We start from the raw sequence: 72,089 nt of genomic DNA, 5'->3' as shown, positions 1-72,089 counted from the left end.
ATCATAGCTGATATTTTTAGAAAGAAACAAGACATAACCCAATTAAATTGATCTATTTTCTAATTATTTGGGTTTATTACAAATTCCTATAGAACTATCATCATATTAGGTACAATAAAATGAACAATCAGTTGTTCCCAACTAGCAGGATCAAATATAGCTTTCCAACGTGATAAAATCACATATGTAAATGCATCACTTGCATGCTAGGCATGAAGTGCATTCCCCAACTTATAAAAAATGGTTGAATATAAAGGCTCCATAAAGTGGCTGAACAATGGAATCCAATGATGTAACCATGAATGTATTGGTAGAGTCTCCTTGCGAGGATCTTAAGTATCTACTACTGCTATTAATTTGGGCATCACTATATGATCTAGAATGTTATGAAGTATTGAAGCTGGTAGTAACTTCTCCCTTATCTCTAGAAAAATGTAGCATAGGTTTAGGCTCCCTTGCCTCGTAGAAATTTGTAGCAACTATTCTCACTACTAGAAGAATAAATTTAGTGAAGAGTTGAGTGTAAGGAGTTGAAGAATCAAGTTTTTCTTATGTTTAAATGTCACAATCATGAAGCTCATTCCCTTGTATAAGCCTCTTCCACAATGAAATTACCTTTAAACCATGCAAAGGATGTTTAAGTGGTTCACAACCTTGAAACACTCTTATAAGCAATGTCAAAGTAAATGCATATGTAATACATAAAAAATTATGCAACTTGTAGTCCTCCTAATATTTGGATTGTAAATTCTCAAAGACACTTGCAAGTGATTCCAATGTCATGGTTGTTGATCTCAGATTGATTTTGACAATTGAGTGTCAACACACTTAAGATATTTACTAAGTTCATGATGAGATAGTAATACATGTCAAGTATAATATGTATAGATGCTGAGTTGAAATGAGTGTCGAGTCACTTATGTGCTGAGTGATTCAAGTGTTGATTAAGTAGCTGATGTCGAACAATTCAGGTGCTGAGCCAAAAATAGAACTATAGTATGTGTCGAGCATCAGTATTATCAAGTGTTGAGTAACACATATTAGATCTAGTTGTTTGTGATGGCACAAACAACTATGTAAGCCATTTTTATGTGAACTTATTAATAAATCTTGAAGATTTGAAGATAAGGACAAATCTATTTGTATTCCCTATGCAATCAACATGCAACCAATCAAAAAATTAGAAGGGATTAAGTGGAAAAATAAATGAATCTTAGCTGTAGATTCATACCTAAACCTAAGCCACCAAAAAGTATTTTTAAGGAAGATGAAGCCCCATAATTCAATATGTATGAAGGCATGCACACAAGCAAAGAGTAGAAGGAAGAGAAGGGGTGAATTGATCAGAAAGCATTCAAGGTGACTTAATAGAGTGAAAGAATTGCATAATCAGTTTATAGAATAGAGGATCGAAGATTCAGCATTGGCAAATCAAATAAAAAAGGATTAAGAATGACATAATGGTGACTTGAAACCAACAAGTTAAAGTTGTAAGTCATCATATCAAACATTCTATTGTTACTTTCTAACTATGTCTAAAAAGTGAAATCCTTTAGACTAAGGTTGACTTAACAGTCATTGTAAAATCCTTTAATAGAGTGACATTCCAAGTGAATGTTCTAAAGTCCTTTAACTAGGCACACTTCTAACAGGGTGTTAAAATCCTTTAATAGGATGAGATTTAATAGTCTCTTGTAAGATTTTAACAAGGCAAGCCTTCTATAGGGAAAATCATGTTTCATGGTCAACTTATTGTAACCTTAATAGGTGACACTTTATTGCTACAGTAGTGAAGAATTGTGGGTGTCATTCCCACCCATATTTTACCTTCATATTTGGAGGGTTTCTAGGTAATCATATCAAGTGTCAAGTGTGTGTATGCTTATATTATTTGATGCATTTTCTTTATATTTAATTTTAGTTAATTACATGCATCTAATAAATTGTATAAGAATTGTAAGTGCTAAAGTTTGAACTGTTGATTCACACCCCCCCCCCAAGAAGTGTATGTTTCCCATTTGTAATTTAGACAATTGGTATCAGAGCTAAGTTCTTAGGAGGATAAGCTTTACAACTTGGAGAAAAGATTTTGAAATGGAAGTCTACAAGTTGGGAAAGACCATTGAAAACTAGGAGATTAAGATACATCTCATACTACATCAACTGAATGAAGCCAGAGATGCTTTGACAAGTTCCCTCAAGAGAAGGAAAGAAATTGCTATAGTAGACAATGACACACAATAAAAAGAGATTGACACCACAAAGTTATTTACCGATGGTAACTATAGTGAATTTGATGTAGCAATTATAGATTTGATTGAAAAGAAAAAAACACAAGTTGAAGAGATCAAAAATATCAAGTCGAAACAAGAATCACAAGCTATACTATTGTGTGAGGTGACTAAACAAAAGAAGAAAGCTATAGAAGACAAGACCATGATTGAAGAAGACAAAATAATTTTGGCGAATAGATTAGAAGAAAAGTTAGCAGAGTTATCTAGGATCTCAAACATGTAATTGGACACCTTAAGCCAAATGATGAATGCTCAACATGAGTTGAATGTCAAAGACATTGAAATAACCACACTGAAGTTATAGAATGAATAGCTACAGAATTACTTGAAAAGAGAAAAGGAATTTGCTAAAAGTTTCAACAAGCCAAATGAAGCCATCAAGTACTTTGAGCAAATACTAAAATCCCCTAGATTTAGTAGAGATAAATTAGGATTGGGCTACATAAGCACTGAAGAAGGAGAATCATCCAAATCTACTAAGGAAAGGAAAAATAAAGGTAAGAACTCTGAACCTACTTTTCATCATTGTGGTAAGAAAGGACATACAACTAATGTTTGTAGGAATAAGAATGCAAGTTAGAATGCTAGGCCAAAGAACATGACTCATTGTCACAAGTGCAACCAACAAGGTCATCAGGCACATGATGCAGAACTAGAACCATGCATGCACCAACATTTGAAGGAAACTACTACAATTGTTATAAGTTTGGACACAGAGCCTTTGAATGCAGATCCAAGTCCACATGGTCATCAAGCAAGCCAACAAAGGTAAGAAGCTATGAAAGCTCCTACAACTAGGATTACAATACAATATACAGTTGTCGCTATTGTCATCAATATGGACATATCCTTTAGAATTGCATTAGAACACACTTCAATGGTAACTAAGGGAGATGGTTGAGTCAAACCACATGTTTTAGTTGTCACAAGACTGGTCACATCAGCAAGTATTGTCCAACTAGGTCCAAGGCACCAAGTTCTAAATTTGAGAAAGGTAAAGGCAAGATAGATGTTGAGCACATCAAGAATGAAATGAACAAGACATGGAAGAAGAAAGATGATGGGAGTACATCAAATGGAGAAGGGATCACTTCACCCAATGGGTCAAGTGGTCACACTTCATCAAACTAAGAAAAGCATGTATGTGGGACTAATATTTAAAATGTTTTATCATACATCAATTCCAAGAAATATTAGTACTAAAAAAGATAGATCAGCATGAAAAAAGATGAAAGATAATGAGGAAATTCCAAGGCCAAATCTTCAATTTCTCAAATTTCTGCCGAGTATGAAAGGTCCACTTTTGATGCTGAGTAAATACTAGTGTCTGCCGAGATGACAGTCAAAGTTAGTTGGAGCCAACTCAATAGTAGTTGTAGAGTGGAGGTAAAATCAATGGATACTAAGTCAAATAGAAATCACATTGAAGCCAATTTTTACAGTTGTACATAACTAAGCATTAATTGTAGAGTTTTCAAGGGTATATGGTAGATTTTCACCTATTTTTCGTCATTACAAACTCAAAGCAAGAGCAAGCAGAGAGAAGAAGTGATCTACAAACCAATTTAAAGCATTTGAATAGATCATAGCAAAGATCAAGCACCACTTCATTGATTTTAAAGTTATTCTTCATCTATCGAGCTATGCAATTTTATACTCATTAAACCCTAGTTTGTCAAAATGGCATGTAGTTCAAAAATTGTGAAGGAGAAAGAAAAATGGCATGTAGTTCAAAGTGGAATAAGCATGGTATGACTATTGACACCATTATAGACCCTTTGCTTGATTTTTATGTTAGAGTGATATCCCACAAATTCTATCAATCAAGTAAGCTAAATAATGTGCCCTGCATAGCAGTGGATGTTGGATATAAAATTGTGAAGAAAGATTACACCTATGATCTTACAAAACTTCAACTTCAACAGATAAATGAAAATCTTGGAGCTATTAGAAGGTCAAAGAGTGCTCAATGCAAGTTTGGATCAATACTTGTATGTATTTTTTTCTATGTGTAAAATAATTTTACATCTTTTGGCAAAATAGGATGGAAGACAAATAGGTTAGTTGTTGCTCAAATTAATGAATATATAGAGAAAGTGGGAGACAATTTTGAGTCGATTATGATAAGCTATTTTGAATATTTTAAGAAATCTATGAAGCAGAGGTTAAGGATTCATGTTTCCCTAGTTGAGAAATGCTACAATGACATTTGTTTCCTTGTTGATATTGATTACACTTACATCCAGGCTGCACTACCTAAGTTTAGATGGCTAAAGCCCCTAGGCTATGAAATAAATGTTGACAAAACCTCAGCCACCATCACTGCACTCCTTGCTAAAGAAATTGATAAAAGTGCTAAAATATTTGGTAATTATGATGTTGTGAAGTCAAAGGTTGAGATGGAACTGAAGACAGCCTCTACTTTGAAAAAGAAGGACAAAATGGTAAGGAAACTAAAGGCCAAGTTTGGAGAAGGTGTCGATGATGATGAAGAAGAAGATGAAGAAGAAGTTGATGAGGAAGAGGAGATGCAAGGTCAAGAACCTTTAGCTTTAACCCAAGGCATGGGTGAAGACTAAGAAGAAGAACCTGTAGAGGAGGAAGAAGCTGATGAAGCACTAGTAAAGCCAGAACCTTAAAAGAGAAAGGCTAAGGCACAACTTGTAGCCAAACCAAAGGTAAAGAAGGCTACCAAGCCAAGCACAATAAAGCCAATTGTCCCAACAACAAGAGCTACTATAAGGGACATTAATCAAAAGGCTAAAGAGAAGGCAAAGGAGAAAACAAAAGCAATTGAACAGAAGGGCCCAATAAAGAAGAAACAAAGGAGAAAGTATGTTGCACAACATGAAACTGACAATGAAAAGATAGAATTAGAAGATACAATTTAGTTTAGGGTGGTAAGTCATGCATCTAAATTTGATCTTGAGAATATCTGTGATAATATTAAAAATAATGTAGATATGACAGGATTAAAGAACATTGATTTTGGTAAACTTGCTAGAAAAGAGCAAAATAAGGTAGAAGAGTTAGTGCATGCCATGATGTCTAAGTTCAAGAATACTCCACTTGAATTAGACAACACAATGCCCAAGGATCTATATACCCTTGTATAAGATAAGTGGCATTATTGCTTAAACCTTGAAAAGTAAATAAGGTGTTGGTGTAAATAATTATTCACTATTTACACTTACTTAAGTTTACTTAGGTTAATGCATTATTTTAATATTTATTTGGTCACCTAGGAGTATGCACACTCTTGTGAGTTGTCATGTTGACAATATAGGAGTTTGCACCTCTTTTATGCACATGATGTCTACAACACATGTGTTAGCACACTAATTAAGCACATGCTGACCACAACATATCCACTTGAGAAACACCTTGTCATTCTTATCCTCTCATCTAGAATGATGGATAAGATGTGTGCTTAGTTTTCATCCTTATCTTATGTCCTAGTTCTTTCTAGAGACATTCTAGGTGCTTCTTGAGAAGCCTTTATATATAGGCACTCCTAGTGTCTACACTCATTTGAATACAATACAAAGCAATGTATGAGGACATACTTTGATATATTGATCGTCCTCCTTTTTGGTCTATAATTGTGCTTGTATTTGAGTGAATCTTTCCCTAAGGCAAATTCTTACATGGTATCAAATCTCTTAGATAATTTCTCTTCACATAGTCATTCGAGACCATTGTTGCTTCATCACCATGGCCTGAATCTAGAACATCACTATTATTGGGAGCATCTAGAGCTAGATTTGACCTCTTCATTCCATATGGAATGCTGATTTGGTGAAAATAGGCTATAAAGTTACCTGCCCTAGGCCAAAGTCAATTGTGAGGAAAAATAAAATTTACAAATTGGCACCTGGAGGCCCCAATTTGCAAGTTTAGGTATGATCTTAAGATCTACAATTTAATTTAATTTAGATCTAGTATTTTCTTTTTCTTTGTGATTTTCAGATAGCTTTTTCAAAATATTTTTCTAGCCAGTTGGCCTAGCAGAGAATTTTTTTTGCAAAACCAAGCAGTCACACCCTGGCTCTACAACATGGCATATTCCATTTAGCACAAGGAATATTCTCTATTCAGTAGCAGACTTTCAAATTGGGGCAACAACCCACAACTCTTCATTGGTGTGTAATACTGGTGACTAGACTGGCTGAGCTCACCTACCGACAGTCCCCATAATCTAGGCACTTCTTTGTTTGTATTGCATGCAACTTTCCTTTTAAAGCCTTCAGAGTCCAATGCACCCATGAATGTGGAATTATTCCAAGCATTTTGGCAACAAAAAATGCATATCCCAACCATTGCTTTGTTGATAACTCTAGTAGACACTCTTTCTGATAAAAAATCTATTACCTCCACCTCACTGTAGTTGAATATTCTAGTCATAGATTCTCTTGTGGCATAAAAGATTCCTAGTGACTGTGTTGGCATTTTTTATGATCGTGTACCACTCTCAAACCATGCTTTTCTATTTTTCTGATCTTAAGAATTTTCCTTAAGATCAATAAGTGAATCCAAAACCTCCATATCCATATGTAGAAAGAGAACACTACTAATGAAGGAAAAAGTCTCAATATCATATGTAAGTCCTCTCACATATGGAAGAGGAAGATTTGATTTATTTGACCCCAATCAACTATCAAGAATGGAGTCAATTGGCTATCAAATATCTTAGTTAGCATAATGCACTACCATATGCGAAAGGACTTACATATGATATTGAGACTTTTTCCTTCATTAGTATTGTTCTCTTTCTATATATGGATATGGAGGTTTTGGATTCACTTATTGAACTTAAGGCAACTAATCCATATGTTCATTGGATTCATCTTTGGGAGACATATGGAGACCCACATATTCCTCCATTCCCAAAAGATCTTATACCTCCAGTTGTAGCTGCATCTTCTTTAGATGAGATCACACCTACAACTCATGTTGGTCCTAATGATCCTATTCCAGCCATAGATGCTTTAGATTTAGTGCAACAGGACCCTTTATGTCTTCCTAATCTACCTTCATGTGATGACTTCCTTCTTGCACTTGTAGGCCTATTTATGGAGTCTCACATTGAATGTGTGGGAGATACTATTGATGATATTCATCTTCTCTTTGAGGTAAATACTTCATCCATTGTTGTAGTGATAGATTCATTTACTTCACAATAGTAGGGTACAATTTGTCTTCCAGTTCTAGCCTCAGGTGATGACTTCTTGACTAACATTTCATGTTTGTTTGTAGAGTCATACACAATATATTTGGAGGACTTCTTTGATGATATACAGCTTCTCTTTGTTGAGGACGATCCTTCTACAGTTTTTGTGAGGGCTCACTCTAACCATCGTGTCCATTCTCTACATGATCAATCTTTACATGTTGGCATGATTATGGATACTTATGTACAACAATTTTCAGAGGTCTCTTTGTCATTTGAGAAGATTGTTGGTTCCTTGAAATAGGTTCTACATCACTCCTTCTCAACACTGTTGGAGGGAGCCACCATTAGTATTGACAAAAGGAAATTTGAACTAGTTTTAGAGATACCTCACATCATCGAGATTCTTTCTCCGTCTAGGGGATGCATCTCCTTGTACCCTTGCATTTGTTTCTTCCACAGGGGAGGAACATCATTCAGTGGTCATAGATTAGCTTCTATATTCGAGCATTTCTCACTAGTTGGCACCTTACATTTAGGGGGTGGGGGATGAACTACCTTGTCTCCTTCTTCTCCTTTATGGGGGGGACTTTTTCCTCTAAGGGGGTTTTGTCATTCTCCCATTTCTCTCTTGTATATACTTGATATATGTCATAATGGGGTGGTCTTGATTACTCCATCCATCCATGCATCCTATTTGTGATGCAGAGCCTCACCTTGGAAAACTCAGGAGGAAATCAATCACTCAACTAAGTTGCTTCAAGGGGCACATACATCTTTCAGGATCAAAGTAAAACCAATCTCAACCATTAACTAACTAATTCCTCTTATACATATTTAAATGAGAACATGCAACATGAACTTTAGGAATGATTAAAAACTCCTACAGACTATTAACCAACTAATTTTATCAATACCCACTAAAAATTGTCATGCGACATGAATTTTCTTGACCTCCTGTCACCACATTTTGGTTTCCTGCATCAACTTAGTACAACCTGACCACTTCCTCATTTATATTAAAATACATGGATGCCTTGGTCGTCTGCAAATATAGAAAATGGAACAACAAACTGATTGCAAACTGATTATTAATCAACACAATGCTATATAACTTGTAAACCTCAAATCTGAATATTATGTCCAAAAATAATTTTTTCTTTGACTCAAAGTAAACATACATGATTTCTGTAAGTCTACAGTAATATAGTTTTTTTTTTGAAAATGTGTAGATATGTGACATTAACTTATTCAACTTCCTGTAGCAATACTAACTTTCCTACATAGATTTAACTTAAACTGACCAGATTCTTCCTTATAGAAATTCAAATACATGGACAACATTAACCAACTTTGAATGTAAACTGGGAACATGAACCATAGAGAGTATAACAAAAAAAATAGAGAATGAAATAACATAGAACTCTAAAATTTATTGAAAATACTTAAAATAACTACAACTATCACCATGACTATCAACAGCCAGAGGGTGGGATAATTTTTTACATTTTTTCTCTTCCCTCTGAACTAACTCATTCTCTCTATCGATCATGTCTTTTTTATAATTACTTTTGGGCAGTTACAAATGACTCTTGGGATTCTCTTTCAGTTACAAAGGATCTTTCATTACATTTGGCACATCCATCTGGCATATTTCTCTAATAAATAAATATTTTCACCATTATAAAACTTCTATATTTTAATATTTTTTGCAACTTCTTGTCGCAAAACTTTTGCATTTTACTGATACTCTAGATTGTCTTCTTGTCACCATTAGACTTCCTGTTGTAGACATGCTCTTGCACCATAGGGACTCCATAGTGGATCTTCTTTTCTACATCACAAATTATAAAATTTAGAGTAAATTCAAATCTGCATATATATAGTTTGTCATAAATTCATCTTCTTGTAGCAAGCCAAACATTTTTAATTTGAATAACCAAGAGTATTACACATTAAAACTGAATTTTGTATAACCCAAAACTACCATATTCCGATACCAAATGAACCATATGGATTCGCAGCAAACTAAAACATTCAAAACTAATTCTTGATAAAAACTTGGACCCTCACAAAATTTGAAACTTCTAATATTGATCATGGATTTGGGTATAAATGCAGACCACCAAAATCTATAACTTATTAAATCCCAAACAACCCTACATTTTGAAAATTGACAAAACATCTTCCATCATAATGAAAAATACTTCTAGAATATCATTCCTTCAAAACCAATTCACATGAGGTAATAAAATATCCTTGTTAATCATATTTGTCAAACAAAAATCTGTAGCAAGAAAATCTGTAACAATATGTCCAAATCTGATTTTTCTTTGTGCCAAATTAGAAATAAATCAAAACTTTCCAAGCAAAAATCTACACTTTTGGTTTTCAAACCAATCAATATCTTTCCAAATTGAAACTAACTCTTGGAATCTCATTTCATTAACAAAGTTGATATCTTGAAATCATGAACCAAATTCCACATTTTATAAACCATAAATTAGTTCTAGAAACACCTTTCAATGTCAATACCATGCTATGACAAAGCAATGCAAATATTTCATACATTGAAAAAAAACCTCAAAACATAATTTGAAATGTGCAAAAATTGACTCAGGAAAATCCTAGTGAAATTATATTTTAAAACAAAATGGCCATGACTATGCATAGCCAGAGGGCTGAAATATTCTCACATTTTGTTCTCCCTTTGAACTATATATTGTTTGAACTACTCATTGCCCTTTTATAATTATTTTGGGCAGTTACAAATGACTCTTGGGATTCTCTTTTAGTTACAAAGGATCTTTCATTACATTTGGCACATCCATAAGGCATATTTCTCTAACAAATAAATATTTTCACCATTATACAACTTCTATATTTTAATATTTTCTGCAACTTCCTATCGCAAAACTTTTGCATTTTACGGATACTCCAAATTGCCTTCTTGTCGCCATCAGACTTCCTGTCGCAGACGTGCTCCTGCACCATACTCCCAAATTTCAAAAGTTTCCAAGTCCCTTGGAAACACCTACAAAACAAAGCATTAGAAAACATATGGATCCCTTCATCTTGACTTTTGGTTTGTACTTTTCCTCCATTAGAAAACTTGGCCTTACTTGAACTTGTATCATTTGAATTTTCTCTTTCTCCTTCATCTTTACCTTTGGTTTGTTTTCCATTGGTAAGATAAAAATTATTTGCTGCTCACTATGTATCCACTTCATCATATTCTAAATTTGTATGGATGCTACATAAACTTGTAACTTCATCACATTCTGAATTTTTATTATTGCTGCATACACTTGAATTTTTATTCTGAATTTTATGTCCTAAAAATAATTTGTTGCCCTATCATAAATATATTCAGCCACATCTTCTTTGTCCATAACATCATCTGATACCTCTTCTTTGGAAACTTCTTCATGCTGAATCTCCATACTACCACTAGTCCTTTGTCATTCTCCCATGATGGCTATAAACTCTTCCCATAAATCAAATTCTTCTTCAAAACTTGCTACTACACAATCTTTATCTCCATCCTCATGCTATTTCTCTTGACATTTCACTACACCATGCATTTTGAAGGCTTCATTATTTTCCTCCAAACTCTTTTTCATAGGAGTACCTTTCAGCATTGTACTCATCTCTATTTTCAAAGGACACATTATTGTTCCAACCATAACTTTATCACACTCAAATCCCATAGGACTTTCCTCTTTATTCTTCTCATCAACATTTACTTTCTACACTGCTTCTTGATGCAAGTTATCTTCTTTCTACTCTTCATGTTCTTTCCCTTCCAAAGGACAACTTACATCTATCATTGTTGAGATTTCTGTACCAACTTCACATACATATACACTCTTTATGGCTGCCTTCTCTATAGTTTCATTTGCCTCTACCAAAACTTATTTCACTTCCTCTTTCACTTCATCGTGCATTGAAAATGCTATCCTATCAATAAGACCTAAACTTCTTGATTCCTTCCATGTTTCATCATCCTTCAATAGAAACATTTTTAATAAACCGTGATGCAAAGCCTCACCTTGGAAAACTCAAGAAGAAATCAATCACTCAACTAAGTTTCTTCAAGAGGCACATACATCTTCTAGGATCAACGTAAAACCAAGGGACTCAACAGTGCCTCACCAAAAATGATGCAGAGCCTCACCTTGGAAAACTCAGGAGGAAATCAATCACTCAACTAAGTTGCTTCAAGGGGCACATACATCTTCTAGGATCAAAGTAAAACCAATCTCAACCATTAACTAATTGATTCCTCTTATACATATTTAAATGAGAACATGCAACATGAACTTTAGGAATGATTAAAAACTCCTACAAACTGTTAACCAACTAATTTTATGAATACCCACTGAAAATTGTCATGCAACATGAATTTTCTTGACCTCCTGTCACCACATTTTGGTTTCCTACATCAACTTAGTGCAACCCAACCACTTCCTCATTTATATTAAAATACATGGATCCCTTGGTCATCTACAAATATAGAAAATGGAACAAAAAACTGATTGCAAACTGATTATTAATCAACAAAATGCTATATAACCCATAAACCTCAAATCTAAATATTATGTTTGATTTTTTCTTTGACTCAAAGTAAAAATACATAATTTTTGCAAGTCTACATTAACATGGTTTTTTTTCCTAAAAATGTGTAGATATGTGACATGAACTTATTCAACTTCCTGTAGCAATACTGATTTTCATGCATAGATTTAACTTAAATCGACCAGATTCTTCCTTACAAAAATTTAAATACATGGACAACATTAGCCAACTTTGAATGTAAACTAGGAACATGAACCATAGAGAGTATAACAAAAAAATAGAGAATGAAATAACATAGAACTCTAAAATTTATTGAAAATACTTAAAACAACTACAACTATCACCATGACTGTCGATAGCTAGAGGGCTCAAATATTCTCACATTTTGTTCTCCCTCTGAACTATATATTGTTTGAACTACTCATTGCCCTTTTATAATTATTTTGGGTAGTTACAAATGACTCTTGGGATTCTCTTTCAGTTACAAAGGATCTTTCATTACATTTGGCACATCCATCAGGCATATTTCTCTAATAAATAAATATTTTACCCATTATACAACTTCTATATTTTAATATATTTTGCAACTTCCTGTCACAAAAGTTCTACATTTTACTGATACTCCAGATTGCCTTCCTATCACCATCAGACTTCTTGTCACAGACATGCTCCTGCACTAGTTTTCATCTCTCTTTTTGGGGGAGGATTTTTCCCATGAGGTTTTCCCTCTTTCTTTGCTTTATGAGAGATTGTATTGCATTTTCATTATGTACATGGGTACCTAACATGGCCTAGTAGTTGGGACCCGTTATACATTTCATCCTAGTTTTTGTGAGCTTAAGTACATTCCCCTAAGTTGCACTTAAGGGGTAGTTTTGATGTAAATAATTATTCACTATTTACACTTACTTAAGTTTACTTAGGTTAATTCATTATTTTAATATTTATTTAGTCGCATAGGAGTATGCACATTCTTGTGATTTGGCATGTTGACAACATAGGAATTCACAGCTCTTTTATGCACATGGTGTCTACAAAATAGGAGTTAGCACACTAATTAAGCACATGGTGTCTACAACATCTCCACTTGATAAAAACCTTATCATTCTTATCCTCTCATCTAGAATGATGGAAAAGATGTGTTCTTAGTTGTCATGCTTATCTTATCTCCTAGTTCTTTCTAGAGAAATTCTAGGTGCTTCCTAAGAGGCCTTTATATAGAGGCACTACTAGTGTGTACATCATCTGAATACAATATAGAGCAATGTATGAGGACATACTCTAATATATTGATCATACTCCTTTTTGGTCTACAATTGTGTTTGTGTTCAAGTTCTACGATCTTGGGTGAATCTTTCCCTAAAGAAAATTCTTACATAAGGGAATCAACCATAGCCCAAGTGATGCATGACCTAAAAAAGGGGAAAATTATCAAGGAAAATAAGAAGTATGGTATTAGAACTGCACCCAAATAAAGGGCATTCAACATACTTCAGAACAACATTGAAGATGTTGTAAAGAAATCCACTCAAATGTGGAAATCAATATATGGATTGACAACTATCAAAGTGGGAGAAGAGGATCCCTTTGAGGGAAGAAATAATGGAGAAGGAGAGGAAGAAAAGGAAGAGGAACCAGAAAAAGAAAAAGAAGATACCAATGTGGAGGAGACACAAAAGAAGAAAGATGAAATGGCCACAGTTGAAGAGTAGTAAGAAGAACATAATGTGGAAGACACACAAGTGCCAGCCATGAGCCCTCCACATGATACAAGAACACCTGTAGAAACCATAACTACAAAGGATTTTCCTAATAACTCACCTCAGAACATCAACCCATTAACTATAGAGGATCTAAAGAAAATCCTTGACCAATCCACACTAGAAGTTAGGTTGTGTGAGAATCATGTATTGGTCAGTGTTGAAGAGCTTTAGAAGGTAGTAGCTGATATAAAAAAGGACAAGGTGAATCCACAAGAACCACCTTCTACCATCCTTTAGCTACTAGTGCTCAACCTCTAGTGCAAACATCATATGATAAATCTACAAAGGCTGACACTACTACAAAAGTTGACATGGTTGAACAACAAACTTAGACTGCTCAAGAATAGAAGGTTCCAAAATCACAAACAGGACAAAAAGAGGTATCTATACCTAAAACACAAACACAAGGAGTAGGTTAGACATTAATAATTGATCAAGGTAGAATTGAAGAAAAGGACATACCAAAGGAGGAGCAAGAATCCATACAAACATTGGTAAATTTACCAGCATCTAGCACTCTAATAAAAGTCCTTCAGAGACCAAGTACTGATGAAATACCACTTCAAATTTTAGCACTAGGCTCCAACTCATCCAAGGTTACCAAGGTATTTCACTATGGAGAAGTGATTTTAGATGAAGAAATTGTGATACCAAAATATGGCTATGCAACCATGACACTAGAGAAAATTGGCATAATGCAAGAAGTCTTGGAAAAGAAGAAACAATCAAAAATAATCAAAAAAGAGTAAAAACAAAGGAAAGCATTACAACATATTAAAGAAATCTTTTTAGATGATTTTAGCTTAAAAAAACCTAATGAATCTAAGCAAATATTAGAAAAATTATTAGAAATTGTGGAACAAGTAAATAATGAAGACCACGAAGCCAATGTAAAATTAATGGAATGTTCTGAAAGGAAATTCCAAGGCAAAGTCAATGAGAAAATATCAGGTGATATAGCACTCTCACAAGTTAAATTGGCCACAAAAATTGAGGAAGTGAAGAAGGTACTTGAGAACATATTCTCATTGTACACAAAATTGTGTGATCCCACACTCTTCACACAAGAAATAGGCCATAAGATTCTGAGTCTAGAGAACAATTTGAAACTATCAGGTATGCAATTACCTAAAAATCTAGCTCAAAATGAGAAGCATTTCCATTCATTGCTTCAAACACAAAGTCAACTAGTTTTATGAATAGTAGAAGAGGCTAATATAAGAGCCAAGTTGACTAACATTCAAGCCTCTCTTACCCCTCCTATGGAGATACTCCACAAGGAACTAGGATATGTAGAGACATTGATGAAGAAGGATCCAAATCTTTCAACATTAGATGGACTAGAGCACCTTGCAGCAGAGATAGCCATCCACATAAAATCATTAGATGTTACATTAGACAACTAGGACACCAGTTTGAAGATTATAATAGAGTTTCACAAGAACTTTTTATACAAATACACAATTAGTGTATAGACCCTTTGACATAAGTGTCAAAAAGGGGGAGATAAATATGCAAGGGAGAGATAAACAAAATAGGGAGATAATCCAAAGTGGGAGAGCACATAATAAAAGGGGAAGCAAACAAAAAAAGAGTAGAAATAGATTTTATATCATATAAAGAGTATCAGTCAATATTTTTGAAGCCAAAGAGTATCAGCAAAAAGATCTACAGAGAATAGATTTTGGATAAAGAACAGGCACATTAACTTAGCGAAAGTTACAGAATTTCGAGATATATAAGTCTATTATAGAATTTTGAAAATTTTGAATTTTTCTATATATGTCAAGCTATGAATGTATTATACTTGAGGAGATTAGATATATTATATATAGTTAAGTGTTTTTTACACTTATGTCAAAGGGGGAGATTGTTGATCTCAAATTGGTTTTGACAATTGAGTGTCAACACACTTCAGATATTTACTAAGTTCATGCCAAGCTAGCAATACATGCTGAGTATAATATGTATACATGTTGAGTTGAAATTAATGTCAAGTCACTTATGTGCTGAGTGATTCAAGTATCGATTAAGTAGTTGATGCTGAGCAATTCAGGTGCCAAGCTATAAATAGAACTATAGTATGCATCGAGCATCAATATTATCAAGTGTCAAGTAACACATATTAGATCTAGTTATTTATGATGGCATAAACAACTATGTAAACCATTTTTATAATGACTTATGGATAAATCTTGAAGCTTTGAAGATAAGGATGAAACTATTTGGATTCCCTATGCAATCAACATGCAACCAATCAAAAAATTAGAAGGGATTAAGAAGCAAAATGAATGAATCTTAGTTTTAGATTCATACCTAACCCTAAGCCACCAAAAAGTATTTTTAAGAAGATGAAGCCCCATAATTTAGTATGTATGAAGGTATGCATGCAAGAAAAGAGTAGAAGGAAGAGAAGGGGTGAATTGATCATAAAGTATTCAAGGTGACTTAGTAGAGTGAAAGAATTGTAGAATTAGTTTACAAAACAAAGGATCAAAAACTCAACATTGGAAAATCATATTGGAAAGGATTACGAAGGATAGAATGGTGATTTCAAACCAGCAAGTTAAAGTTGTAAGTCATCAAATCAAACATTCTACTGTTACTTTCTAACAACTTTATCAACAAAGTGAAATCCTTTAGACTAAGGTTGACTTAATAGTCACTATAAAAAAATTTAACAGGGTAACATTCCAACTGAATGTTCTAAAGTCCTTTAATCAGGCACACTTTTGACATGGTGTTAAAATCCTTTAACAGGGTGAGAATTAATAGTCTCTTGTAAGCCTTTAACAAGGTAGGCCTTTCACAAGGTAGATCATGTTTTATGGTCAACTTATTGTAACCTTAACAGGTGACACTTTATTGCTACAGTAGTGAAGAATTGTGGGTGTCATCCCCACCCCAATTTTACCTTCTCAATTGGAGGGTTTCTAGGTAATCATATTAGGTGTCAAGTGTGTGTATGCTCATATGTTTTGATGCATTTTCTTTACATTTCATTTCAGTTTGTTACATGCATCTAATGAATGGTATAAGAATTTTAAGTGTTGAAGTTTGAACTTTTGATTCACACCCCCCATAGAAGTGTATGTTTCCCATTTGTAATTCCAACAATAGTACCTACTACAACACTTTCTTGGATTCTATCTAGTGTTCTGATAATATCCCTTATTTCATCTAGCTATTGTTTCTTTTGTCCTATCTCTTTCTAAAGCCACTCCTCCTTTTGGTATATTGCACAAGCTCTCTCTCTCTCTCTCTCTCTCTCTCTCTCTCTCTCTCTCTCTCTCTCTCTCTTGTTCCTTAAATTTTGATCAAACTTATGAATATCTACCTCTACCATATCTAAAATCAATTTCACATTGTGTTGTAAATCAAGCATAGGTGTTTGATCCTCAATAACTTTTATCTCAATATTCAAGTTTTCAAGATTGGTCAACACCCTCACTTGCAGACCTCTCATGTCAAGAACTTTTTATATTGTTTCAACACCATGTTATTTCTCTTGAGCTAATAGTTTTTTAGGTGGATTTTCTTGTAAAACATTAATTTTTTTGAACAATTGTAAACTCTTAGAAAGTGCAATGTTATTTTCTATTAGCATTGATGGGCTTCCCTTGAAAAAAATCAAAATGAAGAGTCATAAATGAAACATTGTAACTTTAATTGTTATAGCCAAGGGTAATGTCCTTAGCATGCAAGAAAATCAAGAGTTTCTATGTGTTGACTTGTTGAGGACATTCTCTTGGCCATAGAAGCTAGAGTTCTAATGTTCATGATGGTCTAAAATTTTAAAATGTTAATAGATCTATTAAATAAATGTAAACATGGTGCATTTTTTTAGCTCCACCTATTGTCCATGCATATAGAACATAGTTGCATGTGCATGTTGGAATATTCAAATATGGAAAGAGTACTTATGAGAGGGGGTCGAATCATAAGTATCACACTTTAGCCAATAAAAAAAATTTAACTGAAAGTAAATTGCATGCATGTAAATACATCAAGTAAACATGAAACTAAACACATGCATCAACAACTCATAACACTGCAATTCGGTAACCTAGAAACCCTCCAGGAATAAGAAGGCAAAACTGGGGTGGGGATGATACCCACAAAAATTACTGCAACAATATTGTTCAACCACTTTTGATGGTTTGCCCTATTAAAGGCATGCCCAGTTAAAGGCTTTACACTGTGTCAATAGTGACCAGGTTAGAGGCTTTACAAAAACTTAACATGAAGTGTCACCCTGTTAAAGGATTTTAATCACCTAATTGAAGGATCTACGAAGCAGCTGTTAAGCTAACCTATCACCATAGGATTTTCATTCTAATACAATTGCTAGAAAGTATTAGGTATAATGGACCTGATAGATTACAATCCTTGATTGTTGAATGCAGACACCTTTTCTGCTTTCTCTGATCTTGATCCTTTGTTATCTGATAACCTTCACTTCTAAAAATAGATTTCCTTGTGCACCCTTGTATGTCCACTCATATATGTTTACAATGAAATTTTGTCTTCCTTATAAAGACATTTGGGGATTTAGGGTTAGGTATGGATCTACGATCCATATTCAATCTTCATTTTTCGCTTATTATTTACACTTCCTCTATTGGTTGCATGCCTTCATCATTTTTCTTATTGGCTGCATGTAGATTGCATAGGAAAAATAAAAGAATTGATCTCATCATTAAATCCTTCGAAATTTACCTTAAGTTGGCTGTAAAGACTATTTGCATCATAGTTTGTGCAATTACAAACTCTTATGTTGATATACTGAGCTACTCGGCTCTTGAAGTATTGTTGATACTCAGCTCTTGCTATTTCCTGGATAGCTCAACACCTAAACAAAACTGTATCACTCGGCACCTTAAGTTACTCGGCACTTGTTAACACTTGGCACCTTGTGTTGCTCAGCACATGTTAACACTCGGCACTTACACTTCACTCGGTATCTGATCTTCACTTGGTATTTTATCTTCACTCGGTATCTGATCTTTACTCGGTATTTGATCTTCAATTGGCATCTGAAAACTACTCGGCACATGAAGATCACTTGGAATTTTTTGTGACTCGGCATGTATGGTGTACTTGGCTCCAATATAGAGTAGGTAAGTGTTATCGGCATTCAAGTGTCAAAAACCATTATGAGGTTAACAGTGCATTCTCGATTCAGAGTGGCAAAATCTTATTTTGGATGTGATGAAAAAATGACATGCACTAGAAGATGGGAAAATGATGTTCCTTTGGCAAGTCTAGAACATTTTTTATTATATTTTGTCACACATATCATTTAAGAACATTGTTTTCTTCATATTTTAGGTTGAAATAGGTGTATTTTTTCCATTGATAATGGTGTAAGAGGTTTAGAAAAGGAAAAGTGGTGCAAGAGGACTCATTTTAAACACTGGTTTGATCCAAATGAATGAGATTTTATTGGTTTACTTCCCTTTTTTTCAAGATTTAACTAGAAACAAATGTCTTACATTGAATATTGAGCAAATTTGTTTTAATTTTGAGCTAATTATTTAAATAGAGGGTTTAGGTCCTAGGGTGATATTAATGTCATTTTAGGTATGATATGCTTTGACCCTTCAAATTTCTAGTTTCTTCAACTAATGGCTTCCCTAAACGTCAAGTTGTTTCTAGTTTTACGTGGTTATTCTCCCTAGAAAGAGACAACATTGAAGAATTAATGAAAATTTCCTAGCTTGCTTTCTTGTTTTAGTTTTAAATATATTTTCAATTTAAGATGATTAGTCCTTAATGACTAGTGATATGAAGATCATATTATCTAACATTATCTAATAGCATCTTATGTGGCTTCTCCATTTTTTGCCCATAAATTTATTTTCTATATCTTTTTTTTTAAAATTAAACCATGACTACCATATGCCATATATGATGCATCTACTCATTCAATCAACTACACCTATCATGCAAATGCTTCTAGTTCTTTATATTTGGTGATCATATATTTCTAGATCACCTTCTAGTGCTCACTTCAAAATTTTGCAAGTTGCTACTAGATTTATTCTCTGTAAAGAAAATAGTAAAATATGTTTATTGCTTTGCATTAACATTGATGATAGCACAACATGTCATAACATAATGAAATTTTGGATTCATCCTTGAGAACTCCCTCTATTAGTAAGAGCTCTTCCTCTCACTGGATTATTTCTCTATCTACAACAACTGCTACCAAGTTCATTCAAAAATCTCTCCCTCTTACAAAAAACTTCTCCTTCTTTGGAATGACAGTAAACTTCTCCTTCTTTGGAATGACAATAAACTTCTCCCTCTTTTAGTTCCTCACTTTATTCCAAAAAATGTCTCAAAGATATGATAGTAAACTTCTCTCTCTTTGACAACACATGCCAAAGAAAATAATTTTGTTAATACCAATGTACCTTAAGTATTGATTCATTTGCAATATTCCCTTGCCAAATCTACACCAACTGATTGATCTTCAACTTAGCTCATGTTGATGCATCACTAAATTTCATTTAGTGAGCTTCAAATAGGGGAATGACCCCTAGCTCACCTATTAGATACAAAAATACATCCTTAGATAATGGTTTGGTGAATATATCTACAATATATTCCTTTGAATTAACATATTCCAATCTAACTTCTTTATACTGCACCAATTCTCTTAAGAAGTGATATTTTATAGCAATGTGTTTCATTTTGGTATGTATCATTGGATTCTTTGATATGTTGATTACACTAGTATTATCACAATATATGACTATTGGGTCCTTGATTTCTATCTTCATTCCTTCCAACAATTTTTTGAACCAAAAAATGTTAGAACAATTAACTACTACTGCCACATATTTTGTCTCTCCTATGGATTGAGATGTACAATTTTGCTTCTTACTTGTCAAAGATATTAGTCTTTTACCAAGAAAGAATGCTCCAACACTAGTTCTTTTTTTGTCATCAATACTTCATGCCCAATCAGCATTAATAAATACTTTCAAGTCCAAATTGCCTCCAAGTTTATACCATAAGCCATACTCTTCAATACCTTTCTAATATCTCAAGATTCTTTTGATTCCCATCATGTGATTTTCTTTAGGATTTGCTGAGAATCTTGCCACTATTCCAACTGCTAGAGAAATATCAAGTCTTGTGTGCACTACATACTACAATTTTCCAATCATTTATTTGTATGTGGTTTGATCTATTTCTTTGGAGTCATCATTTTTGGAGAGCTTATGTCTAGTAGACATAGGGGTTCCAACTAGTCTTGAATCTTCCATTCCAAATTTCTTCAGTATCTCCTTGATATACTTAGATTGAGTGATGTAGATACCATTTTTGTTTTGTTGTATCTATAATCCAATAAAGAATTTTATCTCACCAAACATTGACATCTCAAATTCTTTTCTCATTTCTTCTAAAAATGCTTTGCACAAGTCATCATTTCCTATAAATAGAGTATCATCAACAAATATTTCTACCAACAACAATCTTCTTTTCTAGTCCTTCCTTGATATACAGACTACTATTATTATTTTTTCTTTGAAAGCCAATATGTACCAAGTAATTATGAAGTCTTTCATAGCAAGCTTTGGGAGCTTTCTTGAGACCATATAATGCTTTTTGTAACTTGCAAACTATGTCTATTTATCTAGGATCTACAAAATGTTCTGGTTGTTCAATGTAGACTTCCTCATCAAGAACTCCATTCAAGAATGTAGATTTAACATCCATTTGATACACTTTAAATCTTCTATGTGTTGTGTATGCTAGTAAATTTCTAACACATTCTAGTATTTCCATAGGAGAAAAAGTCTCACCATAATCAATACCTTCTTCTTGAGAATAGAATTTGCACACCAATCTTGCTTTTTCTCTTGAAACTTTTTCATCTTCATTCAGTTATTTCTAAATACCCACTTTGTACCAATTACATTTTTATCCTTGGGTCTAGGAATAAGAGTCCAAGTTTTGTTCTTTTCTATCTTTTCTATCTCTTCATCCATTTCTTCAATCCAACTTTCATTTTCCAGAGCATCCTTAACACTTCTAGGTTCAAATTCAGCAAGTAAACATGTACCTTTTAATTTTCTTCTTGTCATTGTTCCATTTGATTTGTCTCTAATGATCTAATCAAGTGCATGATGCCTTCTGACATATCTTGCTAATATAGACTCTTTTTTCTTTGAATGAGTTCCACCATCTTCATCTTGAATTTTAGTTTCAATCTTGGGTCCTTCTATCTATGACTCGAGTTCATTAGGCTCAATTTGAACTAGCTTAGTAGCCTCTAATTGTGACATGAGTTCTTTAGATAGTAACTTAGGTTTTGGAGATTTAGGGGACTTTGAAAATGAAGCTCCCTTTATTTCAAATAGATTTGGTAGTATATCAGGTTCATAGTAAACAAATCTTTTGTAATCTTCTATCTCCTTGCTATTTTCTTCATCACTCTTTTCTACAAACTCATCAATTCTAACATGTGCACTTTTTATAATATTATGAGTGGAAAAATTCAAACATTTCTATGCTTTACTTTTGTAGGAGTATCCTAGAAATATGCCTTTATCACCTTTTACATCAAATTTTCCTTTTCTATATTCTTTCAAGATATAACATTTGCTACCAAATACTTTCAAGTAACTTACATTAGGTTTGTAGCCATACCATAGCTGATAAGGATTTTTGTTTGAATCTTTCTTCAAGTGTAATCTATTCAAGGTATGAACTATAGTGTTGATAGTTTCCTTCTAGTATTTGAGAGCACCACTCTTTTCAATCATTAGGGTTCTTGAACAATCATGATAGATTTGTTTCTTCTTTCAACTATACTATTATGTTGTGGCGTACCAGGAGTTGATACTTGTCTTTTGATTCCTCTATCAATGTAGAAATTGTTGAATTCATTAGAGATGAATTAACCACCTCTATCTAATCTTAAGCATTTAAACATCATTATAGTTTCTTCCACTCTTGCTAGATACCACTTGAATTTTTGAAAGGCTTCTATTTTTTCTTTTAGATACATTACAATCATCATTCTAGAATAGTCATCAATAAAAAGAATGACAAAATTTTCTCCACTATAGATCTCTATTCCAATAGGTCCACATAAGTTTGTATAAACAATTTCCAAGGCTTCTTCTGACTGATAGTTTTTTCTTTTGAAATTAGTCTTTCCCATCTTACTAATTTGGCAATTTTTACATAATCCCATATCAGGTTTCTTCAAACTAGGAATACCTCTTACTCTTCTATGTTTGCTCTTCTTAACTAGATTATCAAAGTTTACATGGCATAGTATTCTATGCCATAACTAGATTTCATCTACTTGAGCAATAAAACATGAACAATCACTGAGATCAAGATAAAATAGATTATCTTTTATTTGCTGGCCAAATCCAACCAGATTTCCCTTTCCATCTAGTAGTTTGGCCTATCCATTCATGAATTCTACCTTGAATCCAATGTTATTCAACTATGCCAAACTCAATATATTATGCTTTAGTCCTTCAACCCAATAAGCATTATCACATGCAGGTTCTTTGGTCAATGAAATGCATCCTTTTCCTTTTATGTTACAAGGTTCATTATTTCCAAATCTCACACTACCTCCATCAAAATATTCCATGTGCTCAAATTTTGTTTTGTCTCTAGTCATATGATGTGAATAGCCATTTTCAATAATCCATATTTCATTTTTTCTAACATGAGAGATAAGTGTCATCTTATCTCCATCATCAAATTCATCTTTTACAACAATATATACCATTTCATCTTTACTATTATCAAAATCTTTAGCTATAAAACAAGATTTCTTACCTTTGTCCTTGTAGTTTTTGTAGTTCTTATAATCCTTCTTGCCTTTCTTATTTCTTTTCTTTTCATCTTTGATTTCCCCAGTTGGACACCTAGCAGCAATGCAAGTAATTTCTTCACAGGAAAGGCATATCAAAGGAACTTTTCCTTTTTACTTTCCTCTTCCTTTGGAATACTTTCTTGCAAGTAGGGTTTCAACAAATTCAAGATCACTATCTGAACTTTCTTCAGATGTTCTTTCTTCTTCACTTTATGATTGACTATTTTTTGAATTCTTAACCTTTTCTTTGAGTGAGATTTTATCTTTAAAAGAAAATTCAATAACCTTTAAACTAGGAACATAGTTATCAAAGTTATCTAACTCAAAAGCTATTAATCTTCCCACTATAAAATCCAAAGATATTTTATTATTTGGATCACATCTCATCTCTTGAATAGAAGATACTCTAATTACATGAATAGGAAGAAGAGTTATAAGTTCCTTGATTACAATTGTTTTCTCTTTAATGTCTCTTCCCGATGCTTTCATTACACCTACACTTGCTTTGATCTTTTCCACATATTCTGCAATGTTATCATCTTCTCTCATTTTCATCTAATCAAAATGACCTCTAAGACTTTTAGCTTTGTCTCTTCTTACATTTTCATCTCCTCCATATATATCTTTTAGTTTGATGCATATTTTATGAGCTTTCTTGCAATCTTTGTCTTCATCAAATTTACCATAACTAAGATCAGATGCAATATCAATCATCATGATATTATGATTCTTCCTTTCAACAATCTCTTCAATAGATAATGTTCTAGTGGGAGTCTTGTAATCAACATCAAGATATTTGCATCCTAAGTCACTAATGGTAGCCAAGTGTAACCTCATAAGTCCTTTCCATGCTACAAAATTGTCCCTATTTAGTTTCAAGATATCTCTTTTGTAAGACATCTTGATCTTTAGCTTAGGTCCTTGAAACCTTCTCTGCAAGCACCAGAAGCTCTGATACCAATTGTAGGAAATATAAGAGGAGTAACTAAGAGGGGAGGGGTGAATCAATTACTACTAAAATAAATCCAAGATCCCTTAGATGTTAGTAGAAAATGAAAATTGAAAACTGTTGAAGCTCAGTAAACACGCATAAAATGTTGTAACTTGATAATAAATGAATATGCTAGGTAAATGCTTAACATATAAAATTTAGATGTTATTGGTGATTACCATAATTTTAACTTAGTTGCAAACACATAGCATGAACACATTTGAATCCAAGATTTAACATGGAAACACAATTTGGGAAAAACTACTAATTGCAACTAGTTATTGTTTGTACTCTTCTGAAGTCAGCTGTATTAGGAGCCAACCCTAATAAAGGTTACAAAACACACTGTTAGGTGTGACCCTATTAGAGAATTTGATCACCCTTTTAGGAGTGGCCTTGTTAAAGGTCTTGAGACAATTCAATAGAATTGCCACCTTGTTAGAGGATTTGCAAATAGCTATTAAGCCAACTCTATTAGGAGATTTAGATCATTGCTACAATGGTTAGAGAGTAGAAATGAGATGACCTAATTAGAGTGTAACTAAATTATTGATTACAAATCTCTATTTTGGCTTGTACTTGATCCTTCCTAATTGAATATAGCTTTTATGCTTCATAGGAATATTCTACTTATCTTACAAACTTGCTTCCTCTTCTCATCATTAAATCTTCAATAATATCTTCAAGCTTTCACATCCACACACTTTAAAAGCACAACTTGACCTTATACTTATATCTTTTACTTTGTCAAGTTAGCTCAAATACAACTTAGAATAATTAATATTCATTAACACGGTCTATTGGAATCAATAGATAAATCAATTAGTCTTAATATGCCAAAATAAGAAAATCCTTTGTTAGCCAACCCAGCTCAGTAGAAACTAACTCAAAAATAATTTTCTTTTTTAACCAACAAAAGCTCAATTAATATTGCAAGCTCTCAAAAAAAATTTGGCAACTAAGTGAGCTTGGTTAGCAATGGTTCCATCCAATTTTCCTTCATTAACTTAGTGAGCTCAGTTAACACTCATCATGTGCATATTTTCCTTTGAAACCAGAGTGAACTTGGTACACATTGCCTTCTGAACTAGGCAATCATAGGAATGCTCGATAGACACAGAAAACTATCTTCACTACCTGAGTGATATTGGCATATACTAACTAATAATGATATGAAATTTGTGTAACATCAAATAAAATACAAAATTAATCAGTTGTATCCAATAATTTTTTGGCACATGTTTGTTAGAAATGGATAAACTGGCAGAGTACATAGTTATCCATGATTTTTGAAGATAAGACAAATTGGCCTAAGGAATTAAATTGTCTTACCAATTTTATTACTTGAAATTATAGGGATGACATTGTAACCTTAGATAAAATTTCTTAATATATTTTTTTGGAGATTGCTTCACATATTTTGAAAAGACATTTTTGGTAGCTAACTCAAAAACCAATTTAAAGGGGTATAAAGGAAAGATAGATTTCATATGCAAGCATGGACTTATGATATGTAATAATTCTATGATGATATTATGATGATTATATATGAAACCCTTAATTTTAGATCATATAAAATTATATTTGAGATATTATAGACTAATCAAACATATTAGTATTATAATTACTATCTTTCTAATTGGATAGTGAGTACCCATTAAGCTGAAAGCTTTTATTTTGTATTAAAAATCTTAATAGAATTGACAACTCTGATAAGGATTAATGTACCAAATGTATGTGATGTTGGAAATTTGGCTTAGGTAAGATATTTAATATCATCATTTATGGCAACATATAATTTTTGTGAAGAGGACAGGTCATGAAGATTGTGTTATGACAGGTGTACTAGAAAATTATTTAAGTATCACTTAGCTTAGCTAGAAGAACAGATAGATTTTTTATTAGTCTAGTTCATAGAGGTATACATGGACACATGTGAAGTTTTTTGTGGATACCTTAGTAATTTAGGATGACATTTTCAATTTTGTAGGTCAGTATAGACAATACAAATAAAGTTATGGATAGATTAACAGTCACAACAATATTCAAGTAGACTAGAGAAAGACATAGAAATGGGTGTTTTGGGTTAAGGACTTATTTTTTTAAAAAAATAATTACTTAACTATATATGCATATGCAAACTATATATCTAATATTGTGTCAGTTTTGAAATTGTAAAAGCCTATCGAAGTTTTCAAATACTTTAGAGATCTCAACATAGCATGTCCTAAAGATGATTTCCCAATTTCAAGTATAGATTTTATGGTTAATTTAATGAAAATTCACTCAATATTCTCACTAATGGATGGTTTTAGTAGGTGTAATAAAATTAATATTACTCCTAAAGATCAACATAAAACTAGTTTTACTTGTGCATGGGGTAACTTTTGTTGCAATGTGATTCCTCTAGGTCTCCACAAAAAATTCAGAGCTACATATCAATGATAAATCACCATTTTTTCATGACATGATGCATAATTCATGGGAGAATTTTTTTATGATATTTTGAAAAAGTCTCATAAAAGGATAGAACATCTACCATGTTCTAGAGAATAGTTTTACAAGGTTGGAGTAATTTAAAGTAAGATTAAATAATAATAAAGCGCGTCTTTGGAGTGCAATAAAGAAAATTACTAGGCTATATAGTTTCACCAAAATAAATAGAGGTAGACCTCACTAAAGTGAAATACATAATAGAAATGAGAGCACATCAAAATATTAGCCAAACAAGACCTCTACAAGGAGGTTTGTAATCGCTTAGAATATTTGTCTCACAATAAGCTTAAAAATGTCATTCTTTTACTCAACTTTTGCACAAGGACATACATTTCAAATAAGGTGAAAGTTGTCAGGATGAATTTAAAATATTGAAGAAATATTTAGAAACCCACCATTTGTTATGCCATTAATTCTAGGAAGTTCTCTACTACTTTATATTGCAGCAATGGATCACTCATCATGGACACTTTTGGCTTAAGAGGATGAAAATGTGAAAGAAAATCTCATCTACTATATCAATATAATGTTGGTAAAATATGAGTTAAATTATAGCTTTATTAAAAGAGCTTGCCTAGTAATAGTTTTTGTTGCTAAAAAAAACCAACATTATATGTTAGCCCACAAGGTTCAACTCATAAAAAAAATTGATCCCTTCAAATGTCTACTAAGAAAAATAACTTGAAATGGAAGGTTAGCTAAATGGGTCATGATCTTAAGTGAATTTGACATTGAATATGTGGATAGAAAGGCTATAAAAGGCCAAGTAATTGTAAATCAACTAAAAAAATCATCATTAGAAGATGACAAAACAATAAATGCAGAATTTCTTAATGTAGCTATAATTACTTTAGAACCAAGAATTTGGAAGCTTTATTTTGATGGCTCTTACACTCAACATGGATTATTTTAATCACCCCTTAAGGATGCACCATTCCTAAATCTTACAATATCTTGTTCCCATGTACAAATAATATTTCTAAATATGAGGCATTGATCATAGGCATTAAAATGATCTTAGAATGGACAATCATCAAAGTATAATTCTATGAAAACTCACAACTTGTCATTAATCAAATCAATGATTATTATAAAGAAAAGATGACAAGTTGATGCCTTACAAAAGAATTATGGATAACCTAAAGAAATATATTATTTTGATCACCTTTGAGGAAATTATTAGAGAGAAAAATAAGGCAACATATGCAATGATGAATTTGGATTCTCTACTTAAACTACCAAATCAAAGTGCACATTACAAATTCTTTAGAGAAGATTTGGTAAGAACCACATTCAACCAACCTAGTTCATAAATAATTTTCCTATTTGCTGGCCATGAATCCTCTTAGTATGGTCCTATTTACACTTCTCTCAAAGATAATATTTTACCCATTAACCAATCTCATAATCAACGAAGAGACTTTATTTGAAAAGATTCTTGTTGTATCTTAATAGCTTAACATTGTATCACAAAGGTCTTGATGGAACATTTCTTAGGTTTTAATAGAATGAAGAATCTAAAATCACCCTCTGAAATTCATGAGGAAATCTATGGGTCACATTCAAGTAGTTTAACCTTATCTATTAAAATCCTTAGGATAGAATAATGTTGGCCTATAATGGAGAAAGATTCAATTGAATTTGTAAAAAGGTGGAAAATATATCAATTTCATAAAAACTTGATTCAAGTACCAACTCAATAACTTCACCTAATGACTACACCTTAGTGCTTCTATCAATAGGGGGTTAGATCTTATTGGAATGATAGATCCACCTCCTTCTAATGGTGACAAGTACATAATTATAGTAAAAAAACATTTACTAGATAGGTTTCAACATAGTGCCACTTCTTAATGCAATGAGAAGACAAATATCATTATTTATATTGAATCATATAATTTGGAGATGTGACCTTTCTCATGCTATATTGATATATAATACCTCACATTTATTTTTAAAAATATTATGAATTGTGCAATCAATTTTATATTATCCGTCATTTGTCATCAATATATTATCCTCAACAAAATGGACAATAAGAGGTGATAAATAAAAATATAATCAAAATTCAAAAAGAGCCATTGATAATTTTGGTACAGATTGGAATATTCAATGAAATACTACACTTTGGGCTTATTGAGAAAATGTGAGGATACCAATGGGGGAGACACCATTTTCCTTGTTCTATGGAATTGAATTAGTATTATCTTTAGAGGTAGAAATCTCATCTTTAAGAGTCTCTTTGCATGAAGTGTTAAATAATGAAGATTATAGGGTCTCTCATCTTGGATAACTATAATTCTTGGAGGATCATAAAACCTTGCATATGAAGATCTTAAAGTATATATGAATTGAATGTCAAGGCATTACAAAATGATGACAAAAACTAGTGTGTTCCTAGTAGGTGATCTATTCCTTAAAGAAAGATCTTAAAACATTATGAAACGAAAATGAAAGGAAACTAGAAATAAAATTGGTTAGGCCCACATGTTAGCCATTCATTACACTATCCTTCCCTTGTTGGATAGGGTTTGAAACAAGAACACATTTCCCTTGTTGTCCAGGGTGTGAACCAATTGTTAACTAAGAAGAATTTGTTTGTGAAGGAGCAACCGCAATGGCCTAAGAGGCTAAAACCACAAGATTCTTTTGAGTCAAAGATGATGCATTTTTTCCTTTGTTGTAATACCCCAAAATTGGCACATTTCCATATTAACCAATTCTGGTATGTTCAATTCTTCCTAAGTCCTATTTTACTAAGCAATTCTAATTCTGATAATCTCTACTCAACCTTAGTGTCAAATGCAAAAAATTATTAATTTTTATCAATCACTTACTTTAATTAATTCTTGAATATTCATTAAATTGGCTAAATTAACCTTTTAATTGAATTAGTTTAATTATAAGTGTTCATAATTTAATTTAATTTAATTCACCCCTTAAGCTAATGTATGAAAGAATTAAATATATTTGATTTAATAAGATATTTCCTCTTTTTAATTAATGAATTTAATTATTCAACTAATTAAATTTTATCCATTCATGAGGTCATATTCTATTTTATTAAATTAAATATTATCTCCAAATCTTCTTTTCAGTTCAAAAATGGAAACTCTAGGTGAACTAAAATCAAAAAAGTAATTAAATCAATTAACTTCTTATTCAACTCTAGATTAAATTAGTTAACTCCTTATTACACTCCAAATTAAATTAGTTAACTCCTTTTTACACTCAATAGCAACTAATTAACTTCCTTTTCTTAAGGAATTTTTCATTATGAGTAAGTCTCACCTTCAATCTAGATTGTCCATTCTGATTAATCTTGATTGTAGATTGATTCTAAGGTTCTATTTAAGAAGCCTTCAATTCCTCATTACGGAGGTTGAATTGAGTTTGCATTGAACTTATGCCAAAATATCTACTCATTTTCTCTTGCATTCTATTCTTGCATATCAATATCATATAGTTTAACAATGCATCCATTTATTTTAATTGTTCTTTCTTATTCTTAGATTAATCTTGCATATCTCATATAGCTTAAAATCCTTCATTCTAAAGGTTTGGTTACTCACTTTTCATTCTGAGAGCAAAGGAAAAATCCTTCTAGTTAGAAGGAAACAAGTCAAATTGTTGGATTACTCTGATGAATAATCTCATATTCATTCCAGGATGATCTTTCAAATAATGATCATGTTGAAGTGTGTGTGGAGTTCTGAGGCTTGCATTTAACATATGCATTTTTGGTGCCCACTGTGGGGCCAAGACATTAATTTTCTAGCCTCAATTTCTCTATTTTCTATAATTTTTTATGATTCTATCCCAGATATTAATGCAAGAAATCTCATTTTCATAAAAAGAACTGAAGATTTTTCATTTTACTCTACACTTCCTCGTGCAAAAGACTGAATAATTATGTAGATTATCATGCGATACACATCATTTCTTCGCATAGGTTTGTGCATGATTTTGCACAGAATTTTGCACCAGCATTGCAAAAAATAGTTTTTCATATTCCAATTTATTATGATATTTGACTAACATTTTTCTCTAAAGCATTTTCATTCAAATTTTTGGTTTTCAACAATAGGACTTTATTTTTTTAAAGTATCCAACTAGTGTCCTCGGGTCTTCAATTAATGATGTCAGTGCTCAAAGGACTTTGAATCACCTACCACATCTCTTTCACTCACCTATCCTGAACTCAAACTAGAATTTCAATGCATCTAGTGAAGTCCCTACATGCTAGAATGATTGTTCTCTTGTCTACTACTTAAACATCGTCAAATCTGTAATGCCTTCCACCAGTGAACAAAGTGTCAACATGACTAAATTTGACATCAAATATCTCAGTCATACAATCAAAAAGAAAAGAAATAGAAGGTCTAAAGGTGAAAATCACATTGTGGCAATATCAAAACCTAAAATAGTAAAAATAAAAGACATATACAAGGGTGAAAACCTCTCTAAGGTGCCTATAGATGAGATATTTGATGCATTTCCTAGTCATTTTCAAGAAAGATCATTGGTGTTGATAGAACCAACATAGACAATAAACTTGGGAATGAAGTAAAAACATCACATGATACATCATCCACAATCACTATCTCTAGAGGAAAAATAGGAATTCATTGCCTTCTTCCAAGAGAAAAAGATTAACTTTGCATGGACATATTCAGATATGCCAGGACTAGATCTTGATCTCATAATGCATCACTTGTCCATTGCACTAGGAGTTAAACTAGTAAAAACAAAAAATTAGAAAAAAGCATCCTCATGTTGTATTGCTTATTAAAGTTGAACTACAAAATTTTCTAAAAGCTAGTTTCATCTGAGTTGTTGATTATGTTGAATGGATATCAAACATCATTCCAGTCTCCAAGCATGACGAATCTATCAGAGTCTATACAGATTTTTGAGATCTAAACTTAGCATGTTTGAAGCATGATTTTCCACTACCTAACATTGATATGATAGTGGACATGATAGAAAGGTAGTAAATATACTTACTCATGGATGGGTTTTCTAATTATAATTAGATCAAAATTGCACTAGAAGATCAAGAAAAGATAGGCTTCACTTGTGCAAGGGGAACTTTTTGGTGGAATATGATGCCATTTGGCTTGAAAAATGTTGGTGTTATATATCAGAGAGTAGTTACTAAAATTTTTCATGACATGATGCATAAAAAAATGGAAGACTATGTAGATGATACTTTGGTTAAGAGCACAAAAAACAAAACTCAACTTCAAAATTTGGAACCTATCCTGGATTGCACGGAGAAATTTAGTCTAAGACATAACCCCAAGAAATGAGCATTTGGGGTAACATCTAAGAAATTTCTTGGTTATTTTGTGTCTACAAAAGGAATTGAGGTTGATCTAGAGAAATTTCAAGTGATATGGATATGCCTCCACCTTGTAATATTAGTCAGATGAGGGGCTCACAAAGAAGACTTCAATTCATTTGTAGATTCATCTCACAAGTTGTAGATAGGTCACAACCTTTTACCAAAACTCTACATAAAGGTGTGAAATATAATTGGAGCCAAGATTTCAAATAGAATTTAACACAAATAAAGAAGTACCTTGCTCATCCACTGATCTTAATGCCTCCTATTCATGAGAAGTCTTTTATTCTATACATTTCAACAACAAAAACATCTATAGGTATCTTGCTAGCTCAAGAAGACAATTATAATAAGGAAAGAGCTATCTACTATCTAAGTCACATATTGATCTCCTATGAAATGAACTACAGTATTATAGAAAAGGCTTGCCTAGTAGTCATCTTCACTTCCTAAAAGTTGAGACACTACATGCTTGCTCATACTATGTGACTAATTGCTAAAATTGATCCACTGAAATATTTACTCAACAAGGTAGCTCTAACAGGGAGACTGGCTAAGTGGGTCATGATCTTAAGAGAGTTTGATATTCATTATGTTGAATGGAAGGCTATCAAAGGACAAGAAATTTCTAATCAGTTAGCAGAGGCACCACTGTAGATTCTTCTTCCCCTACACATTGACTTTCCTAATGAATCAATTCTAATGCTTGCACACTAAACTTGGGTGATGTTCTTTGATAGTTCTTTCACACAATGAGGATCTAGTGCTAGGCTACTATTCATAACACCTCAAAAGTATTCACTGCTTAAAGCATACAAGATTTTTTCCCTTGTACAAAAAACATTGTAGAATATGAAGTTCTCATTAATGGCATGAAGATGGCAATTGAATGGAGAGTAGATCAATTGAGCATCTTTTGTGATTCATAGCTCATAATCAACTAGGTCAATGACATATATTAAACAAAGGATGAGAATTTGATCCTATATAAATGCATGGTAAATGACATGAAGAAATACTTTTCTCATATCACTTTTCAACAAATTTCTTGGGTAGACAACAAAGTGGTTGATGCCATGGCTACTCTCGCTTCTTTGTTACAGATGCCAGAGAATGATCTTCAACACAAGTTCCTAGTGGAAATGTTACTTTACCCTACCTATGATAATTCTAAATCTTAGATGATCTATTCTATTATAGGACATGATTCATCTACCATGATATATACTCCTATCTATGTGACCAAACCATTCTAGACAATCTAACCCGAAATGAAAAATGTCACCTTATCTGTAATGCTTTACAGTATGTCATCATTACCGATGACCTTTTTAGGAGAGGTCTCAATAGAACACTCCTTAGGTTTCTAAAACCTGATGAGTCCAAACACACGTTAATCAATGTCCATGATGGCATTTGCGGATCTCACTCTAACAGCTTGGCACTAGCTTGTAAACTTATTTGAGATGGTTACTATTGGCCAAATATGGAGCAAGAAGAAATCAAATATGCCAAGTCCTATAAAAAATGCCAGCTTCATGGGAATTTGATTCATGCTCTAGCCAAGGAGCTACTTCCATCAATCATGTTGTGGCCATTCCAACAATGGGTCTAATTCACCTATCTTCTTCAAATGGACACAAGTTCATTATTATAGCTACAGACTACTTCAATCAGTGGGTAGAGGCAGTACCTCTCTCTATAGAAAATGTCAAAATTGTATCTCTATTTCACAAATTACATCATATGAAAGTATAGTTACCTTCCTCCATTATTATTGATAATGGAGGACAGTTTAAAAATAAGTATCTTAAAAAGTTATGGAAAAAGTTCAGAATTATGCAACACTAGTCTTCTATCTATTATCCTTAGGGTAATGGTCAAGCAGAGGTATACAACAAAGTAATCCTTAAAATCTTGCATCGTACAGTTAGAAAATTTGGAAGGGACTGGCATCTTCAGATTAATCCAACTCTATGGGCTTATAGAACAAGTATCAAAATTCCAATGACTACAATGCCCTTTCCCTTAGTATGTGGAGTGGCTTGGTCCCTACATAGTCACTACTATGTTTAGGTCTAGTACTTACCAGCTTTCTAAAGTTGAGGGAGAGGTGCTCAAGGAACCTATCAACACTCTTTACCTAAAGCGGTTCTATAGATGATCTAATTTCAAATCTCTTTGTATATATCTAAATGTCTAAAAAAAATCTAAAAATTGCAAAAAGTCTTGAAACTAATCATTACCTTAGCGAAAACCTAGCAATAGGCACCTTGGTAATACTAAAAAAATTCAAAATTTCAAAAATACAAAAAATAAAAATAAAAAAGAGAACTACAAAAAATTTGAAAAAAGACAAAAAAAAAAAGTGTCATTGATGAATACTTTGAAACAGCCATCATGGTAGCAAAAAAAAAAAAAAAAAAACCACTACCAAGAAGGTGAAAACTTGGTAAACGTGCCTCTTGTTCCCAATGCTATATCTTGCAACACATCTTCTAGCTCATGTAAATTTGCTTTCCTGCTTTATTTTTTTGCTTTCACTCATGTATCCATGGATTGAATCTTGTTATAACTTGGGAGCAACACCCTACAATGTCACAGGAATCTCTTGCAATAGTCACTAGTTGTTTTAGCTGCATCTACCTATTGTCGCTCGTATCACTTTTCAAATTCCTCTCATGGTAAATCTCTCGTGCCAGGCACTAGTTGTTCTAACTATATCTGCGTACTATCACTTGTGTCACTATTGAGATTCCTCTCATAAAATCTCTCGTGTCAATCACCAATTGTTCCAACTGTGTATGCCTACTATCACTCATGTCACTTAGAGATTCCTCTCATGGAAGATCTCTCTAGCATTAGTCACTAGTTTTTCTAACTATGTCTACCTACTATCACTTGTGTCACTTTTGGGATTCCTCTCATGAAAGATCTCTTTAGCATTAGTCTCCAGTTGTTCTAACTGCGTCAACCTATTGTTACTCATGCCACTTTTGAGATTCCTCTCATGAAAGATCTCTTTAGCATTAGTCTCCAGTTGTTTTAACTGCGTCAACCTAATGTTACTCATGTCACTTTTGAGATTCCTCTCATGGAAGATCTCTCTAGTGTTAGTCACCAGTTGTTCTAACTATTTCTACCTATTGTCGCTTGTGTCACTTTTCAAATTCTTCTCATAGAAGATCTCTCTAGTGTTAGTCACCAATTTTCTAACGATATCTGCCTACTATTTTTCATGTCACTTTTGAGATTCCCCTCATGAAAGATCTCTCTCATGTCATTCACCAATTTTTCCTAACTGTGTCTATCTACTGTTGCTCAGTTTCCTACCAAGGTTCTTCTTATTGAAGATTCCTCTTTGACTTTAGTCACCACTTGTTATGATTGTGTCTGTCTACTGTTTCCACCTTACTAAAGAGATTTCTTTCATACATTTTCTAAACATTGATACTTGACATCAATCCTAAAATACAAAAATTGAACTAAAACAATGACTCTATTTGGGATATGTTGAGCTTCTCTTTGTCTATTTTTCTTTTTCTTTATCATGTTTCTTCAAGTGACTCAATGATGTATCTTTTGACTAGGGAAGTGAGGACTGGGGGCATGATCTTTTCTTTATTTTCTATTTGCAATTTAGTTCCAATGATTTGAAGCATCAATATTAAGAGGGGTATCCACTATAAGAGCCTTCAACTCATATTTGATGGCCATGTGTACCTCGACTCCTTTTATATGGACTCTTCTTTGCTTAGTTGGTTCTTTTCCTTGCTTTTTAGAGTGAATTCTCCATGCTACAATAACTACTAATACTTGTCCTACTAAGTGAATGTATGGATCACTGTGAGTATATCTAGCACATTTCTGTCTCAGGTTACAAATGCAAGGGTCATTATGGATAGAATACTTACTAACTACTTAGCATAAGAAGGATCTCTCATGTTTCTAGTGTGTCTATACACAAGAAACATTCTAGTCATCCTAGCATTTATGCTTTGATGCTTATGTTTGTAGACACCTAAATTTGATTACACTGCTTTGGTAATCTAATTTAGCCATCTCTAAAAGGCATCATTAATTAAATTCTTATTTAATTAATCCTTTGCCATCCCCTAGCTGATTAATTTAATTAGTCATCTATAGTCCTAATTGATAAATCAAATAACTTATCATTTATCAATTAAATCCTATTCTTGTATCTAATTCCAAAAATCCCCATTTATTAAATAAATCTATTTGATAAATAAAATCCTCAAATCTAAAAACCCCTAACTTATCCCTAATCCTCCATTTAGCCTAATCCACCCCATCCACCCATACTAACCAAGCTTAGCCACTAACTCACCCACCCTCATTAATGCCATCCACTTGCACATCTCTAACATCCTTAATCTAATCCTAAACCCAAGCCTAATCCACCCCCTAATGTTGTCACATTCCCTAAACAAGTTTAAGACTTTCCTAAACCAAACCAAAGTCTCCCCTTAAAAATCTCAACCACTAAGTCATGAGTGCTCTTACAAACCATAAAAGACTCTTACAATCCCACTCATGACTCTTACATCCATCTTCCACACTCTTCCCTCTTCCACACTCATTCCTCTTACATCTCTCTTACATACTCAACCCCACTCATCATGCCTTTAACCAACCCTTTAACCTACCCTCTCACACTCATCCTCCTTGTGACAAGTGTCACCTTCCCATTGGTGCTAAAAAAAAATAATCCATGTGCTCTCCTTTGAGTGCATCCTAGCCCTCCTTAAGCCTTCATCTCTCTTGCATCTTAGCCCTCCATCCCTCAAGCCCTTAGCCTATAAATTGAATCTCATCCCAAGCCAAAAAAACAACAATCTTTGAGCTAAAGTTACCATACTATTTTGAGAACCAATGTCATCAATCTTACCCTTATAATGCCAAATTGAGAGCTCACAAAACTACCGATTTGTCATTACCCTTCTCCACCATTGAAGCAACTTTGAGCATCTTGAGCTACATCCACATCAAAGGATGCATCTACAAAATCAAGAAAGCATGGAGTGTTTTCTCCTTTGAGATTTTGTAGTTCTTATTTGCTTTTCTTTGTCTAAACATATATGTGAATTTATTTTTAGTTTGTGAATGTTTCTCTTATTACTAATGTTCCTTGCAGACTAAATCTTGTTCTACATTTTGGCACGCTCGGTGGGACCCCACTATGGGTTATTCCTTAATCTTTTTCAATCCATATTTTGTGTACAAACTAACCAAACTAATGTTTTTTGTTGTTTGAGTGAGTTATAGGGTGTTTCACTTATTTTTGCAGGTTAAAGGGCACACTCGGGAAGAAGACATACCCTCAAAAATCCAAAAATAATAATATTTTTTTTTAAAAAAAATTCTGAAAAAAAACCCGTGCCCGTCGGTTCCCTTCGCGCAATGTCATCTCTACCTGTCATCTCCATAGTTTGGCATCTCCACCTGTCGTCTCTGCAAAACATCGTCTGTGGAAACTCAACCATCGTCTCTGCCATCTCAACTGTCATCTGCAAAAACTCAACTGTCGTCTCTGCAAGCTCAACCGTCATCTGCAAAAGATAAACTGTCATCTACGCCTGTACAACCGTCGTCTGCACGAGTTCAACTGTAGTCTCCGAAAGCCCAAACTGTCGTCTGTGAATTTTGGCATCTCTTCCTATCAAACTATCGTCTCTACCACTGCAATCCACTAACTGTCATCTCCGACGCTGCCAGCTACCTTCTTCATCAGACTATCGTCTGCGCAGATCAACTTCCGCGCAACTTGGCGTCTCCGCCTATAGTATTGTTTTTTAGGATTTGTCGCCTAGCTTTTGGCTATCTTATCCAAGTCATTGTCTTTGCATGCTTTCAAAACTCTAACAAATGAACCTGTAGTTGAATTTTTTTTAAAAAAAAAAAAAAGAGTATAAATCAAAATTTGACTTTTAGTGGTTCGGTAGGATTTAGACTATTTTAAGCATTTTTACGCATAGGAAAAACAACGAAAAAAGTTTTAAATTTTTTTTCTATAGTTAACCTTTCATTTTTGAAGATTTTGGGTGACTAAATAAATTTCTTTTTTTGTCTTATTGCAGGTTGGAGCAATGAACTTAATCATGTTTCTTAGATTTTCCTTGGAATGAACTTGAATGTTTAAGCATTTTTCATTGAATGAATGTTGTTCAAAAACACACTCTTGAATGCCATGGATAAAAATCAACCTTTTATTTGAATGCATGCTTAAAACAATGAACACAATCTTGAATGCCAAAAATCAACTAATCATTGCAATATCTCACACTTCCAATTTGGGCTTAAAACACTCTAACACTATCTTGAATGCCTAACAATCAATGAAAATCGCATGGTTTTGATGCATTTTTCATGACGCTCACATTTCTTATGTTGATGAATTCTCAATTTCTATTATGTTGATGACACTATCAAGTTAGAATGAACATTGTATGCCATAATCATGAGTGTCTTCAATCATAGCTTACAAAATCTAAATCATCAATTGGAAAAGAACTCTGATTTTTAGCCCAAGGTCATCCAAGTCTTCTCTCCCCTTGTCATCTTTCGAGGCCATCTTGGGTGCATAAGATTAGGATCCAAAACCTTGTTTTCTTTTTTAGGAGGCCTGCTTGGGGATTTCATCACCCCTTGGGATGACCTCAACTCCAGCGTTCCGACGGAGTATAAGAATCGGGAGGTGAATCGAAAGACACCTCTCTTGGAATCAAGATTTTGTCACTCGAGCTAAGCCTCAAGGAACTTTATACCCTTTAGAAGTGAAAGAGGAGAAGTGGGTTACCGCTCCTCTCAGCTGTGTGACATCTTTTTGGTTTCATCTACGGATACGGGCCTGACGTACCTTGCATATATCGAGGACTCCCTAGCTAAACCAAATTTCATCCTTGTAGAAAGCTTCCTAAGATGTTGGTGTGTTTGACGTGCTTGCTTGAAAATTTTGTCTGCTTTTTTGTTCATAGCCTTTGAATGAATGTTTTCCAACTTTAGTCAAAATTTCAGAAAAGCAAAAATCTCCTAGCTCAAGGCATACTTAGCGTAGTCACTGCCTCATGAGAAAATCATCCAAGCCCCCCTGTCGCAACCGAATCTACCTAGTTCTCTACCTTAGAACAATCCCAAATCCAAAGTCCATCCAAATCACCCCCCCACCTAGCCAACTAGCAACCCAATCCAAAATCACACCCAAGCCTTTAAAGAGTTGTTTTCATTTTGTTAGAATTTGCTATCCAATCAATCCTACCAATCAACCAATCTCACCAAGGTTATCCCTCTGACAGAGCATTATCTCGAGTAATCCAACTTTGTCACTTGTCATCCCTGATCACCTTAAGCTAAAGTTTGGGATCCATAAGTGGTCAATCTCGTGTCATGTCCATAGGATCATTAGTATATCCCTAAATTGACACAATCTCCACCAATCCTGCACATAGGAAAGCAAAGCTCTCACCTTTTGACAGCATACCCTTGAAAGTCTTCCATCCATAGGAAAGCCAAAAATCTCCAGCCAATCCTCCTTAGGTCTGTCATATAGCTTTGACTCTCCCTAGGAAATCTTTCATCAGCCAATCCAAAATCTAAGCTTAATCCAAATCCGACCATGAGCTTCCATGTTCATCCATATGCAAGACCCCATCCCCATCAAACTCATCGTCAAAGCATGAAGTACCAATCCTATCATGATATATTCGGTTGTATTGTCCTTGCTCCTGCCACCTCTTATTCCAATGATGATGAAGATCTTGTTGACTATGAAGGGCATCTTGAGAGCCTTAAAAACATTCCACCAACCATCCCCCAAAATCCAAGAGTTATTCCAAACTATCTAGTCATGCCATCTGATATCCCAGCTTCTCCTCCATCATCCAATTGACCAAGCTTCCGATCTTCCACCCCCATCACACTAGCTATTCCTGTCAATTCACCTCCACCTCCGACACACAAGTCTCCAAGGAATCTCCCAGAGAAAATACAAGAAAAGCCACCTCCAGCAGTCGATAAGCCATGTCATCTAATCCAACCATGTGAAGTAGTCAGTAATGAAACTTCCCCATCCATAATGTCACCTCCATCTCCCATTGCTATCATCCCCATACCATCCATCAAATTGCTTAAAATCCTTCCACTTCTCGCAAGCACCAAAATCCCACCACCTATCAAATCCCTCCAAATTCTATCCACCTCACCTCTAAGCATTTCCCAAATCTCCCATAGTGACCCTTATCCATCCATGTTCTACTCACCCATCTCCACTACTGAATCTCCCATCTATCCATCCACTGCCTTTGAAGAAGCCATCCCTTCACCTCCTATCGCACCATCCACTCCAATCCAATCCTATCAAGATCCTGCCCAAAAGCATGTTGACATCCCCCAAAGCATAAATGAAGATATCATCATACCATGTCTTCCATCCATAGTGCAGTCACCACCCCCTCCATCTCCAAAAACTCAATCCATACCTCCTCTACTACAGGATATCTTTTCATCCCATCAGCTAAATCAAGAGCCTATCCTACCATCTCCTCTATTCCACGCTTCCATCTTACCACCTATCCAAGCTATTCCACCATCTAAAATCTACCCTCTTGGTTCACGTACATTCATCCATGGTGGCCTCCTCTCAGCAGAAGAATTAAGAACAGTATCTCTCCCTTGTACTACATCTAATAAAGCACTTCCACCATTTTCTGCAAGCAAAAAGTATCCTCAGCTAGTTCAAATGCTCAATCAATGGCATTATCAAGGTCAAGGTTTAGGACCACAAGAGCAAGGAATTAAAAAGCCTATTATTGCACAAAAGAATCCAGGATTTCATGGTCTTGGATATGTATCCAAAGGTTCACCATCTAAAAGTGTTGGTACACCACACCCCCAAACCAAGCCTATCTCCAAACCCACCATGCCAGCCTCCCATCACTCCTTCAAGAAATCTTATGTCATCCCCCCTCCACCATCCTTGCAACCCAAAACAACCTACCATATCCCCCCTTCATCCGCTAAATCCATTTTGGGTTCCTATGTCCCAAAATCTACCATCCTCCATCCTCCTATCAGCCATCATAAAAATCCTATTCCATCCATTCCTACGCAAGATCAACAAAGCCACATATCAGGGCACATCATCCATCATCATCCCCCTACCTGCTCTTCCATATCCTCTCCATCTCACAAAGCTTCTCCTAATCGTCTTCCCAAAGCTTACCATAGCAATGCGAATGCCAACTTCAAAATGCATAAAATTAAAAATCCACATCCCAAGCAATCATATGTCTATTTTAAAAGACATACTCCAAAAAGGAAAAATCCAATCAAAGAATGCAAAACAATGCAAAATCCTATGAAAAGAAAATCCAAAACCATGTGGATCCCAAAGAAAAAAGTTGAAACCCAATGCATAATAGCATCCACCATTGCTAATCCCCAATCCAAGGACTCGTGTCCCCCATCTCCTAACTCCATCTTGGGTGCCTATATCCCCAAGTGCACTTCCACAAATCCTCCATCAAGCCCACATCTACCATCTATCCCCCATATGCTCTTTTCACACCTGTCCCAACATGTGCCAATGTTGATCCTGCAAGCATCCCCATCTCATGCTCCTTTTCTGCCTTTTCATCCCTCCATCTCGTACCATCAATCCCATCTAATCCAAACTATTGCATAAATCACACATCTGGTGTACCAACAGCTAGCAACAAAATTGAACATTCCAACAGCTAGTGAAAAATCCCAAGGAAAAAGCCAAAAATAGCTTAAGAAAGCCAAAATCATTCCAGCTAAGTCCAAAGTCAAAAATTCAAAATAATAATCAAGAAAAAAAAAGTGTCCACTGGTGAAAATTTGGCAATTCAAGTGCCTTGGACAAGTACCATGATGAAAACTTGGCAAACAAGCGTCATGCATAATCCAGCCATCCCCAACTGAGCCTATCATCCTCATGCTTTTGGTCACATCTTGTCATCTAGCTCCATCTTCCAATCTATCCACCTATCCTCCATCCTCCAGCTTCCATCTCACACCATCCACTTATCTCCTGCAGCTTCAACCAACCATCATAGCTATCATCCATCTCCCTAGCCCTTTCAGCTTTTTCCATCCAAGCTTCAATCCTATAACATCCATCATAAGACCTCCTTCTGCATGTCATCTTCTAACTAGGGGCATTGTATTTCTTGGAGATCTTGTCTTGTCCATCCTCCCTTGTCATTGGTATCCATCTCGTTGGCAAACGGTTCTCTTTTGGATTTTCGCTTTCTTTTGATTTGGGATCTTCCCATTTGGGTCTTGAAAATATCTTTTCCAAGAAATCTCCTTGTTCCCTCCTCAAGGTTGCCATGATCTTCCATATCATGGTATGCTACGAATGGAGCAATCAGGGTGTAAGTTCTTGATCAGGTCTTTCATTTGTTTTTCTTTTCTACATGTGGGTTCTCCAGTGTCGTTTCCATGTTGTTTCCTCTAGGATTCATGTTTGTTTCGAGTCAGTTTGTCAGTCCTCTAGATAGTTGGTGAAAAGGCCTTTATGTTCTTGGTAACCTTGGTAATTAACCAACAGTCTTATAGCAAATCTAGTGCTCAACTACATGGTGGTACTTCTCTTTGAAGTATCCCCCCGCTCAAAAAGCTTCAATGGATTCCCTTCATCTCCATTATCCCCCATCCATATCCAGCACCTATCCCGGCTTATGCATCAGTATCTCTTTCGATCACTCCTCATGTTTAGCTTTAGGGATCCACAATCCTAGTCTTAGGGATCCACCAATCAAATCAATCCACCAAGCCTCATCTTTCGGGATCCACAATCCTAGTCCTAGGGATCTCCGAAACCCATCTTTCGCCAATCTGACTCTTTGAAATCCTATTGCATCAGCTTTATCATCCTGTCATCCATCTCCCTATCCTGGATTCCTTTTATAGAACTCCGCTCCTCCATCCTCCCCCCCCCCAATCCTGAAAGTCTTAAAGCTTGTTTCCTCTTGTGCATCTGATTCTCCTTTATCATTCTCCTGTAGTCAGAGTGAGAGTTTGAGCTAATTCAGCCCCTTCTCTTTGCTGACCTGTGTCTTAGCTCATCTCAATTTCATGTACTTTTCAAGAAGTCGTCGAGCCTCATTTCTCTCTTCACCGCCTTCTTGAGGGGGCATCATCTGAGTCCAGTCTCTCCTCTTCTTATCCGAGACTGGGGCAACCTTGTTGCTAAAACATCTTCCTCGTGTCGTCTTCATTCGAACTTCTTTGAAATAGTGTTGTCTCAACACTATATCAAAGAGGGGCAAAATGTAGACACCTAAATTTGATTACACCACTTTGGTAATCTAATTTAGCCATCTCTAAAAGGCATTATTAATTAAACTCCTATTTAATTAATCCTTTGCCATCCCCTAGCTGATTAATTTAATTAATCATCTATAGTCCTAATTGATAAATCAAATAACTTATCATTTATCAATTAAATCCTATTCTTCTATCTAATTCCAAAAATCCCCATTTATTAAATAAATCTATTTGATAAATAAAATCCTCAAATCTAAAAACCCCTAACTTATCCCTAATCCTCTATTTAGCCTAATCCACCCCATCCACCCATACTAACCAAGCTTAGCCACTAACTCACCCACCCTCATTAATACCATCCACTTGCACATCTCTAACATCCTTAATCTAATCCTAAACCCAAGCCTAATCCACCCCCTAATGTTGCCACATTCCTTAAACAAGTTTAAGACTTTCCTAAACCAAACCAAAGTCTCCCCTCAAAAATCCCAACCACCAAGTCATGAGTGCTCTTACAAACCATAAAAGACTCTTACAAGCCCACTCATGACTCTTACATCCATCTTCCACACTCTTCCCTCTTCCACACTCATTCCTCTTACATCTCTCTTACATACTCAACCCCACTCATCATGCCTTTAACCAACCCTTTACCCTACCCTCTCACACTCATCCTCCTTGTGACAAGTGTCACCTTCCCATTGGTGCTAAACAAGCACAATCCATGTGCTCTCCTTTGAGTGCATCCTAGCCCTCCTTAAGCCTTTATCTTTCCTTGCATCTTATCCCTCTATCCCTCAAGCCCTTAGCCTATAAATTGAATCCCATCCCAAGCCAAAAAAATAACAATCTTTGAGCTAAAGTTACCATGCTATTTTGAGAACCAAAGTCATCAATCTTACCCTTATAATGCCAAATTGAGAGCTCACAAATCTACCAATTTGCCATTACCCTTCTCCACCATTGAAGAAACTTTGAGCATCTTGAGCATACATTCACATCAAAGGACGCATCTACAAAATCAAGAAAGCATGAAGTGTTTTCTCCTTTAAGGTTTTGCACTTCTTATTTTCTTTTCTTTGTCTAAACATATATGTTAATTTAGTTTTAGTTTTCAAATGTTTCTCTTATTGCTAATGTTCTTTGTAGATTAAATCTTGTTCTACAATGTTAACTTGCTATATTTAAAGGGACAAGTGTTCTGGTCATTTTGGCTTCTTGTGCCTCAAATGCTTTAATTTAACCCCAACAAAACTAGAACAGATGCCCTATTCATATTACTATGATTGAAATTTTAGTGGGGATTGTATGATGTTTTGGATTTCCTACATGCTCATTGATGATAATTACCAGAGCTTGGTAACCAAACCTAGGGTTGCATCTAGTTTAAGATTGCATCTAGCATAGGATTGCATTGCATAGACACATGGTTCGATTGCATATTTACTTACTTCCTTCATGACAAGGAATCATTGACATCTGCAAAGTATCATGTTTCTTTACCAATGCACAAATGATCAATTAATCACCCTCTTGGCTAGTTTGGTTGCTCTAAACTCATTTTTAGAATCGAATTCAAAATCTAACACACTTAAACAACTAAAATTTACACTTTAAATTTTTGGGACCGACATGATCAAATGCTTGTGTAGTCCAATTTTGCTGATACTTTGTGAATCTTGGAATCTTTTTAAATCACATTTTTCTTCAAATTTTCCACCATTTCTGGAAAATGTCAACTCTGGTCAACTTTTGTCAAACTTAGTCTTTTGGACCTCACAATCACTTCCAGTTGACTCTGAATTTTCTTTTGATCATTCTGATCCCTTCTACACCCTTTGGAATCTCATATTTCTTTTGTATCTCTACATCATATTTTTGGTGTGTTATCTTTTGATTTCACTCCGGAGGGGGTAGGATGATTACATCATTGAATCTAAATTTCAACTTAGTATGAATCTTATGTATTTATTTCTCAGGGAATCTCATTACTTGAGGTATCTTGTCCCCTCTATTTGGCATCATTTGTCATCTATCTTATGTTTTGATTAGTTGATCAACCTTATTATAGTTCTTGTTAGAGTTAAATGCATAGGTATCAGGATAGTCTAAACCCTGACTCTTGAGGATCAAGCCTCATTCTAGGGATGATTCTATGACTCATGATAGGTCTTTTTATCTCTTTTATCATCTTGATATCTAGGTGGTCTATCTGGTCCCTTAAGGTTAAGCTCCATTTTGGAGATAATCTTTAAAAGCTTATCAACTTTGGTATCTAGGTGTTCTATCTAGATCCCTTAAGGTTAAGCTTTTTTTTGAAGATAACCTTTAAATGCTTATCAATTGATTTCCATGTCATCAATTTTGAAACTAATCTTGTTTCTTGATATATGCTTCATACTTCTAATTTTTTTGAATTGAACGTGCTGCTCACACATTCATTCAAAGAGGAGCAAAATGTAATACCCCAAAATTGGCACATTGCCATATTAAACAATTCTAGTCTATTTAATTCTTCCTAAATCCTATTTTACTAGGAAATTCTAATTGTAATAATCTCTACTTGGCCTAAGTGTCAAATGTAGAAAATCACTGATCTATATCAATCACTTACTTTAATTAATTCTTGAATATTCATTAAATTGGCTAAATTAACCATTTAATTGAATTAGTTTAATTATAAGTGTTCATACTTTAATTAAATTAAATTCACCCCTTTAGCTAATGTATAAAAGAATTAAATATATTTGATTTAATAAGATATTTCCTCTTTTTAATTAATAAATTTAATTATTCAATTAATTAAAGTTTATCCATTTATGAGGTCATATTCTATTTTATTAAATTAAATATTCTCTCCAAATCTTCTCTTCAGTTTAGAAATGGAAACTCTAGGTGAACAAAAATAAGAAAAGGGATTAAATCAATTAACTCCTTATTCCACTCCAAATTAAATCAATTAACTCCGTATTACACTCCAAATTAAATCAGTTAACTCATTTTTACACTCAATAGCAACCACTTAACTTCCTTTTCTTAAGAAATTTTCCATTATGACTGAGTCCCACCTTCAATTTGGATCGTCCATTCTGATTAATCTTGACCATCAGTTGATTCTAGGTTTCTATTTAAGAAGCCTTTGATTCCTCATTAGGGAGGTTGAATTGAGTTTGCATCAAACTTATATTGGAATATCTACTCATTTTCTATTGCATTCTTAGCTTAATATTCTTACATATCAATCTCATATAGTTTAACAATGCATCCATTTAGATTAATTGTTCTTTCTTATTCTTAGAGTAATCTTGAATACATTTAGATTAATCTTGCATGTCTCATATAGCTTAAAATCCTTCATCCTAGAGGTCCAGCTGCCTGCTTCTCATTCTGAGAGAAAATGAAAAATCCTTCTAGTTAGAAGGCAACAGGTCGAATGGTTGGATTACTCGGATGAATAATCTCAAATTCATTCTGGGATGATCTTTCAAATAATGACCATGTTGAAGTGTGTGTGAGGATCTGAGCCCCGCATTTCACATATACATTTATGAACCTTAGTATTCCATTGGTCTTTTTAGAAACTTCTATGAGATGAGAGGTGAACTATTTTGAGGGAGATTTCATTCATGGCATAACCAATCGATAATCTTTAATCTTTTTCTCTACTGATTGGGACTAATAAAAAGTTTTGGGAATATTCAAATATTACACCTTTTGGGTGAATGTGTTATTACACACTTTAATATCAATAGTTTATTTTATGTCGTACAAAAGGTCAACCTCAACACAAAGCCTTCTTTGAGGGAGGGGATTAAAAAAATATTCAGTTTCAAGATAAAATGCCTTGTCCAGATTTTGTATAATCGTTTGCATGAAAGACCAATAAGACAAAGGAATAGCAGGGAACTAAACCCACATAAGAACCCTTAAATTTGTTTTCATCCAAGATAGTAAAGTCTCGAGATGAATTCTTGAAAACCAATAAGGAGGAGTGGAACAACCATGGCCCATTTATAAGAATAACCTCATTGTAGGAGGGGTTGGAGAAACAAAACAAACAAAAAATGCCCTTAATAAGGTTTTTAACGTCATCAAGATGAATTCCACAAGGGGTCCATTCCTTGTAAAAAACCCTTGACACGAACTTATGAGGATGTTTCTTTAGTGGTAGTGCCATGATATTTTGTCACAATAGCTCTAGCACTAGTATTAGCTACTAGGATAAAGTTGGTCAAAGCCATTAAATACTCTAAGGACTCTTGAAGTAAATTTGGTATGAAATTGATGCAGGAGCATCTTAAATAAAGGGGAGATGTGTTGAATGTAAAATTAAAAATTAAAAATTAAAAAATTTATTAAAAAAAAAAAATTGTAGAGGAGAGAGAAAGTGACGAAAATTAGAGGAGAAATAATAAAAAAATAAAAAAGGGGGAAAAAGGAGAAAAGAAAGGAAAAGAGGATTTTTATTTTCGAGGTGCATAGGTGGCATAATAGAAAAAATAAAAAATAAATGGTTGTCATTCCATTTATTGAGGTGTGTGAGAAGAATTCTAGAAAGTTATGAATATTGTAGAAAGTTTTGGAAGTTGTAGAAGGTTTTGGATATTGTGTAGGTGGAATTCTAGAAGGTTGTGGATAAGTCATGTATTGGGTGGTAAGTGCCTATCTAAGCAAGGGATAAGAGCATTTCTAATCAAGTTTGAGAAGTAGAAGCTAGAAGGCGTGAAGACTTCAAGGTGTGAAAACTCTAAAGGTGTAGCTCTTCAAGTAGAAGTTATTGGTGAAGCTCTTGGTGTGAAGACTCTTATTTAGGATTTCTCTTATGTTGAAGAAGTCATATCATCTTGTGGGTGTTGTAAGGATTTTTCAAGTATAATAAAATTATTTGTGAAGAATTTTTTTTTCTTGGTCTCTATATTGTTGCATTCTTGGTTGTGAGTTGTTAGAGTGGTGTGGCCCTCTATCAGAAATAGACTAATACACAATATTTTTATAAAAAGACAAGACCTACTTATAAAATCCTAGTAGAGTTCATTCCCTCCCAAATAATAATAAGCCTTACAAAGCTTTGTTAGTTTCTATTCTTTTACTCTATTGTCATGATTGCAAAAACACAAAATAAAAGAATAGATGAACACTAACTAGAAATATAAGAGAAGTAACTAAGAGGGGAGGGGTGAATTAGTTACCACTAAAATAATTCCATATCCCTTAGATGTCAATACAAACTTCTTATTAACTCAAATCGTTGCACAAATTGAATAGAACTCGATATTCAATGTAACTCGGATAACAAAGTAATTAATGTGCATTAACCTTTAGTAACTTAGTTGCAGAAAGATAAAGTAGTAAGAAAATATCATGAACACAAGAGACACCAAGATTTAACATGGAAACCCATTTTGGAAAATCCACCAATGCAACTAGTTACAACTTTTCACTCTTCTAAAGTGAGCCCTATTAGGAGCCAACCCTATTAAAGGTTACAAAACACATTGTTAGGTATGACCCTATTAAAGGATTTAAATTACCCTATTAGGAGTGGCCTTGTTAGAGGTCTTAAGACACTTAAATCTAGAAATTCCACCTTGTTAGAGGATTTACAAAATGATTGTACTCTGTTAAGAGATTTCTTCACTGCTACAATTGTTAGAGAGTAACAATGATTCACCTGATTGATGAAGCAACTGATTTGCAAATTCAGATCATTATTCTAGTTTATCCTCTGGATCCTTCCTAATCAAAATATTCTTTGCATCTCTCTAGATATTCTTCTCTTAATCAGATGTCCTTCCTTTTTTGTATCTTATCATCTTCCACTACTTCCATGTTTTAATCCACAACTTGACATTTCATATATATGAAACCAATGTCAAGTCATCTTGAACACCCTTACAAATAAAAAATTAACATCCACTAAGTCAACTTAAATAAACCAAATAATAAACAAATAAATTTTGGTGTAGGTCAGCTGACACTAAAACTAGGTCACTTGGTTACTACTAAGTTCCTTGGTAATCGGCTTGACTTAGTTTATTGAACTCTTGCAATGACCGACCTAGCTCAGTTTACACTTGATCACTAAACTTGGCTTCTTCTCATCTTTTGCTCAGCTGATACTGGAGTCTTTTAAGATTGGTTACTACTGGCAATGCTCGGTTGGAGTGTGGCATTTGTGTAACATCACTAACAATATACAATTGAATAATTGTTATCAACAGAACACAACCATTTTCTTAAAATAAATAATTTTTAGAAACTTAAATAGATACATCGTACCAATTTATTTTCTCTAAACAAATACTCATTATAATTAAGATCATGAACACAAATGAATACAATTTTTTAATTTTTTTCTTGGGATTTAAATACAAAATGGGTGCCCATTTTTGTTGTCATTTTTTGTGAGTTTGAAACTTCTTCTTGAATTGTTTCTAATATCTCCATCCAATTATGGGTAGTTAAAATCCTTATAAGATTTTTTACGTGTTAATTTTGACATTTGTTTTGGTTAAAATAATATAATTCTATGATCTTTAAAGTGTTTTATTTGGTGTATATAATTTCTCTTAAAATTATAATTGTTTGTATCAATAAAAAATTGGCTTTTTACAGGTACTAGAATTTGGCGAAATTGGGTAAGCATTCAATTGAAAAAATGAAAGATCGTATGATCAAAAAAATAATTTTTAATAGTAATTAAAATATTATATAATGTTATTATTATTAAAAATATTTGTATGGTGCAGCCCTGAAATTATCATAAATGTAAGGTACTAATGGGTATGTGCAGGATCATGGTGTGCCAAACTATGGCCCTAAGTGGCAGTGGAAAACCACCAAATCAGGGTTATGTCAACTTGACACATAATTTTAAAGTGGTTATGAAATGTCTATCAAAAAGTTGTGAAAAAATAATCTATAGAAAATTGAATTTAGTTTCTAAACTACTAAGCCTTATCTGGAGAAAAATAATAATTGATTGGTCAAAAGTTTGAATTTTAATGCAGTATTACAAAAATTTCAGGGCAAAAATAAAAAGTAGGTGTATGTCTAACCACCTTAATAAAAATCAAATGATAATATTTTTTTAATATAATTATAGATATAAAAAGTAGACTCATGACCGAATGTGACGCATATTTTTGGGTATTTTTATTCCAAATAAATAATTAAATATGAATTTTCTACTAAAAAAATTTTGGAAAAAAAAAACTCCCGTGTCTGACCACCTTAACTAATAGATAATTTTACCAAATTTAATTTTTTTTAAAAAATTCTTATACTAGGAGAAGCATAGAATGTGACACAACTTTTGGATTTAAAAAATGTTATACCATTTGAAAGTTATAGCTATTTTTCAATCAGTATGTCAATCAACACTTTACAATAATCCTCATTAAAAATTAACTAATAAATACTTCTCAAACTCAGAATTTGACAGCAATTATATCAATAGAATCTAGAGAGTGATATCCAAAAATCTATTTCATTTTATTCAATTTTGATCAAAATAACATTGTTAGATGGTTACCCAAAGTTTGAGTGTTAGTGAAACCCTTCTCAAACACATTTTTTGGGTTGACCAAATAGGCTTGGTAAATACTAGGCCTAATCGGATATCCAATTTCAAACGGGATATCCGATCACGTCCAGAAATTTTCCACACCAATTTGGAGGGAAATTTGAGAGGGGAGATTTTTTTTCAATTTTAAACTTGGAGGGAGGGAAATTTGAGAGGAAATAAATTTCAGAGGGAAACTTTAAACTATTTTAGAGGAAAATTTATTTTAGAAAAGTGTGGACATTGACATTATTATTATATATTATTATAATTATTATTATATTATAGTAATATGTATGATTATAATTATTAAATATAATATATTTATAAATATAATAATTATTATTATAACTAAATATAATATAGTAATATATATGATATATTTTATTATTATTAAATATATATAGTAATATTATATGACTAAATTATTATATATATATGGTTATTATTTATATTAAATCTATAATCTAGTAACATATATAATTATTATTGTTATATAATATAATAATATATTATTATTATATTAAAATATACAATATTATATAACTATTAAATATAATATTGTCATAAAATGCATCATGTCGACGCATTTCATGAAAACATATGTCCCTAGGGCCCGTAGTGGCCCATTTCGATGCATTCCCAATGGGTCCCTAGGGGTCCTAGGGATATACATTGTCATGAAATGTGTCGAAAGGGGCCATAGGTCATCCTATGACCCTGTTCGACCCATATAAATGACTCTAATATGTCCCTAGGGACATACATTATCATGGAATGTCTCGAAAGGGGTCATAGGTCATCATGTGACCCCCTTCAACCCATACAAATGACTTTAATATTTCCCTAGGGGTATTAGGACCCCTAGGGACATATGTCATCATGGAATACATCAAAATGGGTCATAGGTCATCCTATGACCCCCTTCAACCCATATAAACAATTATAATATGTCCCTAAGGGTTCTAGGACCCCTAGGGACATGTCATCATAGAATGTGTCGAAAGGGGTCATAGGTCATCCTATGACCCCCTTTGACCCATATAAAGGTTTCTAATATGTCTCTAGGGGTCCTAGGATCCCTAGAGATATATGTTGTCATGGAATGTGTCGAAAGGGGTCATAAGTCATCCTCTAACCTCCTCCAACCCATATAAATGATTCTAATATGTCCCTGAGGGTCCTAGGACCCCTAGGAACATATGTCATCATGGAATGTGTCAAAAGGGGTCATAAGATCCTTCAACCCATATAATATGTCATTATGGAATGTGTCAAAAGGGGTCATAGGTCATCCTATGAACCCCTTCGACCAATATAAATGATTCTAATATGTCCCTAGCAGTCCTAGGATCCCTAGAGACATATGTCATCATGGAAAGCGTAGAAAGGGGTCATAAGATAACCTATGACCCCCTTCAACCCATATAAATGATTCTAATATGTCCCTAGGGGTCCTAGGACCTCTAGGGACATATGTTATCTTAGAATGTGTCGAAAGGATCATAGGTCATCTTATGACCCCGTTTGACCCATATAAACAATTCTAATATGTCCCTAGGGGTCGTAGGTCCCCTAGGAACATATGTCATCATGAAATGTGTCAAATGGGGTCATAAGTCATCCTATGACCCCCTTGACCCATATAAACGATGACCTATGAACCCATTTGACCCATTCCATGATGACATATGTCCCTAGGGGTCCTAGGACCCCTAAAGACATATGTCATCATGGAATGTGTCCAAAGGGGTCATAGGTCATCTTATGACCCCCTTCGACCCATATAAACGATTCTAATATGTCCCTAGGGATCTTAGGACCCATAAGGACATATCTTATCATGGAATGGGTTGAAGGAGGTCATAGGATGTCATCATGAAATGGGTCGAAAAGGGTCATAGGTCATCCTAGATCCCTTCAACCCATATAAATGATTCTAATATGTCCCTAGGGGTCCTAGTACCCCTAGGGACATATGTCATCATGGAATTGGTTGAAAGGGATCATAGGTCATCTTATGATCCCCTTCGACCCATATAAATGATTCTAATAAGTCCCTAAGGGTCTTAGGACCTATAAGGACATATGTCATCATGGAATGTGTCGAAAGGGGTCATAGGTCATACTGTGACACACTTTGACCCATATAAATAATTCTATTATGTCCCTAGGGGTCCTAGAAACCGTAGGGACAAACATTGTCATGAAATGTGTCATAAGCGGTCATAGATCATCCTATGACCCCTTTCAACCCATATAAATGATTATAATATGTCCTTAGGGGTCTTATGACCCCTAGGGACATATGTCATCATGGAATGTGTCAAAAGAACCTATGACCCCCTTCGACCTATATAAATGATTATAATATGCCCCTAGGAGTCCTAGGACCCCTAGGGACATATGTCATCATGCAATGTAGCAAAAGAGATCACAGGTCATCCTATGACCCCCTTTGACCCATAGGACCCCTAGGGACATATCTTATCATGGAATGTGTCAAAAGGGGTCATAGATCATCCTATGACCCCCTTCGACCCATATAAACGATGAAATATGTCATCATGGATTGTGTTGAAAGGGGTCATAGATCATCCTATGACCCCGTTTGACCCATATAAATAATTATAAGATGTCCCTAGGGGTCCTAGGACCCCTAGAGACATATTTCATCATGGAATGTGTCGAAAGGGGTCAGTTCATCCTATGACCACCTTTGACCCATATAAATGATTCTAATATGTCCCTAGGGGTTCTAGGACCCCTAGAGACATATGTTATCGTCGAATGTGTCAAAATGAGTCATAGGTCATCCTATGACCACCTTCGACCCATATAAACAATTCTAATATGTTCCTAGGGGTCCAAAGACCCCTAGAGACATATGTCATCATGGAATGTGTCAAAAGGGGTCATAGGTCATCTTGTGCCCCCTTTCGACCCATATAAACGATTCTAATATGTCCCTAGGGGTTTGAGGACGCCTAGGGACATATGTCATCATGAAATGTGTCGAAAGGGGTCATAGGTCATCCTGTGACCCCCTTCGACCCATATAAATAATTCTAATATGTCCTTAGAGGTCCTAGGACCCTTAGGAAAATATGTCATCATGAAATGTGTTGAAAGGGGTCATAGGTCATCCTGTGACCCTCTTCGACCCATATAAATGATTTTAATATGTTTCTAAGGGTCTTAGGACCCCTAGAGACATATGTCATCATTGAATGTTTGAAAGGGATCATAGGTCATACTATGACCCCCTTTGACCCATATAAACAATTCTAATATTTCCCTAGGAGTCCTAGGACCCCTAGGGACATATGTCATCATGGAATGTGTTGAAAGAGGTCATAGGTCATCCTATGACCCCCTTCGACCCATAGAAATGATTATAAGGGTCCTAGGACCCCTAGGGACATATGTTGTCATGGAATGTGGCATAAGCAGTCATAGGTGATCCTATGATCCCTTTCAACCTATATAAATGATTCTAATATGTCTCTAGGGGTCCTAAGACCCCTAGCAACATATGTCGTCATAGACTTTCGACCCATATAAACAATTCTAATATGTCCCTAGGAGTCCTAAGACCCCTAGGGACATATGTCATCATGGAATGTGCCGAAAGGGGCCAAAGGTCATCTTGTGACCCTCCTCAACCCATATAAATGATTCTAATATGTCCCTAGGGGTCCTAGGACCCCTAGAGACATATGTCATCATGGAATCTAGTGAAAGAGGTCATAGGATAACCTATGAACCCCCTTGAACCCATATAAATGATTCTAATATGTCCCTAGGGATCCTAGGACCCTTATGGACATATGTCATCATGGAATGTGTCAAAAGGGGTTATAGGTCATCTTATGGCCCCGTTCAACCCATATAAATGATTCTAATATGTCCCTAGGGGTCCTAGGACCCCTAAGGACATATGTCATCATGGAATGTGTTGAAAGGGGTCATAGGTCATCTTATGACCCCTTTCGACCCATATAAACGATTATTAGGGACATATGTCATCAGGGAATGTGTCAAAAGACCTATGATCCCCTTTGACCCATATAAACGATTATTATATGCCCCTAGGGGTCTTAAGAACCCTAGGGACATATGTCATCATGGAATGCATCGAAAGGGGTTCTAGGTCATCTTATGACCCCTTTCGGCCTGTATAAATAATTGTAATATGTTCCTAGGTGTCTTAGGAACCCTAGAGACATATGTCATCATGGAATGTGTTGAAAGGTGACATAGGTCATCCTATGACCCCCTTCAACTCATATAAACTATTGTAATATATCCCCTGGGGTCCTAGGACCCCTAGAGACATATGTCATCATGGGATGTGGCAAAAGGACCTATGACCCCCTTCGACCCATATAAATAATTCTAATATGTCCCTAGGATTCTTAGGACCCCTAGGGACATATGTCGTCATGAAATTTGTTGAAAGACCCCTAGGGACATACGTCATCATGGAATGTGTCAAAAGGACCCATATAAATGATTTTAATATGTCCTTAGGGTTCCTAGGACCCCTAAAGACATATGTCATCATGGAATGTCTCACAAGGGGTCATAGATCATCCTATGACACCTTTCAACCGATATAAACAATTTAAATATGCCCCTAGGGTCCTAGGACCCCTAGAGACATATGTCTTCATAGAATTTGTTGAAAGGGGTCATAGGTCATCCTATGACCCCCTTTAACCCATATAAATGATTGTAATATGTCCTTAGGGGTCTTAGGACCCCTAGAGATATATGTCATCATCATGGAATGTGTCGAAGGGGGTCATAGGTCATCCTATGACCCCCTTCGACCTATATAAATGATTGTAATATGTACCCCCTTTGACCCATATAAACAATTCTAATATGCCTCTAGGGGTCCTAGGACACCTAGGGACATATGTCATCATGGAATGTGTCGAAAGGGGTCATAGTTCATGCTATGACCCCTTTCGACCCATATAAACAATTATAATATGTCCTTAGGGGTCCTAGGACCCCTATAGACATATGTCATCATGGAATGTGTTGAAAGGGGTCATAGGTCCTCCTGTGACCCCCTTCGACTTATATAAATGATTCTAATATGTCCCTAGGGGTCTTAGGAACCCTAGGGACATATGTCATCATGGAATGTGTTGAAAGGGGTCATAGGTCATCCTGTGGCCCCTTTCAACCCATATAAAAGATTCTAATAGAAATAATATAGTAAAATAATAATAATGTAGTCTAATAATCATATATATATATATATATATATATATTATAATAATAATAACATAATATATTATTTTATATTAATAACATAGGTCATAATAATAATAAGATATTATAGATTATAATAATAATAACATAATATATTATTATATATTAATAGATTACATATTATATATATTATATATTATATAATATTATATTATTATATATTATATCTTTACATATTTCATAACTCAAATTAGTCATATAACTCACAAATTCATTTTTCCCTCCAAATTTTTTTCCACTAGTATTGGATATCTAAGTTGATATCAGATATCGGATATGAAATCGAATATCCAATTTCATATCAGATATCTGATCTTAGATTAGATATCCAATAAGGCTTTGGCCTTACTTTACAGGTCTGGTACCTGGATAGGTGAAAAAAAGTCAGAGTGGATTTTGAAGCGCTTTTAGACATCTTCAAACTATTTTTTTCACATCGCCATTTTTTAGGACACCATGATCCTACACATACCCTAATATTCATGTCATATAATCCAAATATAAGAATAGGAAGTGATCTATACTAATTTAAAATTGAAAAAACTATGATATAACATTTCATTGGATTATCATATTGGCTAAAGACAATGATGTTTCCAAGCTTTAGTTGGAGGGTGATTCAATGAATATAGTTAAGTATCTAAATGTTACATCTAGTCCCTCATGGACTATTGATAATATCATAAAGGAAACTCTTGATATCTTTAGATCATACATTCTAGTAGTTTAGGGATATACATTCTATTTATTTCATCTTTACTTTGTAGGTATTATGGGTGTTTTTGAGAGTTTAGTGTTTATATGTATTAATTAGACCCTAGTTTTTGATGTGAATACTTCCTTCTTTTGTTATAGAACTTTGGTTAATTAAGTTATAGAGAAAACATATGGGTCAACACCACAGAATATGAGAGCTATCAAACTATTAGAAATAGAAAAGGTGAACTGAGGTCTGGGAGATTTTACAGAAGGGGGATCTAACCCCATTCATGAAGAGATTCCATGGTAGGAAGCCTGAAGTTATGAAATCAGTTCTTGAGGAAGTGGAATGAATGAATCTTGTATGTGGGTGGTCAGAGTGTTATCATCACAAAGGAACTCATCTCGAAAGTGACTGTCATCCCAATTATGGATAGGAAGTCATATAGGGATCGCAAGTTTTTTAATGCTATTATTGAAAAATTCCCTAGGAGTTGGGTGAAGTGAGGCTTTGATCAAGACTGAAGGTAAAACTTATTTTTAGCCTAATTATATTAAGAAACTATGGTGTGTTTTTTTACATGTCATCGTCTAATATGTTACCTTGGATAATAGGTTTTCTAGGGTTTATTTTCCCCACTTTTCGATTATGAACTATTTTAGGCCCGGTATAAATCTTTTGAATCATTTCCATCTATACATTTCATTAAATGCTAAAATTAGTGGTATGAGAAAAAAGGTCTTCTCTAACCCTCCCCTCCATGACGGCTTAATGATTCTTATCTACGAGCATATTAGGGCTCACTATGTGGGGAAATCTATTAAGGAGAAGGGTGTGGTTAATAATGAAGAGGAGTCGAAGGATTCCTAGGGATATTCTAAAATTGAAGATAGTGAGGTTATGCATTCAGAGTATGATAGTTCTATCAAAAATAAGAGAAAGTTAAAAGGGTTAGCTTCTATGGCCCCCATGGTTTTTGTCAAGAAAGAGAAGAAAAATCCTCTGGTTAAAAAGAAGACTAAGATGGGTATATCCTCTTAGGAGGACTCTTATTAAGGGTGAGAAGATATGGAGAATAATGACGAGGATGTAGGCTGTAGCAAGAAGAAAACATGGGAAGATGAAGGAGAAGAAGTAGAGGAGAGGAAACCTTGTTAACAAAATCATTAGAACCCCTATGACAAAAAAATATGTTAAAGTGACCATCTCCTCTAATGGGTATGATGAGGAAGATGATGAAATGGATAGTGATAATGAAGAGGTGGGAATTAGCAAGAAACGTCAACCTTCAAGGAAAAAAAGAATATGAAACATGGAGGAAAAGGATTCAAGATGCTTTTAGACTCCCCTATAAATCTCATCTAGGATCACTGTAGGGATGTCTCCCCTAGTGAGGAGGATAATTAGGGCATCAATGTTATCCTATCCTTCCAAGCTAAGGCTCTTGTTGATGTTTCCCATGCTTCCCCTCCAGTGACTTCTACTCTAACTATTGACATAAAGATTGTTTGGAAGAATATTGATAGGAATTATGTGAGGCTAGGAATTACTAGACAAAACTTTGATCTTATGGTAGGTGAGGTGGAGCTAGGTGAAATTGATCTTAGGGAACTTATTGATCCCTCTATGTCGATCTTAAATAATTCTAGTAAAGAGGAGAAGATGGGTGTGTTGAACAATGCCATAAATAGTATGATGGACAATTTTAGATCCATCAAGTGGTTGTTCCATTAGATTGGTGATTTGAATAAGGTGATAGAGTTAGATAATAAGGTGATTGGTTTAGAGGAAACTTTAAGAATAATAGATAACTAGAGCTATAAAATCCTAAAGGCATCTAATGAGCACATAAAAATTTGTATTAGCAAGTTGGAGAACTCACCAGGGGACAAGGCTATCATTAAAGTTCCTAATGATCAAGGGGGTGTTGTTGATAGTAAGGATGGACCTGGTAAAAGGACCAATGCCAATAATAGAAGGATGGATACAATTGCCTCTACTAAAGTTGGTCAAATCAAAGAAGTTGTAAAATGATGGACTAGTTAGAGCTCTAGGTTGTGATCTCCTCAAGAAAATGGGATGATTTCCCTTTTGGTGTTCTGGTGCTAGTTGTTTTTATTTTGTGTTTATTTGTTTTTTGTCTTCTTACTATCTTTTCTTGGATGACTTTTGTTCATTGGTTGGTCCTATCTTTTTCTTTTAGTCTTGTTTTGTTATGTGGACTTAATGGTTTAATCTTCTAAGTTCCCTTGTTTAGGGTTTCTAGGGCCCTTCAAAATCTATTTCTTAATCAAAAAAATTTCATTGGATTTTTTATAGAATGTCTCAATATTATTGACTTTTTGTTACATATTGTTATGATTTGAAGGTTAAAAAGACATGTGTGATAGGCAATAATTGCCACTTTGAATATTATTTTTTTACAATCCACAATAGTTCTTGTTATTGCTTATGGCCTTTATTGTATTTGTTTGTTAACATCAATGTTTTAGATCACACTCTATTATCCAACATCATGAAATAGATAGCTCATGGAGTAGGAAAAATGATGATGGGACACAAAATGTGATCCAAAACATTGATGTAAACAAAAAGACACAATTAAAACTAGAAACAATAACAAGCAATAGTCATATTAGAAAAATGACATGTAGGAATTAAAGATATATGCAACCAATTAAGATTGAGAATTTTAATGATGATTCAACTTATGGTTATGTTTGAGATAGTCATCTAACACCCATAAATCTAAGATGGTAATAGTAATAATAGAAGATTGAGGTATAACATTTGCCATAAATGTAAGTATTAATAGTCATACATTTATAAAATTTAAAACATAAGATTCATTTAACAATATTTGAATTCAATGTTGCAAGTTCTTGCATGAATTTTGTCCATGACATCTTTTGTAGCTTGTTTCCACAATTAGTTATCTCTAAACAATTGATCCAAATCCACAATCTATTATTAGTTACCTTGAATAAGGAATATGTGTATAGAAGTAAACATTTACGAATTTGATTGAAATATAAGCATCTTGAAATGATTATGTTTTATTTTTATAGGTAATAGGTGAAAGTCTAGATTAATTTAAGTCGATAGGCTTATATATGGGAACTTTGTTCCCGATTTTTGCAATTTTTGGCCAGCAAATTGTCAGCCTCACCGGAAGTTTTTTACAATTTGTCAGCCAAAGTGAGATACCAACTCAAAAAACACTTCTATTATTGCCCTTTTATTTCTTTTCTTTAACTTTCCCTCTTGCATTGCATAGGCATTGTTTTTTCCTTTTTCTACTACTGTTTGGGGCTTTCATTTTGTTTTTTCCTTTTGCAACAGTTGTTTGAGGCTTTTTAATTTCATTTCCCAAATTTTATATAGCAGTGGCAATGGCAATAGTTTGAAGGATTTCAAACTATGTTGTTGTTACTTACTCTCTCTGGTAAGTTTTTCTCCATTATATATATGAATGCTATTAAAGATTTTTATTTCTGAATTCTTCGTCACTAAGATTTAAGAATTTATTTACACCAAACTTGTAACCTTTCCCAAATTTGTTTTCATATTTATTGTTGTATGAAATTTCTCCTTCAAAGTTTAAATTACATTGCTTCTCTAGGCAATCTTTGTAAATTTTACCATGCTCACCTACTAGCATGATCTTTGTCACTCGCACCTAGGGCATCTATTTTAGGCAACTTGGGGAGCTCCATTTCATTCAAGAAAGGCTATGAATTTTGTCTAATGACATTGTTAAGAAGAGAATTTCAAGTGTTTTCTCTGGTTGTTTTTTTCCTTCTCTTTGTTTATGGTTTGTGTTACTTAGAACTTGAATATCATAAACTTCAATTTAATAATCATCGGCTATACTAATACACAAAGTTTCTCTTTTATAGGCATATGCACTTTCTCTATATTATGTAGTTGTTGCATTTTTTTGTATAGTTGGAAATACAAGATATAATTGATATTTTAATTTATCACAATGTAGAGGTTGTAAATGGATTGCATTAGATTGAATTAGTGTAAGATTCACAAATCTTATAATTATTATTTTTAATCATTATGTATCAAGATTAATAGGTTGTAAAAAAGTAGAACTAGAGATAATATTTAATATGGGAAGAAAATTGTGGTAAAGAATGATATTAATAATTACTATTCATAGTTCCGATCTTCTTTAAAAATATACATTTATATGATTAATTTATTTTTTTAATAATTTAAATTTTAAAAGAGCAGATATTTTTAGAATGAAAACAAGTATAGAAAGTGATTTTTTTAATTAAAAAAACTCATAATTTAAATTAAAAAAGAGCAGACATTTTTAGAATAAAAGTAAGTAATCATTTATTAGTATTTGTTCGTAGGCTAACGTACTATTGTATCAATTTTTGAATCCTGTCTATTAACTGGTTATTAAATATAATGTCTCCAACCAATGTCTACCAATTAAAATTACATATCTCTTTTTATGTGCAATAATTTAATTTTTTGTTATAGTATACATGCACTTTTTTTAAGTTAAAAATTTATGATTATTTGATTAGCTATGACACTTTGATGGACGATATTTGATTGACTCTATTTTATTAGGGGTGAAAGACATGCCTTCAAGCACCAAGTAGTTTAGATTTATAAAAATAATTTTATAGTTTATATTTAAATATATAAATTTAATTAAAAAATTATATCAATAATTTATATTTATTATAATGCGACAAGTACTTAGCCACTATGTGACAATTGTTTATTATCTAGTAACTTTATTTTGAAAAATGAATAAATTTCTAAAACTATTTAAAAGTATAGAAAGTTTTTATTAAATAAGATATTGTAACTTAATTTTAAAATTTTAAAATAAATTATAGAGTTTATATTTAAATATTCAATTTAATTAAAAAATTATATCAATAATTTATATTTATTATAATGTGACAAGTAATTAGCCACTATGTCACACTTGTTTATTATGTAGTAACTTCATTTTGAAAATAAATAAATTTCTAAAAGTACTTAAAAGTACATAAAGTTTCTATTAAAATCTACATTGTATTTAAAAACTAACTCAATTTTGAAAAAACAAAATCTAAAATATATTTAAAAGTAAAGAAAGTTTCTATTAAATTCTACATTATACTTAAAAAATATTTACTAGTCAATACTTTTTTAATAAAATAAAATATATTTCAAAAACATGTTTAAAAGTGTACAAATATTAAAATCTATATTATACTTAAAAACTATTCATGAGTCAATTTTTTAAATTAAAATATTTAGAATATAAATATTTAAATATGTAAAAAAATAGAAATATTTTACTAAAGTTTAGAAAGTTTATATTAAAATCTAGATTATGACTTTTTTTCAAAGCTTAAAAATAGTTTTATAAAATTATTAATGTTTCTATTTTCTATATGACAATTTTATTTTTTAAAGATGGAAATAATATATAGAAAAAATCCAATAAAATGAATAATTAAAATAACAAAAAACTAAACCATTTTTTTTTTACAAAATAACTATATAGATTTTATTATCTTGTTATTCTAAACTTAATATTTATACACATTACAAAAAAAAATCCAAACATCCTAATTATTAGTTGCATAGCCACTTTACACTTTGTAGCTATCACTTACAATGTAATAATACATTATACTAAACATATCACTTCTATTGCTTCTCGTTGCACGTACAAAAAAACGTGCAACTGCTAGTTATTATTATTTATTGAAATTAATTATTATCATTATGTATTAAGTTCAAATAGGCTTGAACCCAAGATCTTTAAGGAAAGATACTCGCAAATTATTGATGTGTTATAGACTCTTTAGTGTCTTGAGATGTTTATTTATCAACATATTTTATACACAAAATTTTTTTTTTAAAAATTAATAATTAAATTACAATAAAAACTATTTCATTTTAAAACAATATATAAAAAATGTAACTTGCAATCATAAGAGATCATGTAGAACATTAGAACAAATAACCCATTTGTGTAGGGGACATTATTAAGATTATTTGAGAAACCTTACACTGGCTTGCTCGTCCAAGGTGTCCTGCACAAACAAATATATTCTAGCTCAGCATCCACATTCCTTTTTCGAGCCTTATAAAAATTTCTAAATAATGTTGATCTCTTGATGCATTCAAACATGTGACCCCCTTTGGCCCATATAAATGATTCTAATATGTCCCTAGTGGTCCTAGGACCCTTAGGAAAATATGTCATCATGGAATGTGTTGAAAGGGTTCATAAGTCATCTTGTGACCCTCTTCAACCCATATAAATGATTATAATATGTCAAAAGGTCCATGTGCCAACCAACTATCCAAATCCAAGAGCGTACACACCAATTCCCTCAGATCAAAGCTCACAAATACAAGCTCCAAAACTCTACCAGTAATAGGAACACATTACCAGTAACCACTAAAATGACTCTAACTCCAAGATGATGACTCCAAACATCCCATACACTTAAGGAAAGGTTCCCCAATATGCTTCAAACAGATCCCATACACAATCATAATAATCTAGTGAAGCATAGGGCCTTTATGTTCATGTTGAAAATTTTTGGTTCTTCCTAAAGCTAGTTATTTCACTTGGTTAGCCTTAAAAAAAGAATTCTCACTAGTGATAGATTGCAAAGACTTAAGATTGTTAACTCCTTTCTGTGTGTGCTTTGCAATCAGGAAATAGAAACTATTGATCATCTTTTGTTAAATTGTCCTTTTTCTCAAACATGTTAGAATTTTTTTTTTGAATAAATCAATTATCCTATTCCCCTTCCAAACGGGGTTTGGAAGTTATTTCTATTTTGGCTAACTCCTTTTTCTGATTCAATATTTTCTTCTCTATGGAAGTGCATCCCAACTTCAGTTATCTAGGCCATTTGGTGGGAAAGAAATAAGAGGGTTTTCAGGGAAGTCTCAAATAATTTAGAAAAAATTCTTCAGGGGTTAGAAAAGAGTATTGTTGATTTTGTTAGTAAATTCAAGGGTAGACATATGTTCACATCTTGGGATAACCTTATTGTCAAAAAATGGAAGGGTTTATTGTTCCCGAATTTACCTACTCCTTTGTGTCCATCCATGGCTTCAGAGATCAGATCCAAAACTAAATGGAACCCATCAGATAATTAATGCTTGCATTAATTGACACATTTCAAATTGGTCATTTCACTATATCTTGTAATAAGTTTGGAACATCTTAGACTCTATTATGGAATGTTATATATCTCATGTCTATGGAGAGGGAAATTTAGCCAAGAAATGTTTTAATATTATTTCCCTAGAAAGCACTCGCCATTAGTTCCCTAAGACTTTTTTCATTTCGTCTTGATTCTTTTTCACTTAATTGGTAGCTTATACTTTTCAATCATGACTTCATGATGATTATCTAATTTTTGGGTGATCATTTTAGTAATCCTATCTATCTATTTTGTAATCTTATAAAAAGTTCTTCAACACCATACTTGAAATATATTCTTTGTATTTAGTAGCATAGTTTCATAATTAAGTTCTGTTGTCAGCTTTCTCATCAAAATTTTCATTGATTTCATGGGTTATTTTGCTAAAAGTTGGATCAATGATAAATTTGGTTTTTCATTACTTCACCTTGTTAGCATGATATCTTACTTATGGTTCTGATAGTGATTGTATTTCATTCATGTTTGGGCCAAATATTTTGATGACTTTAAAAACTCGTCAATACTTCACCTAGTTCTGAACTAAGGATGTAGTACTCAGAGTTTGGCCCATATAATTTTTGGGTTCCTCTCTGCATTCGAGATTGGGAGGAGCCTTTTGAGGAGGTTGTGCTTCCTTGTCAGTTCAGTTCAATATTTTTTATGGATCACTCATTGTGTAAGGAAGGAATTTGGAATTTAATTGGTAGCTCTATGCTGTATCCATCCTTTAAGTGGATTATTTTTCCATCTCAAATTGTTTCGATTTTCCTATCTAGTGTAGTAGATATATCTCAATCATGGAGGACTCTGATCAAATATTAGCTGCTATCTCTCATTTGTGTTTCAATCGATGTGGCCAATGGGCTCTTTTAGATGGGTTGATGGTTGACTTCTGAAAATTATTTTTTTGGTTAAAGAAGAATGGTGAAGACACATATGGTCTTCTTTTGGCTTCCAATGGCATTTTGTTCTATTTTTTGTTTATTTATTTATATGATGTTGTGAGGCCTCGCCCCGACCCTTCGTAGCCTTAGTTGTTACTTTATCATTTTGATACTCACTACTTTAGATGTCGGGACATTATCTGATGCTTAGAACATATCATATTATTTCATGTTGTGGGATGTTATTTTCAGATATTTGATGTCCATCATTTAATGTTTTATGTATATGTATGTCGATGAATTAAGTAAAAGGTAGGATTAACATTTTGGTTTAAGATGTTTTAAATGGTTAAGAATCAAGCAAGATGAAGAAACCCTTATTGATGTATGTTTCAATTTATGTGAATTTCTGATACGTATACATTTATGTACAAGTGATTTTATGGGACTACTGATGTGTGCAATGAGTGTGCAAATATTTTAGCTGAGAGACCCTACAGAGGAACATAACTAATCTCTATGTGCTAATTTTGGAAGCCTTGTTGTTCGTAATTCAAGTATTGTATTGTGAGATGTATGTATGTATCTTTTTTGTGTTTAGTGAATGTTAGTGTTTGTAATTATGTTCTTTTAGTGTTGCTTGACACTCGTAAATTGTTTATGTTCTTCAGTGTGCCGATTAGGGTTAGTTTTATAACCTTTGGACCCAAGTTGGTTTAAGTTAGTGTCAGTTTGCTTTTCGGTTTGTAATCGAGTTTAGTCATCCCTAATCCGGATTAGTGCTTAATCTGCATTGTTAGAGTTGTTAGATGGTCCTATTTTATTCCTAGCTTTTGTTTAGCTCTAAAAATTTTTCTTAAGGCTTAAAACATGAAATAATTATACCCAAAGGGTATGGGTATGGGTTAGGGGTCTTTTCCAACCCCTAAGCCCCTTTTATTGACTTTTGAGGTCACTCAAAAACTCTCTTTTTTCCTTTGTGCGAAAATTGACCATGGCTACCATGAGTTGCCTCACCCCACCTCCTTTTAGTGTCTAACCATAGTGTGGGTTGAGTTAGGAGCTTCTAGAATTGTAAGTGGGTGGGAGAAGTTATTGATCCCTTTAGTGGTTGAGTTTGAGGCTTATTTAGAGGCCCTTCTTGGACTAGTTGAGGTTGTTACCCAATCTCTACATTTAGAGAGGAGTTTTGAAGATTGAAAGAAGGAAGGGGAAACTCTACTGAAACTTGTTCATTGCCATTACCTCTTTGTGAAGGTAGGAATTGTCATCTCCCTTGTTCAAATTTCATGTTTGTTTCATGCTTATGCTACCTTGTTGTTGTTTAAATGTTTGTATGTTTGTGGGTATGTTGGGAAGCTTTGAAAACCATGTTATTTTGGATGATTTCCTTTCATGTTTATGTTTGTAATTTTGAGATTTTTCTTGCATGGGTGTTTTGGTATTACTCACCCTTGGAGAGGGCAGAAGTGACCAATTTTGGGAAAGGTCTATTTAGTTGGACTCCAACCAGTGTAGAGCCTCTTCTCAGATGAGAAGAGGGAGAAAGGGTAGGGTGTTATGGGCCCCTACCTGTCAGCACAAACCTCGTATGAGTATGGTATGTTAAAATGGAAGAACAAAAGTTGTTGGTTTATAGCTTCGATTGGGCATCTGTTTGGTGTTGTGCTTGACTTCTCCTGGTTGGAAGAATCCACCTTTCCCTAGTGTTGATTCATTGTGAATCATATAGTGATAACCTTGTGTGAATATGCATGGTCATAGGTCATCCTATGCCCCCCTTCGACCCATATAAATGATTTTAATATGTCCCTAGGGGTCTTAGAACCCCTAATGACATATGTAATAATAAAATGTGTCGAAAGGGGTCATAGGTCATCTTGTGGCCCCCTTTGGCCCATATAAATGATTCTAATATGTCCCTGGGGTCCTAGGAGCCTTAGGGAAATATGTCATCATGGAATGTGTTGAAAGGGGTCATAGGTCATCCTGTGACCCTCTTCAACCCATATAAATGATTATAATATGTCTCTAGGGGTCTTAGGACCCCTAGAGACATATGTCATCATGCAATGTTCGAAAGGGGTCATAAGTCATCCTATGACCCCCTTCGACCCATATAAACAATTCTAATATTTCCCTAGGGGTCCTAGGACCCCTAGGGACATATGTCATCATGGAATGTGTTGAAAGAGATCATAGGTCATCTTGTGAACCCCTTCGACCTATAGAAATGATTTTGAGGGTCCTAGGACCCTTAGGGACATATGTCATCATGGAATTTGTCATAAGCAATCATAGGTCATCCTATGACCCCTTTCAACTCATATAAATGATTTTGATATGTCTCTAGGGGTCCTAGGACCCCTAGCAACATATGTCATTATGGAATGTGTCATAAGGGGTCATAGGTCATCCTATGACCCCTTTCGACTCATATAAACAATTCTAATATGTCCCTAGGGGTCCTAGGACCCCTAGGGACATATGTCATCATGGAATGTGCTGAAAGGGGTCAGAGGTCATCCCGTAACCCCCTTCAACTCATATAAATGATTCTAATATGTCCCTAGGGGTCCTAGGACCCCTAGATGCATATGTCACCATGAAATGTAGTGAAAGAGGTCATAAGATGACCTATGACCCCCTTCAATCCATATAAATGATTCTAATATGTCCCTAGGGGTCCTAGGACCCTTAGGGACATATGTCATCATGGAATGTGTCAAAAGGGGTCATAGGTCATCCTATGGCCCCCTTCAACCCATATAAATGATTCTAATATGTCCCTAGGAGTCATAGGATCCCTAGGGACATATGTCATCATGGAATGTGTTGAAAGGGGTCATAGGTCATCCTATGACCCCTTTCGACCCATATAAATGATTCTAATATGTCCCTAGGTGTTCTAGGACCCATAGGGACATATGTCATCATGGAATGTGTCAAAAGGGGTCATAGGTCATCCTATGACCTCCTTTGACCCATATAAATGATTATAATATGTCCCTAGGGGTCTTACGAACCTTAGGGACATATGTCATCATGGAATGTGTCGAAAGGGGTCATAGGTCATCTTATGACTCCGTTCGGCCTGTATAAACAGTTATAATATTGTTCCTAGGTGTCTTAGGAACCCTAGAGACATATGTCATCATGGAATGTGTTGAAAGCCATCATAGGTCATCCTATGACCACCTTCAAACCATATAAACTATTGTAATATGTCCCTAGGGGTCCTAGGACCCCTAAAGACATATGTCATCACGGGATGTGTCAAAAGGACCTATGACCCCCTTCAACCCATATAAAAAATTCTAATATGTCCCTAGGGTTCTTAGGACCCCTAGGGACATATGTCATCATGAAATTTGTCAAAAGACCCCTAGGGACATATGTCATCATGGAATGTGTCAAAAGGGGTCATAGGTCATCCTCTGACCCCTTTCGACCCATATAAATGATTCTAATATGTCCTTAGGGGTCCTAGGACCCCTAAAGACATATGTCATCATGGAATGTGTCGAAAGGTGTCATAAGTCATCCTATGACCCCTTTTAACCCATATAAACAATTTTAATATGCCCATAGGGGTCCTAGGACCACTAGAGACATATATCTTCATGGAATGTGTCGAAAGGGGTAATAGGTCATCTTGTGACCCCCTTTAACCCATATAAACAATTGTAATATGTCCTTAGGGGTCCTAGGACCCTTAGAGATATATTTCGTCATCATGGAATGTGTACCTTTGACCTATATAAATGATTGTAATATGTACCCCCTTCGGCCCATATAAACAATTCTAATATGTCTCTAGGGGGTCCTAGGACACCTAGGGACATATGTCATCATAGAATGTGTCGAAAGTGGTCATAGTTCATGCTATGACCCCTTTCGACCCATATAAACAATTATAATATGTCCCTAGGGGTCCAAGGACTCCTAGAGACATATGTCGTCATGGAATGTGTTGAAAGGGGTCATAGATCCTCCTGTGACCCCCTTCGACTCATATAAATGATTCTAATATGTCCCTAGGGGTTCTAGGACCCCTAGGGACATATGTCATCATGGAATGTGTCGAAAGGGGTCATAGGTCATCATGTGACCCCTTTCAACCCATATAAAAGATTTTAATTGAAATAATATAGTAAAAATAATAATAATGTAGTCTAATAATCATATATATATATATAAATAATATTTATCTATTATAATAATAATTTAACATAATATATTATTTTATATTAATAACATAGGTCATAATAATAATAAGATATTCTAGATTATAATTTATAGATGATAATAATAATATATATATTAATAACATATATATATATATATATAATTTATATTATATTATTATATTTAATAAAAATAAAATAATAATAATATATATTATATTTATAGATTATAATAATAATAATAATAACATAATATATTATTATATATTAATAGATTATACATTATATCTTTACGTTATGTTATTATATATATTATATATTATATAATATTATATTATTATATATTTATAGATTATATATTATATCTTTACATATTTCATAACTCAAATTAGTCATATAACTCACAAATTCATTTTTCCCTCCAAATTTTTTGCCACTAGTATCAGATATTTGAGTTGATATCAGATATGAAATCGGATATCCAATAAGGCTTTGGCCTTACTTTCCAGGTTTGGTACCTGGATAGGTGAAAAAAAGTCAGAGTGGATTTTGAAGCACTTTTAGACATCTTCAAACTCTATTTTTTTCACATTGCCACTTTTTGCCACACCATGATCCTACACATACCCTAATATTCATGTCATATAATCTAGATATAAGAATAGGAAGTGATCTATACTAATTTAAAATTGAAAAAACTATGATATAACATTTCGTTGGATTACCATATTGGCTAAAGACAATGATGTTTCCAAGCTTTAGTTGGAGGGTGATTCAATGAATATAGTTAAGTATCTCAATGTTACATCTAGTCCCTCATGGACTATTGATAATATCATAAAGGAAACTCTTGATATCTTTAGATCCATGGATAAGTACCATATATTACATGTATTTAGGGAATTGAATATGGTTATGGATTCGATTGCCAATGTGGTGATGAAATGCATGATAAAAATGTACTATAGAAGGGAGATGTAAAATTTCCTAAGGTTTTCATGTCAAGTGTTGATTATGACCTCATTAATGGGAAGGAAGGATTCATGAGCACAGAAAATGGAGGTACCTAGAAGAGTTTGGTTGATGATTACGAGGAGCTAGTTGCAGTTTAAGGATATACATTCTATTTATTTCATCTTTACTTTGTAGGTATTATGGGTGTTTTTGAGAGTTTAGTGTTTATATGTATTAATTAGACCCTAGTTTTTGATGTGAATACTTCCTTCTTTTGTTATAGAACTTTGGTTAATTAAGTTGTAGAGCAAACATATGGGCTGACACCACAGAATATGAGAGCTATCAAACTATGAGAAATAGAAAAGGTGAACTAAGATCTGGGAGATTTTACAGAAGGGGGTCTGACCCCATTCATGGAGAGATTCCATGGTAGAAAGCTTGAAGTTATGCAATTGTTCTTGAGGAAGTGGAATGAAGGAATCTTGTATGTGGGTGGTCAGAGTGTTATCGTCACAAAGGAACTCATCTCCAAAGTGACTATCATCCCAATTATGGATAGCAAGTTATATAGGGATCGCAAGTTTTTTAATGCTATTATTGACAAATTCCCTAAGGAGTTGGGTGAAGTGAGGCTTTGATCAAGACTGAAGGTAAAACTTATTTTTAGCCTAATTATATTAAGAAACTATGTTGTGTTTTTTTATATGTCATCGTCTACTATGTTACCTTGGATAATAGGTTTTCTAGGGTGTATTCTCGCCACTTTTCCATTATGAACTATTTTAGGCCTGGTATAAATCTTTTGAATCATTTCCATCTATACATTTCATTGAATGCTAGCATTAGTGGTATGAGGAAAAAGGTTTTCTCTAACCCGCCCCTCCATGATGGCTTAATGATTCTTATCTACGAGCATATTAGGGCTCACTATGTGGGGAAATCTATTGAGGAGAAGGGTGTGGTTAATGATGAAGAGGAGTCGAAGGATTCCTAGGGATATTCTAAAATTGAAGATAGTGAGGTTATGCATTCAGAGTATGATAGTTCTATCAAAAATAAGAGAAAGGTAAAAGGGTTAGCTTCTATGGCCCCTATGGTTTTTGTAAAGAAAGAGAAGAAATCTCCTCTGGTTAAAAAGAAAACTAAGATGGGTACATCCTCTTATGAGGATTATTATTAAGGGTGAGAAGATATGGAGACTAATGACAAGGATGTAGGCCATAGCAAGAAGAAAACATGGGAAGATGAAGGAGAAGAAGCAGAGGAGAGGAAACCTTGTTAGCAAAATCATTAGAACCCCTATGACCAAAAAATATGTTAAAGTGGCCATCTCCTCTAATGGGTATGATGAGGAAGATGAGGAAATGGATAGTGATAATGAAGAGGTGGGAATTAGCAAGAAACGTCAACCTTCAAGGAAAAAAAGAATATGAAACATGGAGGAAAAGGATTCAAGATGCTTTTAGACTCCCCTATAAATCTCATCTAGGATCACTGTAGGGAT

Source organism: Cupressus sempervirens, unplaced genomic scaffold (genome assembly GCF_028749045.1).
Source record: "Cupressus sempervirens isolate cs-2001-9-10 unplaced genomic scaffold, ASM2874904v1 CseChr00s100013_2_01, whole genome shotgun sequence".
In the NCBI taxonomy this organism is placed as follows: domain Eukaryota; kingdom Viridiplantae; phylum Streptophyta; class Pinopsida; order Cupressales; family Cupressaceae; genus Cupressus; species Cupressus sempervirens.
Note: the sequence above shows the minus strand (reverse complement) of the source record.